Here is a 72,089-nt window from a genome sequence, read left to right as displayed (position 1 = left end):
GTTCTCCTGAATGAACAAAAGCTTGAGAGTAATAAAAACAGTATTGAAAAAAATTAGTATTGGGGGAAGTGGCCTTTCTCTATATTAACAATTTTCAGCTGTAATAATTAAAACAATATGTTAAACAGTACAGGAATAGCCACAGAAACTGAACTAAATGGAACCAAGAATTTTTTAAAGTTCCTGTAATATGATAAAAAAGGTATTTCAAATCACTGAGGAAAGGTTGAATTACATAGCAAATGATGTTGATATAATGCATAAATAGCCGAAAACATTGAAATTAATTCTCTATATGAAAATCATTACAAATCAACAATGAAATATATAGCAAATGAAATGATGAAAATATTATGAGAAAATATTCATGTGATCTCTGGGTGGGGAAGTATATTCCATAATGACACCAAAAGAAGAAAATCTCAAGGAAAAGATTGATATATTCAGCAACATAAACATTTTAAATTTATTTTATTTAATTAATTTTTATTGTTTTTTTTAAAAATTTCTTTCCCCTTCCCCAGCCCCCAGTTGTTTGCTCTCTGTGACCATTCACTGTGTGTTCCTCTGTGTCTGCTTGTATTCCTGTCAGTGGCACCCAGAATCTATGTCTCTTCTTGTTGCGTCATCTTGTGTTAGCTCTCTGTGTGTGCGGTGCCACTCCTGGACAGGCTGTGCTTTTTTCACACGGGGCGGCTCTCCTTACGGGGTACACTCCTTGTGTGTGGGGCTTCCCTATGCAGGGGACACCTCTGTGTGGCACAGCACTCCTTATGTGCATCAGCACTGTGCGTGGGCCAGCTCATCACACGGGTCAGGAGGCCTGGGTTTGAACCCTGGACCTCCCATGTGGTAGGCAGATGCTCTATCAGTTGAGCCAAATCTGCTTCCAAATTTATTTATTTTAGAAAAAATTTTAGATAAAAGTTAAATGACAATTTATAAAAATATTTGCAACAATTATAGTAGACAAACTTTATGATCACTAACAGATAAATGTCTCTAAAAATCAAATTTTTAAATGGCAAACCTTCCCACATATGGATAAGAATAGGCAATCCATGCACACATACAAACATACAAAAATAAAATGAAATTATTCATAAGCATGTAACAAAGTTAAACTTCATTTGTCATCAAAGAAATGCAAATGAATCGGTAGCAAGCTACATCTTTCACCCATTGATCTGATAAAGATAAACATTAAATGACGAATTAACATCAGTTAATATCCATCCTGTTGGGGGTGATGTAAATTGCCAAAACTTCTCTGAGCTAAAACATTCAAAACCATCAAAAAAAGTATAAACCCTTGAATCATAAATCCCATTTCTAGAAATCCCAACCCCCAAATTAAAAATAAACCCAAAGATGTTGTAATTTAGGTCATATATCGCTCTCATTCACTCATTAAAGATGAACACCTACCAGTTTCCAGGTACCGTAACTAGAGATTGAGGCATAGGAATAAACAAGACAGATACCATCTCTGCCTTCATAGGGCTTTCATTCCCATAGGGAAGTAAGAAGGTAAATACAGAAGCAAAAAATTAATAAACAAGTCAGAAATTGTTGAATGTGCTATGAAGGAAATAAACAGGGAAGCTGTGATGGTCAGAGAAGGCCTGCAGTTTTTAGTATAGAGGAGACAGTTTTGCAAAGAGCCAGGCCCAGGAAACAGCCAAGGTGGCTTTTGGGCAGGGAAGAGCTCAGCACAGTTGAGAAACTTACTGAGGGCTGGTATGCTGGAGAAGAGCAACCCAAGGGATGGGAAGATGGGGGCAGCAACGAGCGTTGTGAAGTAGGAAGTGGCCACTCCCGCGGGCTTGGGTTTCGTGGGGCAGGGTAAGTAGCTTTACTCTGTCAAGATGGGAAATCATTGAAGGTTTTAGTGGAGGAGATAGTTGTGATCTAATGTGTATTTTTAAAAATCCCTGGTTGTTATGTGGAGAATGGATTTAATGTCGGGTGAGTGAGAAAGCAGGAAGATTGGTTAGGAGGTGATTACAAAGACAGATGGGGAGGTGACGGTGACTTGGATAGGTATGACGGTGGCGTTGATAAAAGATGTGACACAGATGGTTTATAATGGTAAAAATATGGGAAGCAACCCTCACATTCTGTGAGAGGATTTACTGAATAAAACCGTGAGCTCCTGAGCGACTATTAAATATGAGGTGTCACAAACAACATTGACAATAACTAAGCACTTTGAATATTTGGTGGGAAAAAAAAAGGAGGAGGAACAAACTGAGAAAAAGTAAGAGGAAATTATTTGTGGAACACAGTCTTAGAGAAGACCCAGGGCTATCATCAAAAGCACAGGCAGAGAAACACCGATGGCAAAGAAAGCCGCTTCTTCCCACCGTGACCTCAGGTTCTGGCTTGCCCCTGCCCGGTTGTGATATGCATTTATGTCCTTGGATAGTTAGTACTTTCATTCTTAGAAATCTCCTGGTTTGAGTGATAAATTATACGGCCACTCCACAGTGTTTTACCAGTAACAGAACTAGAGGGAGGAAGGTCATTCTATTCAACAAATGGTGAGGTGTTTAGTAGAATAGTTAGAGAACTCATGAGAAATGACCTCCTCATCTCAGTAAAGTTGGAGATTAGGTCATCAGAGGAGCCAGGCAGGGTGGGTTTGGGTCTTGGGGAGAGAGGAAGAGAGCTGGTACCACTGGTGAGGGGAAAATCACAAGGAGCCGAGAGATAGACAAAAAGCTGCTCAGGAGGTCACCACGCCGTCTTCTACATCCATGGCCCTGTCCTTTGAGGATTAATGTTCATAAAACAGAATCCTCGAAGAAAGATTTTCTCTTAAGTGTCATTTTGGTGGTAAAGTAATTTTATTATTTCCACTGAAAACTGGAACTCATTATTCCATCCTTTTAATAAAGCCAACTCCTGTGTCAGTGGTCACTGATTTCTTTTTTTTTTTTTAATTTCAGTAAATGTTTACTTATCAAAGCACCTCCTACATGTTTTGGCACAGACTTGGGAGATGGGAATACATCTAAGTGTGTATCTCCACAAGACGTTACGGCACCTGGTCCCTCCAACTGCTGCTCACAGACCTCCTAGCAATAAAGGCTATACACATAAATATATTTTCCAATATTCATTTCTTTACATCCTCATGCAGGTAAGAGAACTCTCTCTCTTCTCATTCTCCCAGTCTCAGCCTTGCTCCAGCAAATATACATTAGATTTTTCTCCTTCAGTATTTCTTTGTTTTCCTACACCCTTACAGGCTATGCATTAAATGTTTTTAGTAAGCTCTGCACAAAAAATCTGAATGCAGGCAACTTACCCTACAGTATATCTGTGGTCCATGCCTTAGACTGTGTACTTTTCTTGTTTCCTAATAAACTCTTTACTCCCTTGCCAGTGAAAAAAAGAAAAAAGAAAAAAAGATCTGAATGCAAATGTTTGTTGCAGCTCTATTCTAAAGTCATAAATGGCAAACAATCCTAATGTCCATCAATAAAGAAATGGAGGTACATCTATACAATGAAATGCTACCAATAAAAAGGAACCAACTACTGATACATGGAACAACATGGATGAATCTTAAAAGCATTATTCCAAGTGAAAGGAGTCCGATTCAAAAGTTTACATACTGTATGAGTCCATTTATATGACTTCATGGAAAAGGAAAAACTATGGAGATGCAACGAAGGTCAGCAGTGCCAGGGGCTGAGGTAGGGAGAACAGATGACTTCAAAGGGGCATGAGGAAATTTTCTGGCACAAATTACAGATCTATATCTTGATTGTTATATGATTGCATGTGTTTCTCAAAACTCAGCAATCTGTATATCTAGAAATGATGAATTTTATTATATGTATATTATACCTTGATAAGCCTGATTTATAAAGAACAAACTCCAGGCAGATTACTTTTTCTGTTCTCACACATACATATGCTGGAAACAAGAGAAAAGAAAAGAGAAGATAAAGGAAGAGAAAGGAAAGGATATGTAGGGAAGAAAAAAAAGACTGGGATGAGAGAATTTTGTTAAAATTTTTTCTGTAAAACAATATAATTGCTAGTGGACTGTAAGAGAAGCATGGTGCGTAACTGTCTAAAATTGTCAGCTACTTGTTATAGATATATTACACAAATAAAAATCTCCCTTAACATTTGAGAAGGTCCCTAAAATAAGAATAAATAAAATATACTAACATATTTGTCATTGTAGAATAACACAAAAGGTGGTGCCCTCCCCAACACAGAGCTCTACACACGCTCCACGCCAGAAGGCATGTGCTTATCTGCACAGCTGCCTTAGGACAAAACTGGCATCTTTAGGACCCCACCCCCAAAAGTGGCCAGCCAAGGAGGCACAGTGGCTAACCCTGCTCCCAGGACTGGCTTCTTCAGTGACAACTGTAGGAAGGCGTTATCTGGTTCAGGCCATGGCCCGTGAAAAAAGGAGTGGCTTATATTTTTGCCACTTAGAGAGGGTCCATAAAATTATTGTGCAGGATTATATTTGAAATGCACACATGGTATTATATTTGTTTCTTTTCTCAGAAAGCAGAGCCACACTTGTGAAACATTTGTGCCAGTTACTATGCATCCAGAGACAGCACGGAAGAGATTGGTATGGAGGCAGATCTTTCCAAAGGTATTTATCTCGTGGGAGGAGTTTGGCAAAATTATGGGAAGAGTTGACGTCTGGAGGGCCAGGTCTTTACTGTGAAGAGTCCCTCCCCCTTCTCCCCACTCCTACTCCCCACCCTGAACTTCTTTTTTGAACACTCACATTAGCGTTCTGGCTTCTTGCCCAAGAACTTGAAAATGAAAGATAAAACGTGAGCTTGATGTTCTTTGCTAGACGTAAGTCCCCTTTCTCCTCCAGCACAGGCCCAGGAGCTCCACTGGGGACTGAAGAGTAAGAATCCAGTATTTCCAGTAGGATGATTTGAGGGCAGCTTCATGCTGATTTAGTGGAAGCCATAAGAACAAGGGCTCCTTTTGGTCTCTGGGGTCTGTTCCCCAGACTTCGGCCATGCTGTTTTCACATATGGGAAAATGCAGGTAGAATTTTCTTTCCAATCTTAATATCCTCTGGTTAAATCATATGCTTGTATTTCTCAGCCACTTCCGACCAAACATGTTTTCCTAGTGAGGCATTATATTCCTTTGAAATCAAGCTCCTTTTCTTCAAAAGAATATTTGTTAAAAAAAACCACACACACACTTGTAGTAAACTCCCTTAGTTTGTTGACAATAACATGTTATTTGTAAAATAGTCTATGGTGATACTCCCAAGTGCTGGCAGCCATCAGGTACAATTTAGTTATGTATTAGGGACACATTTTTGGAACATAGTTTTCCATAGAATCTGCTATATGATAGGTTCCCAGGCTAGCCCCCACAATTAATTGTACCTAATTAATGAAAAAGAAGTCTAAAGTAATACTATTAAAATGATCAAAGAAAAATAAAGGTGCAAACTTTAGAACCTACTGAGATGCAAGGGTAGTGTGAGAGAGGACACAGGGCCCAGAGAGGCCACAGAAAAAGATACTAATAATTAAACACATCAAAACAAACAAAACACCCAAAAGAATTCAATAAATTAAATACAGGCAGTTGAGAACAAGTGAGTAAATTAGAGAAAATGCTTTTAGACAGAGTTACATGGAGATTTTGAAGGAGGTTTCTGGGCACTTTTAGAGGTTCAGAAATTAATGGCACTGTTCTTTATGAAGTTGTTTTCCTATCAAAACCAACTAATTTTCTTTTTTTTAGTGCTGTGTATTACTAATATCAGGCTTGTGTTTTCGGCTCGCAAATAGAAAGTTGGTAGAAAGAGGAAAACTGACGAAGGATTTTCCCAGAAGGAATGGTGGATTTCTTGCAATCTTTGTTTCTGAAAGCCAGCACCCCTTCTGTTTCCCCTGGTGACCGCTTCACCCATTGGTTCATGTCCTGTGTATAAACTGATGTCCCTCAAATTTCTCCTTCGAATGTCTGAACTTCAGACCTACCCGATGCCTCCCGTCTAGTTGTCCCACGAATGAATCAAGTGCGATATATATATGATAGATAAGCTCCTGCCCAAAGTTCCTTCTAGATCCCACCCACCCTAGGAGACAAGAGAAACAACAGCTCTCCTCTGACTCCTGCCTCTCCCCTCACTGCCTATGTTACCTGGCCAGAAGAGCTAGGGTTAGCCTTGAATTTTCTCCCTCAACCCCACAGGCCGTCAGCCTTCATAGCCTCTCGAGCTTCCCTAACCAGCATCTCTCAGCTTTGTTCCCTCCTTTTCATCCCTAGTGCTACTGCAATAATCCCGTTATTACAACAGGTCTTCCTGCCTCCAGTCTTGCCCCTTCCTTTCTCTTTTCCAGATTGCCAATAAAATGATCATTGCTCTGTTTCAAAATCCTTCTGGGACTCCCCAGCACTTACAGCTGGGTTGTTCAGAGGGAGACCTCCTGCTTCAAAATCAGTGCAGTGGAGGTGGGGGAGGTGGTGCAAGAGGGTGCTTGTTAAAATGCAGATGCCGGAGTCCTGCCCTGGCTCTCCAGTGGACACAGAGGTGGAGAAATCGGCATTTTAAAGCAAGTTCAGGTCACTTCCTAAATGCACATGTATGTTTCAAAACCTCTGACTTATAGGATGAAATCCACCCCCTAGCAGAGGGCATGAGGCCTTCCAAAATCTTCACCCTGCCCCTTTCAAGCTCATCTCCTTCCACTATAGAGCTTCTCTCTTCTGACACACACGTTCATCCTCTGCACGTGTGTGTGCTTGTCCCACCTGGAATGTCCCTCTGGTCCCTGTCTCCCTGGGGAGTGTGATTCATCTTTCAAATCCCAGCAGACAATGGCCAACTGCAGTACAGAAAAGAAATTACTTGTCCCGACGTTTCTGAGGATGCTCAGGGCAGTTCTTAGGTGCACTTCAATGGCCAATTTCCATGTCTTCTATGGTCACAGAGCTCCTCTGTTCCCTAATCCTTGTGGAAGAATAGAACCAACAATCCCATTTAAACAATGGGACATAAAAATAAGCTCCCACCTGCCCCCACTGGCATTTATAAAGGGCCACATTTGAGTCACATGGAAACAAGGACTTTTTCTTTTAACGGCTTTGTAAGAGGAAAGGCCCTCAAAAAGCAAGAATAATAATTATTATTTGCTCTAAAATCCAAATGTATATTTTTCCATCCTTTTTTATTTACAATATAAAGTGCTTTTCTCAGTAAATCAACAAATATGAGTATTCATGTCACCAAGTGCTGATGATTAAAAATAATTACTTTAATGGTAGCTGGCCCGATGCCAAACATGATCAGGTTTTGCATTTCAAGCATGAGCGTGGATAATTTACATCTCCTTTTGCACTGATACCCCACCACTCTTAATGGATTCTATTTTAGTTTTAATGAATTAATAGAAATTTAGTGCCCAATTCTCTATCTTATAGCCTATCATTTGCTTTTAGAATCCACAGTTATCCTTTTTTTTTTTTTTTTTTTTGGGAAAAAAAAAGGCAGAATAGCTCAACATCACCTAATTCTTCAAATTTCTTGTTTAAAATGTTTAGCTGTCTGCTTTCCAGGAATCCTGAGATGAGGTTCAGGAAAGGGACACAATAGAAAGGAGAAGCAGGTCCAGCTCCCCTGCTGCATGGGGGCCCGTCCATGCCTATGCTGGTGCCCCGTCTCCTCTACAAAGAAAGCACAGGACATCTCAGAAGGCCCCGTGAGAGCCTCAACCACACAGGACCTCACCGTGTCAGATAAGGCTGGGCCTCTTTTTTCCCTTTCTTCCCATTCCTTATTCTTTTGAAATTCTGTATATGACAAAGGCATGTCAAACCAGGTGACAACGAATTGCAGCAGATTCTACGATGTTTGCATTTAACAAATTAACACTTCTTTTAAGAAAAAATGCAATAAAATTATATTATTCAGAAGATAATGATAAGGTTTATTAACAAGACATATATCAATACATGGTGTCCTAAAAGCAGTGTGGTCCAATAATAGGAGTCAGGTTTAAATTTATAGAATTATTATTTTTTTACCCTATCCATGTGTCGCTTTGGCGGTATATAGACAAATGACAATGTAGTCACTCAAAAATAACATCAAAAGTAAAAATTTTACCTCCCAAGTGAATGCCAGGATTGGGCCGAAAGACCTCTTTGTGTCCTTGCTCGGCTCTGTGAATATATTTCTAAACATTTTAATTGTTGATGAAGTCGGAGGAGAAAAGGCACCATTCCTAATGATTTGGCTCAAAATGTATGGCTGTAATAAGCAAACAAGATCCAGAAATGTCACCAGGTCTTGGGTCCAGACAAGGTGCTACTGGGAAGAGGGCGTAGAAGGGTAAAATGAGCAAAGATGCACCAGGACGATATAAATCCAGGTAAATCTTTAAAAAACATTCCTTTTGCGTGAGCCCTGGTGCCCAATGGTAGGCATGGAGACTGTGGACTTCTTTGCCCCAGTCTCTCTGACAATTGAGAGATGTAACTGCAATGTGTAGGGTGTCCCCTTTGGCCACCCCTCTGAGAACTCAAGATAACTGTGAGAGAAGAAGAATGGTGCCATCTGCAGAAACACCTGATCAAGATTTGAGATGTAGAACTGGGCACCCTTTTTACCATATGGTTTAGAGAAATGAATGAAGCTGTTCTTTTTGCTTTGGGAAGGAAAACGATTCATGTCAGGCCACTAGGTTACCCACTAAGGAAGGGAGTCCTTTTACATAATTACCCAAAAGGCTACTGTAGCCCTTGAGGATCAGTGTGGTCTCCCACTTTGCTTGACATAGAAAGGTCTGACAATGGCCTTGGATAGTGTATTAGTCAGCCAAAGGGGTGCTGATTCAAAATACCAGAAATCAGTTGATTTTTATAAAGGGTATTTATTTGGGATAGGAGCTTACAGATACCAGGCCATAAAGCATAAGTTACTTCCCTCACCAAAGTCTGTTTTCACGTGTTGGGGCAAGATGGCTGCCAGTATCTATGAGGGTTCAGGCTTCCTGGGTTCCTCTGGGCTCAGCTCCTCTGTTTTCTCCACAAGGTCAGCTTACACTATGAGGCCATCTAGGCATTGCCTCTCTCCATAAAGCCAGCTGTAGACCACTGGGTGAACAACTCTGTCTCTCTCCTCAGGGCTCCAGCTTAAGACTTTAGCATCAAACTCCAACATCAAAACTCCAACATTGAAAGGTCCCAACTCTATCCTTCGCCATACCTTTTAAATGTAAGTCCCCACCCACCGAGGGTGGGGACTCAATGCCTACTGGCACAAGAAGTTTACACGATTAATCAAGCAAAACCTCTTAATCCAGTATAATCTAATACGCCCAGAGGAAAACATCTGTTTACAAACATAATCCAATATTTCCTTTTGGAATTCATTAATAATATCAAACTGCTATGGACAGTGATGCCCATATTTCCACAACCCAGCGGTTATGAGTTGAATCATGTCCCCCACAAAGACATATGCAGGTCTTAACTCTCAGTCCAGTGGAAATAAACCCATTTGCAAATAAGATCTGATATTATTAGTTAAGGTGAGGTTAGAGTATTTCAGAGTGGGCTTTAGTCCAATATGAATGGAATCCCTATAAGCAGAAGAAATTTGGACAGTCAGTAAGAAACAGACAGGGAGAGAGACAGCGTGTGATGGAGGCACAGACTGAGTTATGGATGGCTGGCAAGCCACCACTAGAATGCCACAGCCTGCAGAGCAAGCGAGAGTCCACCAACGCCTTGATTTTGTACTTCTATCCTCCAAAACTGAGACAATAAATCACTCTTGTTTAAGCCAACTAGGCTGTGGTATTTGTTATAGAAGCCCTAGCAACCCAAGACACTGGCCAAATTACAGGGTCTGGAGGCTTCCATCCAGTTGGATAGTCAGTATATAGGAAGGGGCTCTTTAGGCATCAGTGATAGTTAAGGAATAAAACACACACACACACACATACACACAAGCACATAGAAAGGAAAAGAAGGAGTGGAAGGAAGAGAATGAATGTGAGAAAAGGTGAGTGATACCATTTGCAGGAAGACCTGATCAGGATTTGAGATGTTGGACTGGACACACGTCTTATAATATGGTTGAGAGAAATGACTGACGTTGTTCCGTTTGCTTTGGGAAGGAAACCAATTCACAGCTGGCTGCTAAGCAGGTCATTAAGGAAGGAAGCCCTGTTACATAATTACCAGAAAAGGCTACTGTATCCCCCTGAGGATCAGTATGCTCTCAGTACTTTCTGATTGATTACCCTAGGCATTCTCAGACTACCCCTGGCCAAGGCATCAGGAGGCACATGAGCCACCTGTAAAGATGTCCTAAGAAATGTATCTGAAGGAATAATGGCTCTTACTCTTTGTTTATTCATGTACTCAACCAACAAACATTTATTAACACCTTCAATGCTATGACATTGTACGGAAGATTCAATTTGCCCACATAACATCATCCCTATTCTCAAAGAGATGGCCATTCCATGGGTGTGACATGCAAACAGACCATACAGTGTGTGCCCAGATATGAGCTAGACAGGGATGGTGGGGATTTGGGAGTGGGGATTGAGCTGTGCGGGGAGAAAGAGATCAGAGCCAGAGACAAAATTCACCATCTTTGCCCAGAAAGAATTTGCAATTCAGGAACAGGACCTAATTAATTGGTGAACAAAGTAGCTTTATATAAGTATATTCTGTGACCATAAAATGAAATTGTAATTTTAATGTTTCAGACAATCAGAAGAGCAGGCTTCCTGTGATAAAAGAACAGACTTTGTGTGTGCAGTGAGGGTGGACATGGTTAGAAACCACCGAGACTCTCTGAGAACAGGCTGCCATGCTTGATTCTAGCAGCGAGCCCTGTACCCTTTCACTGTAATCATAGCAACTAAAATGAATTGAGTTATTTCTGGCCTAACAATTTAAGTTTATATGCCATTTAATCCTTACAATAATACTTCCAGGTAGGTAGAATTATATTCTTTTGGGGATAGGTCCTGTGAAATTCGCTGAGTTGTCCAAGGTCTTACAGCTACAAAGTGATGGTCCCAGGATTTGAAGATGGTCAGACACCAGAACCCACTATCCCTATTTCTCAAGTATCCCTTCAAATACTTAGCTCACACCCCGGGTGGCTTTTCTGCTATTTTCTGAAGCTGTGAAATAGCACAAGACTCACTGGCTCAGGGTTGGATATCCAGACAGGAACCAATCGTACTGCACTTGTGTAGAGCAGGGCCAGCGGCTCTGGAGCTCGCTGCTGCTATAATTGTAGGTGTGGTTCTGGGGGGATGAAAGTGACTCTGAGTTACCATATGTATGTACAGTAATTCTATTTTCTTATTCTATACCCTCTTCTCCTCTGTCTCCCACCCCACCACTCTGATCAAGGATGGTTTCACACTTTCAGCAGTGTACGTGTGTATGTGTGTGTGGTGAAGCAGGGGAGTAGGAAGTTAAGCACACAATGTGGTTTGCTCCCAGAGCCAATTCTGCTCTGGCTACACTCCCCTCACTGCTCAACCTACTGGGTTGGGAGAGCCAGGCTTTCTGCAGTCCTTAAACTTTACCCAAGAGCACCTTTCCCCAACTGTCCTAGTTTGCCACAGAACTGCTGATGCAAAGTACCGGAAATGGGTTGGCTTTTATAATGGGAATTTTATTAGGGGAAAATCTTACGGTTCCAAGGCCATTAAATGTCCAAAGCAAGGCACCATCAGAGATACTTTCTCACCAATTTCAACTCCTGGTGATCCTGGTGTTCTGTCATGTGGTGAACATGGTGCTGATCTCTGCGAGGTCTCTGCCTTCCCCTCCAGAATCCACTGTCTCCCAGAGTTCAGCTGTGGATAGCTGAGCATAAGGCAGGACTCATCTCCTCAGCCTTGAGTTGCTCTGTTGGTCCAGCCCCTCAAAGGCCTCTTTCTGTGCCTCTCCACTCTGTTGATTCCAGACTCTGGGACTCTCAGCCTCTCAGGGCTTCTCTGTTATTTTATTTTATTTTTTATTTTTGTTTTGTGAGGTATCAGGCATCAGGGATTGAACATGAGACCTCATACGTGGGAAGCCAGTGTTCAACCGCTGAACCACATAGGTTTCCTGAGTTGGTTTTTTTGAATGTGGGACCTCCTGTGTGGGAGGTGGGAGCCCAATTACTTTAGCAACATCTGTTCCCCAGAGCTTCTCTGTTTTCTGGCAGTCTTCTCATGTGACAGGATCAAATTGGTGGTTTCCTTTCCTTCTCTCTGTGTCACTGTTTATATAAGGCTCCAGTAAGAGGACAGAGACCCAGTCTGAGTCATGCCTCATTGACACGGTCCAATCAAAAGTGATCTAATCAAGGTCCCTTAACAAATCTGATGCAATCAAAGGGTCTCACACCCCCAGGACTGGATTAGTTTAAAAACATAATCTTTTTTTTTTTGGAATTCACCAAATTCAAACTGTCACACCAACATTTCTTGATTGAAATGCAGATTTTCTAGAGGCCTTTTCTTCCTTCAGTCTCTGTTAGAGTCTGTTAAAATTTCAAACTTCAAACTTCAAAGTTGGTGGTACATTACTGATGCAAAAGGCAGCTTACAGGCTATGGCATGAAGAAAAGAAAAAAAAAAAAAATAGAAAGTAACCACAAATTTACTTAGCAGGTAAGGCCATTCCTAATATGCAGTGGCAGATTGAAGCTGGGTTGGGAGAGTTCTGAAAGCTATTACTCAGTCCATGACTTATGTAAGTCAGTGTAAATGACTCTTAGGCATAAAAAGGTTAACTTTTATGATGGGTGAGGTGTCCAATTTAAGTGGCTGTGGTTCAACATGCTGTATAGTAGTTCAAACAACTTTTCGATTGAGGAAAAGTTACAAAAATTGGAATGGCAATTGAATATCATTTCTCCTTGGTGTAAAGGCAGAGAGTAGGATCATTCAAACTTCCTACATGTGTCTGAGAAGGTAAAATTTTGCTGGTTTTGACAGAATTTCAATATCCATTTAGATACTTTGCAACTGGGAGAAGCTGTTTTGGTGCCTTGGTTATATATGCGGGGCCTGAAAATGGAAGTATATCAAATAGATGATTAATTGGAAGAGAACTGATGGTGCATCATTTTTAATAGTCTTACTAATCTAATGAAATTATCTGTTCAATTAGAGCAAGATTCAAAGAAATATTCAAAAATCTTACTAATTGGTTGTGTTTGCTAATCATTAACTCATTTGCTCTTGCAAAGCATTGCTTAATATAAATGGTTTGATCCAATGTAAAACACAATTTTCAATTTACCCTTCATTCATATCTAAATAAAATCAAAGTTCTTCCAGTGGGTATTTCTCTTTTACTCCAACTGATGACAATAATAACCTATAGGTTCAGTTACTAGGTCCTGATCCAGGTAATATAAAAGTAATCCAAAGTGCATGTATTTCCTTGGTCAGAATCAGATTGCATTTGGTGTTGGCTATAGCCTCACTTCTACGATCCTTCCTGGACAACATGTACTTGGTCACGTACCTCTACCCCAGGTATCTTCTCTGCCAATTCTTGATGACCAGGGTCATCTGCTGACCCTTGGCTATAATTGTTAATATCAGACCTCTAACCCATACTATAGAGAAGAAAACTGGTTATTTGTTGGTTTCTTGCCATATTAATCTGGATGCTAACATCCTTGATTGAGTTTAGTCTTCTGCAATTTCCCTTATACCACTCTGAAATTTCCAGTTTTCCTAATGTCCAGACTTGGGTGTGACTGAAACAGAAAATGTATCAAGTGATGTGATGTCACTTACCTGCTCAAAATGTGTGATGTCTATGGATCATAATGGAAGAGTGATTCTCCACCCGTCTGCCTCTCATCTTTAGCTCTTTGCCCTTGAACTCTTGAACTTTATTATACTGGTGAATTTACATTAAATGTACTATAGTAACCATCCCTTTTACAGCCTGATTCGGAGAGTCCCTTTAGGCTGTCTTATTTTTTCTTCATAGTATTTATCTGACACTAAATTTTATATTTGTTTATTTTCTGTCTCCAATACTAGATGTAAGTTCCGTGAGAGTACCATATCTTTGGCATTAGAACAGCACCTGGCACAGTATATTTTTGTTGAAGAAATGTGAGTGGATAAATGAGACATAGGCAAGAAGAATTTGAATATCCAGGAGAGCATATTGCCAGTTATCACTATCATATACCAATATCCATCCCCACAGGAATTTTTAGATGTAAGATGTCTGGGATGTTTTGCTATATGTACTTGGTCAAGTACCTCCGCCCCAGGTATCTCTGGTTTCTCTGCCAATTCTTGATGACCATGGTCATCTGCTGAAACTCTGACCCATACTACTCTTACCTGACTCTGGGAGATAGATGACATATCATGGCCTAGTGGTTAATAGTGTGGGTTCTGGACTTAGTTGTCTGGGTTTGAACTTGGTTTTAACTCTTACCATCTAAGTAAAATTTTGTACAAGTTATTTAACTCCTCTGGGACTCAATTTCCTGTCGTTGGAATGGGGACTATAATAGTAGCTACCTCAAAGGGTTATTGTGAGGATGAAATAAAGTATTATGTCTAAAGCTCTTGCAATAGTAGTTGACTTATGGTGAACACTCAATAAATGCTATGTATTACTAGTTAGAATGTGGTTGCAATTAAAAAGACATCTGACTCCAGTTGACTTAGTTGACTTGAATGATAAAGGGAATTTATTGGTTCATTTAACTGAAAAGTTCAGAGGCAAATGGTGATTCAAACATGCACTGATTAGGATTCTGCTTATGCTTTTCTGCAGTTCCCTAAGTTCTACCATCTTCTCGGAGGCTTTGTGGCAATAAAGTGGTACCAAAATTCTTGGCCTCACAGCTACATAGCACACCACCCACAAGGAAGAGAATTTCCATGGAAGGCAGAGGAAGTTCTTGCCTAGAAGGGCCTAATGAATATCCACTGACATTTCCCTGGAAAAACTGGGTTACATGCCCTATCCTGTGGCCTCCATGACATGATCTATCTTTTAGTATAAGCTAATCAGAGATATTCCTCACACTGAAAATGGGGTCAGCTTGCATTGAAATATTTGGGCTTCATGGTGGAGGGGTAGACACCCAAACAAAAATTGGGGCACTATTAACAAGAGGAAGGGAAATAGATGTCAAAAATAGCAAAAGTCCTCTACTGAATAAACTGTAGAGAACTTCTTCAACCCTAATGATGCTATAAAACATAGGTAGATAGAAATTACATTAACATCATCATCACCTTCACCAAATATTTGGTTTGGTGAGATGGTTTATCTGATACAATGCAATGGGTAGCTTGATCCCTCGGAGTTCCTGGCTTGAAATTTCTTTTCCATTCCAATCTCTCCCTCTCCAGTAACTCTCCATCACTAATAAATACATTATGTTATTTTAAACTTTCTGTGATTTTCTGGTTGTCTTTACATGCAATATGAATGAGAAGTGCTGTTCCCTTAAAAGCTTGGATTTTATTCTGAATTTTATAAAATAAAATAATGTTCAGCAGTCAATAATATTTCTCTCATATAAAATAAAATAAAAAGCCATAAAGTGAATAGAGGGAAGCGATATGGCTCAAGCGATTGGGCTCCCATCTACCATATGGGAGGTCCAGGGTTCGATTCCCAGGGTCTCCTGGTGAGAGCAAGCTGGCCTGCACGGCGAGCTGGCCTGCGTGGTGAGCTGGTCCGAGCAGGGCGCTGGTGCAGCAAGATGACGCAACAGAAAGAGGCACAGAGGAGAGACAAGAGGAGACATAGCAGACCAGGGAGCTTCAGAGGTGGCACAAGAGATTGAGCACCTTGCTCCCATTCCGGAAGGTCCAAGGATTTGTTCCCAGTGCCTCCTAAAATGAAGACAAGCAGACACAAAAGAATGCACAGTGAATGGACATAGAGGGCAGACAATGGGGGGGATAAATAAATCTTAAAAAAAATAGTTTTTTTTGTTTTGTCTTTTGAGGTACTGGGGAATGGAAATGGAATCCAGGACCTTGCATGTGGGAAGCCAGCACTCAACCATTGAGTCACATTGGCTCCCCTGAGTTGGCTCTTCCCTTTGTTTGATTGTGTGGTTTTTTTGTTTGTTTGTTTTTAGGAGGCACCAGAAACCGAACCTGGAATCTCCCATGTGGGAGTTAGACACTCAACTGCTTGAGCCACCTCTGCTCCCAAAAGTGAATAGATTTAAAGTAGGAAGATGAAACATTTTATGTGATTTTCTTTTTTCTTATAAATCTTATGTGACTTTGTCAACCTGCCTGGGATATTAAAATAGAACCATAATTTTATTATAGTGACAAAGGTTCATGAGACAGTGTTGAGCATCTTGTTTTTGGAAAATGTTCAGGCCATTTCTTATTCTTGGCATTTTTGTTTTAATGAATGCACAAAAGACACCACTTTCATTGTAACCTTTTGTATAAAACACTGTTATTGACATCTGAGGATTAAGTTTTAATTGAAGTAAGATTTCAAATGGCCTATTATCTGTGATCCCTATATAATGATCACAAAGACAGCCTAGAATAGGCAGTGAAACAGATAAATATGTTGAAAAGACAGTTAACAGCTCCATTTAGCTCACCCACGCTTGCCAAACTTGACACACACAATTTATCCCAGGCTGATGGAAAGGAAGCATAAAATATAGCCAGATTGTAATATTGTATGCCTCTCAGATGGCGTTTCCTTGGGCTGAAAATCAGGTATCTCATATGCCCAGACATGGTATTCAGATAGCTGTAGATGGGCTTTTTGCCCAAACTCATCATAATGCCTAAGTTTGGAACTTCCCTGAGAGCAAGGTTAGCGGTGAGTCTCTCGTCTATTGATGTCTTGTGTGAAATGAGTGCTCATTTCTCTTCAGCAGAAAGTGGGCGTGGACAACCACAATATTGTGGCAGTATATCCATGACTAACTAAACCCAAGCCAACTCCCAGGGGTGACTCCAACAAATACCTAACGGACAGTAATAATATGCTGCAGTGATTGTAAACAATGGGAGTTAAAATGTCTTAGGTTTGCTGGAAAAGTGGCTTCCACCATGATTTCAGTATTGAGATTTTAAAGTCTTTGCTGAACAGGTTTGCGAGGTGAGCACGCCAAAGTGAATTTAACTCTGGCCTGATAAGTATGAATTTGAATCTGTTTTCAGAAGTGTTTCAATAACTTGGATTCCAATAGTCTACACGTGAAACCAGGTCGTGCCTCAGTTTGCAGGTTCATGTAGGAGCCAGATCCCAGCCGCAGCTGTCCCTGTTTGTTAGAAACAACAGTCCATTCTCTGGGCCCCCCATGTGTGTCCCTTTTCCTGACCCCTGTCTAGTCAGTCACTTCCCAGCTCAGGACTTGCTTAGTCTGGGCTAAACCGAATACAAAATGTTCAGAAAGATTCTGCCAGCAAAAGGTCAGTGAAGGAAACTGCTTGTTGAGATGGGCTGAATTGGAAATACCTTCCAGATTCCTTCAAACCCTGTCAAACTCTTCTTGTTCTTATAGGACATTGGAGATACACCATTGTTCAGAGAGTGTGCATGAGCTCATGAGATGGTCAACGGAACGACTGTTTTTTTTTCTTTCTTTTTTTAGGAGGTTCTGGGAATTGAACCCAGGACCTTGTACATGGAAAGCAGGCACTCAACCACTTGAGTGCTCCTCCAACATGATGACTCTAGACTTCGCTGTGGGTTTCCATGGTATCATATTGCTGGATGAGGATGTTTGGGCTATAGGTACTCATCCTCTTGCTTCAACTTCTCTGGCCCAAAGGTCTCACTTTTCTGCCTTTGCCTAGATGACTCTGGCTGGAGGTATTCTAATAAAAAAATAATTGGCATACAAAAGATAGCATTGAAAAGTCTTCTCTCTTTTGCCTTCCGAAGGAGGGCATGGTGAAAAGGGCAGCAGAGATGAAGATGTTAGGAATAGACAGTATACTACAGATAAGCCTTTAAAATTGTATGAGCAGCAGGTGACAAGGCTCATTTTCAGAGAGGTTAACTGCTTGGCGGGAAGGCTAGCAGCAGGACCAGGCTAAGCCGCTCGGCTCATGGGTGGTGGAGCTGCCTGTGCAGACAGAGAATAAAAAAGAATTGTTTTCTTTTTTTCCATTTACTTTCTTGGAGGAAGTTCATCCACCCTCTAATGCTGTGGTCCTCATCATCTTGGAAAAACACTTTTCTCCCTGTCCCTCGGGCTGCACTACCCTCTCTGGCAATGGGACTCTGCTGTCTGAGCTCTGCATTTTCCTATGCTGCCCCAGGAAAGCTCTCAAGGACTGTCACGTTGACCTAGAGGAGTGTGTAAAGTGCAGCTGAGAGTCAGGGCAGAGCAGAAAGGACAGGCTTCGACTCCACAAAAGGGATTTGAGGCAGATTTAAGGAAACGTCAGGATCGCTAAAACACTGAGTTCTCTTCCTTCAGCCTGAAATCACTTTCTTCTTTCTCCACTGGGAAAATGTCTCCCCCCACCCCCCAGTCATAGACTTCTTATTATTCTGTTATAGACTTACTTGTTCTAGCAATGGAAGAACTTTTATCATTGGTATAAAGGCGGTGGCTACCAGAGGTTCTGAGGCAGGGGTTCTTAACTTTTTTTTGTTCCACGAACCCCTTTGCCAGTCAGGTGAAAACCATGGACCCCTTACTAAGTCCACACTATACTCTGTATTATTTAATAAATAAATCAAAACTGCACAAACACGTCCCCACGAGAGTAATAGTTTTTGAATTTCAATTCAAGCTCACAGACCTCTGGCTAAGGACTCTTGCTCTGTGGGGAGAGGAGGTAAGAATAGGTGTAACATGGGGACATTTTTGGGACATTAGAATTGTACTGCATGACATTGCAATGATGGATATAGGCCATTATATATTTTGTCATAACCAACAGAATTGTGTGGGACAGATGTAAACAATAATGTAAACTATAGACCAGTTAGTAGCAATGCTTCAGTATGTGTTCATCAATTGTAACAAATGAACCACACTAATATTCATTTGGATGTTGTTAATGGGGGAAAGTGTGGGAGGGAGAGGGAGTGGTGCCTGTGGGAATCCCCTATATTTTTGATGTAAAAGTTATGTAATCTAATCTAAAGCTTCATTAAAAAAATAATAATAATTAAAAAAAGAAACAGCTCAAAAACTTACTTCTATTAGAGGTCTTCCCAGCTACTTGGAGGCACCTTTCCTGAGTACAGCAATGATCTCCTGTTGCACTCTTTACCTGTGGGCATTCTCAAGCCAGACTGTGACCTTGTAAAGAACAGACATCCTGTATCACTTATTTTATCATAAAATGATAGTGTTGATGATGATGATGATAAGGATGATGAAGCTTACACTTACATTTATCTAGCACTGACTTTATGCTAGCCAGTGTTTTAAATGGGTCTACATATATTCATTCATTAATCCCCACAACCATCCTATGAGACAGGTTCTATCATTCCACTAATTTTGCAAATGATGAAGCTGAGGTTTGGCATGGCTAACTAGCCCATTAAAGGTTAAAGAACACAGCCTCAAAGTTTGGAGTGTGGGCCTGTTGGTATGCAAAATCAGCAGTCCAGCTCGGTTTTCTGTACTGCCTGAGCACATAGTGGGTAGTTGACAAATGATTTTTTAGAGATTGAATGAATGAGTGAAGGAATGAAGGAAGGAACAAAGGAATAAACTGAGAAATGAATCTGAAACAAATGTAACCAAAGTATAGTTTAGATGAATTTTCTGTCTATGAGGTATAGTCATATAGTTCTAGAGACCTACTTTGCCTTCAAACTCTTGGTCTGACAAAAGATATCTTTCTTGTTATTGAGTTTATCAATATGAACAATCTTGGAGAAATGTAAACTATATACATAATTATATCCAACATATCGACATATGTATGTAGAAATTTGGAATGTAAGGCTGCAATTAATATTGAATCAAATGACCATAAGATAAAAATTATCTCCATCAACCACCAATCCTGAGTTTACACCCCCTCTACAAAATATTCATTAAAATGGTTATCCAGGCTTAGACTGAAATCCTCCATGGATGGGAAACTCACTACCTTTCAGGGCAACCCATTCCTCTTTTTTTTCTTCTTTCTTTCTTTTCTTTTAAATGTTACATTAAAAATATATGAGGTCCCCATATACCCCCACCCCACCTATGCCACCCCTCTCACATCAACAATCTCTTCCATCATTGTGGCACATCTACTGCACCCGGCGAATACATTCCTGAGAACCGCTGCAGCACGTGGACAGTGGTCCACATTGTAGTCCACACTCTCCCCCAGTCTACCCAGTGGGCCACAACAGGACACACAACATCTAGCATCCATCCCTGCAGCACCACCTAGGACAACTCCAAATCCTGAAAATGCCCCCACACCATATCTCTTCTTCCCTCTCCCGACCATCAGCAGACACCATGGCCACCCTCTCCACATCACTACTACAATTTCTTCCCTTACTAATCACAATATTTCCCCAGCAGAACACCAGTAAGTCCACTCTAATCCATACTCTATTCCTCCATCTTGTGGACCTGGGATGGCTATGTCCAGTCCCCCTCTACATCAAGAGGGGGTTTAGATTCCACATGGATGATGGATGCAATTCTCCTGCTTGCAGCTGTAGGCACTCTTGGCTCCCTGGTGTGGTGGTTGACCCTCTTCACCTCCCTGTCAGCTGGCCAGGGTAAGTCCAAGAAACCAGAGGGTAGGAGCTGCAAGTCTGCTGAGGCCCAGGGCCTGGCCGTCACATGGACGGTTCAGAGATTCAGGTCTCCTGAGTATACGCCAATCCAAACGCCAACCACAGGTCCAGTAAAAGTAACAGAAGGAGCATGTGTAGAAAGATTGTATCTGAGTCCAACGCCATCACACTCAGGAACACAAACTCCAAAGTAGGGCCATGGTTTTATTGTTAGAGCTTCTTCCTTTCACTGAGCTACAGTGAAACGATCTCTATATTACACTGGTAACTTCCTGGGGTGGGGTCATCCCTTTGATTCTACTGGGAGGCAAGGGTCAGGACCAGAAAACACTGCTGACACCTTCCTTCTTTATATTTACAAATTATTACACATTCATCCCATTGTCATAGAGGAACAAATCATCTAGATTTTACTCATCATATCCACATGCTATTGCTTGATATTTGTGTATTTTCTTCAGTGTTGGGGATCTAGGAAAGAGAAGGATGAGGCTTGTCAGTATAAAGCACATGTAAAAATAGAATGATGTGGGAGGAGTGGGGTGGGGGGAATGGGGGCTATATGGGGACCTCATTTTTTTTAATGTAACATTAAAAAAAATTTTTTTTAATGCAACCAAAGCAAAAAAAAAAAAAAAGAATATGTAAGTCACTTAGAATAATGCCTCTCAAAATTTAAATTTAATATGCACACAAATCTGCGGGATTTGTGTAAAATGTAGATTCTGATCCAGTACTTGTGGTATAGGGTCCGAAGTTTCATATTTTTTACAAGGCCCCAGTTCATGACCAATCCTGCTGGTTCAGGGACCACAAAGACTTAGAAATTCAGAAGGTATGAGACTGGGCATTTATAGTAATTCTCCTGACCTTGGCATTTCCAATTAAACTAGTGCCCTTGTTTGTTTAAGAGTTCTAGTTTATCCTCTCACCTGACAGTGGGATGTCTCAAACATTAAGAGGTATAAAGAATTATGTGGGGAACTGGTTAAAAATTCAGATCCTAGCCCTCTCCTGAGATTCTGAATTGGTAGATCTAGACTGGGGCCCAGGAAACTGAATTTTTAAACAAGTATGCCCCAAGATATAATTTTGATGTAGATGCCCTTTGGTTCAGGCTCTGGGAAATACTGCCTAGATGAATAAGTTAAGTGGTCTTCTACATTGCTCACCATACTTAGTTAAAAATAACTGTTTTTGTTTTTGTTTTTTTTACTAAGAAGCTATAGGTTTACAGAAAAATCATACAGAAAACACAGGGTTCCCATATACCCTCTCCATTATTAACACTGCATTAGTGTGGTACCTTTGTTACAATTGAGGAAAGAACCTTGTAATTGTACTATTCACGACAGTCTATAGTTTAAATTTCAGTGTATTATTTTTTTTCCATATACCACCCTATTATTATCATCTTGCATTAGTATGGTACATTTGTTATAATCCATGAAAGAACATTTTAATAATTATACTATTAACTATAGTCCATCATTTACAATAGGGTTCATTGTGTCACACAGTCCTGTTTTTTTTTGCCATTAATTTTTATTCCAGTAACATATATATGACCTAAAATTTCTCTTTTAACCACATTCACTTATATAATTCAGTGTGATTGATTACATTCACTTTGTTGTGCTACCATCACCCTCATCCATTTTCAAAACTTTACAATCAACCCAAATAGAAATTCTGTGCAATTTAAGCATTAATTTCTTATTCCCTTTCCCCCAACCCAGCCACTGCTAATCCTTGTTCTGATTCAGTGAGTTTGCTTATTTCAAACATCTCAAGTCAGTGAGATCATAGAATAGTTGTCCTTTTGTGTCTGGCTTATTTCTCTAAACATGATGTTTTCAAGGTTCATCCATCTTGTCACAAGAATCAAAAATTCATTCCTTTTCAATTCTGAGTAATATTCCATTGTATGTGTATACCTCATTTTGTTTATCCAATTCATCTGTTGATGGGTATACTTGGATTTCTTCCATCTTTTGCCAATTGTAAATAATGCTACTGTGAACATCGGTGTGCAAATATCTGTTCTAGTCCCTTCTTTCAACTCTATTCGTTTTATACATAGTAGTGGGATTGCCAGGTAACATGGTAGTTCTATAATTAGCTTTCTGAGGAACTGCCAAACTGTCTTCCACAGTGACTGTACCATTTTACAGTCCCACCAGCAAAGAATGAGTATTCCTATTTCTTTACATGCTCTCTAACACTTATAATTTTCATTTTAAAAATAGCCATTCTAGTGGATGTGAAATGGCATTTTACTGTGGTTTTTATTTGCATTTCCTGAATAGTTAATGACGTTGAACATCTTTTCACTTATTTTTTAGCCATTTGTATATACTATTTGGAGAAATATCTATTCAAGCCTTTTGTCCAGTTTTAAATTTGGGTTGTTTGTCTTTTTATTGTGGAATTGTATAATTTCTTTATATATTCTGAGTATTAAACCCTTATTGGATATATAGTTTCCAAATATTTTCTGCCATCAAGTGGGCTGACTTTTCACTTTCATGATAATTAAAGTGTTTAATTTTGATGAGGTTCCATTTATTTCTTTTTTTCTTTCATTACTTGTGCTTTGGATATAAAGTCTAAGAAATCTTTGCCTAATACAAGATCATGAAGAGGCTTCCTTATATTTTCTTCTGAGAGTTTTATAGTCCTGGTTCCAATATTAAGCCTTTGATCCATTTTGAGATAATTTTTGTATATGGTGTGAGATAGGGGTCCTCCTTCATTCTTAGGCATGTGAATCTCCAGTTCTCCTAGCACCATTTGTTGAAGAGATTTTTCATTTCCAATTGAGTAGACTTGGCAGCCTTGTCAAAATCAGTTGATCATAGCTGTGATAGTCTATTTCTGAATTCTAAATTCAATTCCTTTGTTCTATATATTTATCCTCTGCCACTACTGTTAAATTTTGATCACTGTAACATTGTAAGAAGCTCTGAAGTCAGGAAGCCGGAGTCCTCCACCTTTGTCCATTTTTTTTCCCCCAAGAGGTTTTTGGCTACTTAGGGCACATTACCCTTCCAAATAAATTTGATGATTAGCTTCTCCATTTCTGCAAAGAAGGCAGTTAGAATTTTGATTGGAATTGCCCTGAATCTGTATAACATTTAGGGTAGAATTGACATCTTAACAATATTTAGTCTTCCAATCATGAGCTAGGAATTTCTTTCCATTTATTTAGATGTTCTTTGATTTATTTTAGCAAAGTTTTTTAGTAATGTCCTCCTTCTCATTTCTGAATTTATTTGCATCTTCTCTCTTTTTTTTGTCAGTTTAGCTAAAGCCTGGTAAATTTTATTGATCTTTTCATGGAATCAACTTTTGTGTTTGTTAATGCTCTTTATTGTTTTGTTTTTTGTTTTCTCTCTATTTCCCTTATTTCTGCTCTAATCTTTGTTATTTCTTTCCTTCTGCTTGCTTTGATTTCATTTGCTGTTCTTTTCCTAGTTCCTCTGGGTGTGTAGTGAGGTCTTGGATTTTAACTCTTTCTTGTTTTTAATGTAAGCATATAGGACTATAAATTTCCCTCTCAGGACTGGCTTCACTGCATCTTGTAACTTTTGACATGTTGTGTCCTAGTTTTTATTCATTTCAATATATTTATTGATTTCCATTGTAATTTCTTCTTTGACCCTTTGATTGTTGAAGAATGTGTTATTAACTTTCATATATTTGTGGATTTCCATTTCTCTGCCTGTTATTGATTTCCAGCTTCATTCCATTTGGTTAGAAAAGTTGTTTTGCTTAATTTCAAACTTTTTAAATTTATTAAGACTTGTTTTATGACCCAACAAGTGGTCTATACTGGTGAATTATCCATGTACATTTGAAAAGCATGTATACACTGTTATTTGGAGGTGCAATGTTCTGTATATGTCTGTCAGCTATGTCATTTATCATATTATTCAAGTTCTCTTTCTCCTTATTGATCTTTGGTCTAGATATTCCATCTATTGATGAGAGTGGTGTATTGAAGTCTCCTATAATTATCGTAGAAGTATCTATTTCTCTTTCAGTTTTGCCAGTGTTTTCTTTGTGTATTTTGGGACACTATGGTTAGGTGCATAAACATTTGTGTTTGATATTTCTTCCTGGTGCATTGACCATTTTATTAATTTATAATGTCTTATTTGTCTCTTGTAACAGGTTTTGACTTAAAAAATTATTTTGTCTTATAATATTATAGCTACCAGCTCTCCTTTAGTTACTATTTGTGTGGATTATCTTTTTACATCCTTTCACTTTTAACCTATTTGTTTCCTTGGGTCTAAAGCGAGTCTCTTATAAAAACATGTAGTTGGATCATGCTTTTTATCCATTTTGCCAGTCTGTGTCTTTTGACTGGGGAGTCTAATCCATAATGTTCAGTGTTATTACTGTAAAGAACATACTTGCTTCAGCTATTTTGTCATTTAGTTTTTATATGTCATATTATTTTTGTCTTTCTTTTCCTTTATTGCAGCTTCTTTTCTGTATAGTTGATCTTCTGTGATTTATCTGATCCCTTTCTAATTTCTGTTTCTGTATATTTTAAAAATATTTCTTTGTGACTTCCCCTAGGTTTCTATTATACAACATATGCTATAACCAACTAATTTGAAAAGATGCTGACTGAGCTTCAATAGCACATATATTTTCTGTTTCCCCTCTTTGTGTTGTTTTGTGCCACATTAGCTCTTACCATTTTACATGTCCATTATCAGGAAATATGACTTTTTTATTGCTCATTTGTATTCTGACTCTCATAGGAATTAATGAGTAGAATTGTATATTGAGGATACAATACTAATGGATTTTGCATTCACCCTTTTTTGTTACCTTTACTGAAGATCTTCACTTCTTCACACTACTCCAGGCCACTCTCTCCTGTCTTTTCCTTTCAACTGGCAGAACTCCCTTTAGTAATTCATGTCGGGCAGGTCTTTTGTTGACACACTCTCTCAGTTTCTGTTTATCTGTGAATATTTTAAAATCTCCCTCATTTTTGAAGAAGAGTTTTGCTGGATAAGATATTTTGGATGAGAAATGGCATTAGTCTTATTGAGAATCCCTTCTAAGTGAAGAATTACTTTTTCTCTCATTGCTTTATCTTTAATCAGGCATTTGACATCCTGATTAGTATGTGTCTCAGAAAAGGTCTATTAGGGTTTATTCTGTTTGGAGTACATTGTGCTTCTTGGATACATATATTTTTGTATTTCTTAAAATATTTGGAAAATTTTGGCCACTATTTCCTTAAATATTCTTTTGGCCCCTTTTCCTTTCTCTTCTTTTGGGACACCCACCATGCATATGTTTGTATGCTACATGCTGTCACTCAATTGCTTGAGACACTGCTAACTTTTATCTCTTCTTTTCCCTGTCTGTTCTTCTGACCACATGACTTTGATTGTCCTGTCTTCTAGTCCACTGATTCTTTATTCTGCTTCTTCAAATTTGCTGTTGTATGCCTCTGGTGTATTTTGAATTTCTATTATTATGTCTTTCATTCCCATAATTTGTTACATTTTTTTATATTTTCTTATTCTTTATTTTCACACATTTTCTTCATAATATCCTTTAGTGCTATATCCACCATTAGTTTATTTCTATCCATATTTTCCCTCATCTGCTTGAGTTGATTGAGATTTGTTGAACTTCTTTGATTAGTTGTTCCAATTCTGTGTCTCTTCTGAAGTTTTAATTTGTTTCCCTTGACTGGCCATGTCTTCCTGTTTCTTAGTATGGCTTGTAATTTTCTACTGTCTCAGCACCTGATTATGTTAATCTGTTAACTCTGAAGATCAGCTTCTCCCTCTTGTCTAGGGTTTATTGTTGGTTGGCTTTGTGTTAGGGCTCTTCTTTGATGCTTGGTCCAACTTATTCTGGAACTTTGGAGCAGTCCAGAGTTCAGGTTTTATCAAGTATTCTGCACCTGATTCATGTCCTAGATAATGGTACAATTTTTAAGATTGCTCTTTTATGTATCATCACTTCACCTCCAGGAGAAACCTTCCTTTCCTCTGTTCCTTCTCCAGGAATCTTGATATGTTCTGTTAGTTTTTGTGCAGAATTTTCTCCCAGCTCTTGTGATTTGTTTAAATTTTCTCCCTTACTTAGTTCCACTTTTCCTTATACTTTTCAGTCCTAGGACCCATCCCATCTTACAGCAGTTCTGTTTCCCCCCTAAGTTTTCCATAAGGCTTTTTTGCCTCCACTTTCTTCCCCATTAGGGTATCCCACTCTGGGGAGCCAGATGGAGTCAATCGAGAAAGGTCCATTTTGCATTTAGGTGGTCCAACCAAGACTGGAATGAGTGCGTGCAGCTCTTGCGAACAGTTTTACCACAGTCTTTCTTTCCCCTGGGGGCACTTTTGTACGTGACACTCCACAGTTGCTTGTGTTCTGCCTTGGGTCTCTGTGGAGTTGGGTCCCATGCCTGGATATATGTGGAGTTCCAACTCACTTCTGTGAGTGGCTCCACAGTCTGCATCCGTAGGAGTAGCAACCCAGGCCATGCTGCCTGTGGGTGATTTTTAAGCTGTGTGGGACTGAGTGAGGGGAAGGGTCTAAACTGGCAAGTCTGTGATATAAATCTCCTACCTGATTTTGGTGTCTTTTGCTTCTTCTTCAATTCGGCATTTGCAGAATTCTTCTCTAGTCTCTCTCATCCTCCAGAGTTCTAAACAAGTGGGATTTGTCATTTTCTTAATTGATTCTGAAGGAAGGCTTTTCCAGGGGATGTCTTATGTTGCCATGCTGATGACATCACTCCCCAGTCACCATTCTTAATCATCAGGCTGAAGGAGGATAACTAAATGGTGAGTGTGTTTTGTAGGGGTTGGTAATGAAAGCCTGGAGTGACACCATTGACTACTCTCTGTCAACCTCAGGGATGTACTGAAGAATGCCTCCCTGTTGGGAGAATACAGTCCATATGTTTTTGTCACAAAAACACTTCAATAAACAATAATATCCAAAGGGCAATTGATGCAGTGGACATATGGATACCATTCATTATGAATTAACCAGGCCAGGTGCCATTTATCTCTCAACAAATGGAATCTTCATAAAGTGAAATGATGTTAGAAGGCTGATGCCAGAGTAGTAGCTCCCATGTTTTAATCTGGATGTTTAGGAAATTACTCAACTCCCATTAGTCCTAGAAGAAACTTAGTCACATTTGAAAATACCAAGAGACTATAAACTTACAATTCTGTTTACCCAGTCTTTTTGCTTCTCTGAAGATGTTCAAGGAATAAGTGAGGTGAGCATTCTTACTAAGCCCCATGAATAGACTGCCCAGGGGTTACCAGTAAGGAGTGGAAGGGATTGGTGGAGGATGATTGTGGAGAGGTCAGCTTTCTGCATAGTGAAGCTAAGATCAAGGGAATTTTCCAGGTGGTTTTGTGAGCTGCTTCAGGTGGGCAATGGGTTTGTCATGAATATTTCTTAGGAAACCAATAATAAAATTTGCTTTCCTCCCAAGCAGGCAAAATATTACCAAGATCAAACATATACTAGGTAAGGGAAATGGGCAGAAATAGAAATCTTCTTATCCTTGTACCATGTATGCCTCACCAGAGCTCTTGTTTCCTTCACACATGCTCTTCTAATTATTCCTAGTTGACTCAGTTGTGTTGAAAGCTGGCTAAGTTTGTGCTGAGATGATGAAATGAAATTTATGCTGTCTATAGGAAAATCATTGAGGAAACACAAATTTTAAATGTGGGTTCAGTGTGTGTGCATCTTGGGGCTGACTATGTGTTGGAACAAAGAGGTTTTTCCTATCAGGGTATCTGGCAATGTTCCAGTAATATTTGAAACTACAATTACCAGGAAAATTATTGCAAAACACAGATGGGCAGGCAGGAATCTGTGGTCAATGATATGCAGATCCACACATCCACAGAGCTGGTAGTCTCTCCACTCCCAAGTCCTTACAGACGAGACAGGCTGATTGGATATGGTGATAGGGGATCAAAGGGACTTTTGGACAGCCATCCTCTGACCTTTCCAAAGCAGACAAACATTCAACTCTGCATAAAGACATAACAAAATTCAGTGATGTGGAGACTTTTGTAACAAGACACAGATGTAAACAACCCAAAACTCACCTAACTTTGCCCCTCTTGATTAGTGACCATGGTTCCCCCGCCCCTTTTTTTCCCCAATCTAACTGATATCTCTTGATCTGATGAGAATTGGTAGGCTTCTTAAAAGAGGATTTCCAAATCACCAACATTTTGGGATTATATAGTCCAACCCCTATAGTTAATATTGCTAACAGCTGAGTTTAAGTGTGCTCTTCGACTATCATGTACAGTTAGTTGGTTACGGAAGCAGGGAGTTGAAAAAAAGTTTCTAGACTGGCACCTTCTATATTACATGTTGCCCTGCTTTTCATCTAAGTATAGAAAAATGCAGTATTTGTCTTATCCTGGTTTTTTAACCTTAATGTGGATACATGTATGTAGCAGTTTGATATTATTGATGAATTCCAAAAAGAAATACTGGATTATGTTTGTAAACTGGTCTTTTCCTCCAGGTATATTAGATTATTTTGGATTCAGAGGGTTTACTTTTACTTGATTAACAATGATTAAGATTTTGATTGGGCCACGTCAGTATGACCGAGTGGGCAGGGACTCACAGAGAAAACTACACTGCAGAGCAGAAGAGTCAGTTGGAGTTTTGATTCTGGAGTCCAGGGAAATGAACACACAAGAGAAGAAAACAGAGGAATAGAGACAGCTCCTTCCACATGGCAGAAGCCCCAGGGAGAGAGACAGAGCCATCCCCCTGATAGTCTGCAGCTGGCTTTGTGCCTGAAAAAGGCAAGCCCTGGGAAGAAAGGAACCCAAAAAGTCTGTACCCTGGCAGATGTTGGCAGTCATCTTGCCCCAAAACATGGCAATAGACTTTGGTGAGGGAAGTAACTTATGCTTTATGGCCTGGTAACTGTAAGCTTCTACCCCAAAGAAATACCCTTTATAAAAACCAGGAGATTTCAAGTATTTTGCATTAGCACCTCTTTGGCTGACTATTACAACATACTTGGGTGACATTTCAAACTTGCATCTTCTATATTCTTAGTCCCTAGCCTGGAAGGGAGTGGACAGTCAGAAAACACAAGATTTGCTGAATGAATGAGTCTTGAAGAACAGTTATCTTGTCAGATTTCCTGTGGACTTTTACCCCATTGTATTCTGTTTTAATATAAATGACTATTCTGTCATTTGCATTTCTGTTTTTAACACATTAATGGCACCATCACAATGACTCATTCTTAATGCCAAGAGAATCTTCCCTCAAAGCCATCATAATCAGTTTTATGTCCCAAAGGATCAGCTTCTCAGTAGGCCCTGTTACAAATAGCTAATAATGCTTCATGGGGCAGTATTTATAGAAAAACATTAGATTCCAATTTTCTCCAAACGTAGTCTCCAGGCTCTATTACTCTTATCCAGGTTATTCCAGTTTGTGCTGGATTGCACTGGAAACTTTAGCTGCCCCTGATAACTCTCTCTTGCTTCCTATTGGCCCAGGACATGAGATGTGCTGCTCAAATTGCACAAAATAAAACTTCACTGAAAAGGACTGCCATTGAGGAGGGTGGGCGCTCTTCCTTTCACCCGTTAGCCCATGAGCTCCTCTGTTTGTAGAGTGTTTTTAGAGTGTGGGTGTGTGTGTTTATGTGTGTGGGGGGTGTTGAAAGATAAGAGAGAGACTTGAGCTTATTCTTTATTAGCATCTGCTAATGTCTTGGTCTGATTTTCATGATTGTTGAAAAGTATTTCCCAGCCAGAAACCACTTTTACCAATAAGATGGTGCCTTTTATCCACTCTGAGTCAGATGTACTACCTGAATAAGTCATTGTGATCTTCTGTGATGCTGATTGAAAAACTCAACAACGACAGTAACAAGAACAACAAAAACAGTACAATCTCTATGATATCAAGAAAAATAATCCAAGAGTTAGAGTTGAAACACTGAAAATATTTTAAATCAAACTATTCAGAATCTGTATGTATAAGTAATATATTGTATGAATATAAGTGTGTCTGCATTTCTGAAAATATATGCCCATACGCCCATCTCTAGTTGACATCACATCAGTTTTCACTTATCTCACAACTACTGAGGACTCTTAATATCCCAATGCAGGTTCTGATATAGAAAGCAGATTGGAAAAAGGGGTGAATATGTGGGGAGGATCCCAAGCAGGTATGATGCGGTGTGGCTCGGTATGCAGGGGATCTGCAGCCTAAAGAAACTGGGGAGGTGTTTCTACTCATTTCCTTAAAGTCCCTTCTCTGAGTCATCTAAAGGGGTTCTTAGTGTAAAGAGGATGGCCTTTACTCTTACCTAGCTTTGCCTTGAAAATGTCAGTATAAGGAGTTCCCAGATGTCCAGGGTTTAGGGCCTTCTTTTCAGTTGTCATACTTTCTTTTGATGCTAAGCCTGATAAAAGAAACAATGAAAGAGCTCTGGGCTCTTAAGTAGGCTAACATATTCAGGTTAGGACAAGTAGTTTGTGAAATATACCCCCCGCCCTCCGTGGTGCCATCTCCACCCTTAGCAGAGGCCTCGGGACTGCTTCAGGTGCACAGCTTTGTCTTACTTCATTCCTGGCCTTGATTCCTTCTTTGCCTGGAAAGGATTATGAAGCAATCATTTTCTATCTGTAATGATGAGCCGGTACCCTGGACAACATTTCCTAACCTGGCTCCACCCACTCCGAGAAAGAGCTTGACCCTACAAAATTCCTTGAAGAGGTCCCAAAGGAGTTCTGAAAAAACACCCTAGAGAGAAGGGTTTCTAATTTATTAATGGAAGACTTCACGAAGTGATGTGACATGGGAAAGTCACTTGTTCCTCCGTCTAGCTTAGATACACTTAATACCTCTGCTTAATAGACACACATTCTCAATGCTTCCTCTATCTCCCTCTACCCCAAGCACACACAATTCTTTCTCTTTTTTACACACATCACCACAACCACCACCACCGCAACCAGTGGCATGTAGCACAATCAAATAGATCCCAACTTAAATCTTGTTGTGCCACTGGACGTTGCATTGCCTCAGACATGTTATTTAACTTTGCATGCCTTGGTTTCCTCATTGATAAGAAGAAGTACTAATAGCTCCCTCATATGAGAGATTGGTTGGGGATTAAGAGAGGAGATGAGGTTTATGACATAGAGTCTTGCCCAATGTCTGGCATTTGGTAAATGTCAGTTCGCCTTCCCCTCATCCCCTATCTTTATCTCTCCTTCAGTGAATCCTATACACTCTTCTCCTAACCCCTCACTTTCCGAATCCTTCACATTCATAAACCATCCCTCTTTCCTTCATATTTGAAGGGATTTTCCATCCTGTGTTTTAATAGTCCCTCTTCACCCACTCAATTGTCTGCTCTGTTCCTGACAGCTAAACTCTCAGGAAGTTTTCCTCCTTTCTCACATCAATCTCTCCAGCTTCACTTTAAAAACACCTAGATGAAAATGGTATTTAGCTGGAAGTGCTTCCCTCAGCAAGACAGCTTTCCCTCTGGATCTCTGAGCCATCATCTAAATGTAGTCTTTGCAGATTAAAATTGAGTGCCACAAAGGGGCTCTCCCGGCAACAGCTCAGCTGCTTTGCTCGTTGGGGTCCAGGGTCCATGCGCTCTGCATGAGGATCCTTTTGACTTCAACAAATTGGAATAACACCTATTTCAAATATATTATTTGATGAAAGCAGATGTCAGCAGATACTGCCTATGTAATTGATATTTGATTTATTCAAGATTTATGCATGCTGTGCCTTAGATTTATTAATGATAATCCCCGGCTCTTGTGTTTAATATAGTGGAACCAAAACATAATTTGCTGGGATCAGTCAGAAATGCATCAAAGTGATTAACTCTACATGCAAACCATTATCCAGTGACATCCCTACTGTGCACAGTGCAAAAGGAGGCAATAAGACAGTAATTGGCTTCACTTATGCAAGTTAGATATTTTCCATGATTGCTAGTAAAATTTAGTTCCTTTTATCTCTGATTCTGCATCTCCATATCCCTCATCACCCTTTGATGCTCCTTTTTCTGGCAGGAATTGCCTGAAACCTGCTCATGCACGCACGCGCACACACACTCACATACAAACTGCTTCCCATCCTGGCAATTATGTGTTAAGGAAGGGGACAAGCCTTAGAGGCAGGGATGGCAACTGTCCTTCCCAGGAGGCTCCCTGGCAGGGCACCATCTTTGGATGTTTATGCGGGGCCCCCTCTCTCTTCCCAGGGGATGGAAGTCACACATGGGCCAGAAAATGGAAATCGTATCTCATCATCGTGCTCTGTCCACAACTATCACCTAGATAGGCTGAAAAACCAATGCCATCTTCAAGTGGGCCTCTGGAGCTGTTCAGACAATCACTAAGATAATTTTTTCTTTGTTAGTGTGTTATTGTTTTATAGCTAATTGACAGAACTGATGGACAGCCCTTTATTATAAGATCATGTCCTGCCCACTCACTTTTTCTTTGGTTTTAAAATATCTTTTCTATCATGAATTGTTGATGATAGTAGATGTGAGAGGTTTTTATTTTTAAAATTTTGAAAGTAAAAATAACATACATGTGGCAAAATATCCAGAGTCTGCAAAAATGTGTGAAGTGAAAAATGGAAATCTCCCTTCTCTCTTCTATCTTCTGTCTCCAGTCCCTCTCCCCAAAGATAGTCATTGTAATAGTTACAGGTGCAGTTTTCAGAAAAATGTAGAGAGTATGCCTACATATATCTATGCTGTACGTTTTTCATTTAATGCTGTTGCTTAGACATCTTTCCCATTTAGCATAGGGAGAGCTACCTGATTCTTTTTCACTGCCATGTACACTCGTTTTTAATTGTTTAAGATGCTGACGGACCTGGCAATGTTTACAATAAGCTCAGTACGTGGAAATCATTTAAAACTTCTTATTTCTCATCTGGGAATTTGGGGCCACAATTTAGGGTGAAGTAACATCTTGTGAGATTTACAGCACGATGGAAACATACACTGTATCCCACGTTTTATAGGGAAACCTGCACATAAGGTCCTTGATTTCTGTTCCCTGTACCTTCTGTCTTGGGCGCCTCTAGTGAGATGTGTGAGGATGTCAGCATGATAGCTTGATGACGAGGCATTTCTGACTCCTGTCCCTATGGCCAGGTTTCTGTTGGGGTTGTAGTGTAATCAGTTGTACATGTTTAAATGTTGCTTACACCATCTACCTCACTGAGCTTACATGACTCCAGATTAATTTAAAATGAAGTCCCAAGATACTTTTCGGGTTTCTTCATGAAGCACCACCAACTGTTGTAGCTCGGTTTCTTTTTTCCTTCCCAAACAGTAACAGGAATATCTTGAGACTCTATGGGGACAGCTCACAAGGGGCATTCTTTTGCATCTTTAATGCCATTAGGACATTGCCTCGAGAATTAAATGGTTATCCTTTGACATTCTCTAGCTCATCTTTTTCAAACAAGATGTTCTGCACAGGCTTGGCCTGTCAATAAACAGTCAGGCCTTGCCATTAAGAACACTCTCGACTCAGCAAACCCTCAGCACTCCTGAGCTGCGGGCGCCACCACTCACTCTGTACTCGTTTCTCTTTTGCTGCTACAGAAGCTATTCCTGCCTCAGCAATCCAAGTGATCTATTTTTCCTGTCCTAAAAGTTAATTGATTCCTACTTCTGCGCGCTGTGGAGTATGAAGAGCTATGTCTGTGCTCTGCAGCAGTCTATCAGGCTGGGTCCAGTGGCCTCACTTGGAAAGGCAGCCACATTGCTGCACACCCCTGAGATCCTGGGCCTGGAGGCTGAAAGAAATTAGGACAGGGCTAAAAAGAGCCTGTCTGAAGGAGTAATTTCAAAATGTGAAGCACAGCTCCCAGTCCTTCCAGTGTAAATCTTCAGATGCCCAGGCAATAAGGAGACCATCACTGTTCCACAGAGGAAGGATGGAGAAGGTGGAGCGGGGTGGGGGGTGGGGGGGGAGGGGATTTACAAACCCATAACCCTTACAGGGAGCTGATACTTGAAGCAAGGCTAACCTGGGTGCAAATCCCAACTTATAAACACTTCCTTTAGCTGAGAGGCCTTAGGAATAACTCTTAACTACTCTGGGCTTCAGTTTCTTCTTCTGGGTTAAAAAAAAATCTACTTTGGGTATTATGGAGAGAAGTAAGAAAATACGAGCACTAAGCCCCTGTTATTAAATGACACATCTTGCTAGCAGAGGGTTTGGCACCAGTATCCGATGATCAATGATATCAATAATGGCAACATTTCTTACTATTCAACAGGCTCTCAACATTTGGGTCACTAACAATTTTTATGACCATTTCAGATACCTGAACTATGCTCTGGAGAACCTCTGAAGACTACAACCCACCACCCACTTGCTATCCACCCCTGCTGTCTTCAGGTTCGCTGTCCCCAAAACTCTCTTTTATGCCTTTTGAGCCAGTGGTATTAACAATCCTAAAGAGATTATTTTTCAGGTCTTACTGAGTGCAAGCCTAATGCCTGGAACTGAGGAGTAAAATAAGGAGGCAAAGCCTGAAGCAGTAAGTGCTTAATTAACTTCATAGTACCAGGAAAGGCAGGCTAAGACTACTTAAATCTTGAGAAAAGTCAACTCCCCTTCCAGAAATTAGTCTTTTCCTTCCAGCAGGTACAATTCATGCTCCAACTTTCTTGAGGGCTCGGCTATTGCAATGGCAGTTGTGGAATATTGGCCCCTTATGAAATCTCTTTTATCCTAAGCCCCTCTTAACTTCGTAAATTTTGGACTGTCCATGACATTCACTTGGGTCTGCACAATGCCAGGGGCTATCAGGATGAAAAAATGTTCACAGTTCTTTGGGACCACCAGGTCATAGAAAATTACAGAAAGTTAGAATACGAAGAGACCTTAGAAATCCTTTAATTTTGTGGGATGGCCTTCAAACTTACTATCGAGGTTGGGTGCGTACCAGGTTTTACCAAATAAATTCTTGTGCAGGACACCAGTAAGTACAACTAATAAAAGTATAGTTGCTCTCATTGCAGTAGAGGGGGAGAACCCCAGAAGTATCTCTGGGAAACGGGCATCTGAGAAACACCTTTGAAAGCCACATGGATCTAATTTAGTTCTCATTCAATAGGAGAGGACTACAGGCCATTGCTACTTAAAGCATGGTTCAGTGAGCCTAGCTTCAGCATCATCTGGTAGCTTGTCAGATATTCAAATTCTCAGGCCCCATCACAGACCTACTGAATCAGAATCTCTGGAAGTGGCATCCAGGAATCTGCTTTAATAATCTCTAGATGATTCTGATGCATGCTTATTCAAGTCTGAGGCCCTTCAAGGGCCATTCAATGAATATCACAGGTTCATTTAATAAAATTCAGCTTTGGTATATGGTTAAGGATAGTCTTCTCTAAATCTCATGTAGATTCTGGAATATACACCCTGGCTTGGGAGTGGTTCTTTTCCATTCCATACACATTAGTAGCACTGCAGAGGACTCAAAGTCTACCATACTTTGGAATCAATACATATTACGGTTCTTCTAGACAAATGGTTATAATCAAGAGATCTTGATCCCCACAATAGATTATTTTGAGTTTGGCAGTAGCCCAAACTGTTGCAATGGGATTATACCCAAATAATATGCTATTCCAAAGAACTATAATTTGACAGTTATAAATAAAGAGCACACCTGGAATTTATAGAATGAATTTTAGTTTTCCAGATATGTTTTCTATACATTATCTCATTTGATATTGCCCATCTTAATCCTGGCACCCCACAACTTCTCCATTTTTTAGAGGTGAAAAAATGAGTAACAGTGCGCTTTCCTAAGTCATACACCTAGGAAAATGAATATTAGAATCCAGTTTTTCTGATACCTAGTTCATCGTGTTTATTGAGGATATTCCAGGAAATATATTAGGCAATTTCCTAAGATGTGAATTTATAACCAGATCGGTTTTCTCTGTGGATCCTTATTCTTCCCTCTCTTTTCTGTTGGTCAAAATTGATAGTAATACGCTTCATAAAGAGCTTATAATTGCTGATTCCCCAGCTCAATGATTTGTTAGGAAGCTCCCTGCCCGATCCCAGTAACAGGTAAGAGGTGAGGTGTTGTAACTAAGGCAACTGTTGCCTTCGGATCCTATTGGTGGGCATCTGTTTGCAGTTGTAACTGGCCAAATATCCCCTTTGTAGGAAAACTAGTAAGACCTTAACATATGGTATTGAATCTGGCCCGCCAAATGACCTTGCTTGGGGATTAATTGAAGGTGCTAATGGCATAGTTCCTAGCCAGGAATGTCAAAATACTGGCTTGGCCTCCTATGTACGTGTTTTAAAAGGAGTTTCTATTGATACAGATCTGGATTAACTTTAACTATAAAGAAAAATACTGTAGCTTCAGCAACTACGTGTAAGTCAAGTTTCTGTAGCTTAAGGAATCTAGATTAGTGTTCCATGTGGGATGTCAGGATAACGAATTTGGCATCCCTGTTTGACTCTCTGGAAAAATTCCCAAGATATAATCTTCTCAAGGTGGGCTATCATAGGGAGCAAAATTTTATTGAGGGTTTAAATCCATTCTATCACCTTGTATAAGACTTTGCATGGAAAATGTCATGAAAGATAAGAGTTGATTTATGGGTGTTCTGTCCTATTACCCTCCCACCTTATCCAGGCACAAGAAATAGGCAAAAAACCAGTGAAATGAACTCTTATTTTCTATTATAGTTCCTTAGTTATTTACATAGAAATATATTTAATATCCAGGAAGCTTAGTTATTATAATTATTTCATACCTTGATCTGGTAAAATTTCCCCTTTTTTCTAGTAGTTCTATTTTTTTTCATTTCTATTTTAACTATCCTAGTGCTTGTGTGCTTACATGTGTCTGCATGTGCATGTGTATATTTATTATAATTCACCCTAAAGATTTCTTGTGATATATTAATTATAAAGACATAGACATAAACATAATCTCTTTTTATGTGTATATTTAAACTCTAAGGAAGAATGAATTGGATTAAAAAACAACAACAATGAGGATTACCTTTACTGGGCCTTTCTTTGCCCCATTAACTCAGATATTTGGCAAAGGAATCATATGATATATGTCAAAACCAGATCAACTGCTGGCTGCAAAACTGACTAGGAAGTAAAAAAAAAACATTAAGTAAAATAAAGCACTACCAATTCAGTCATGGCTGGGGGGGTGGGGAGGGGGCCCTTGAAATTACAATTTCACAAGTCTTTTTTGAAGAATTACTTGCTGCCTAGTTCTTGGAGTATCTCTCCTCCGTGTTCTTGCAATACCCTCTACATATAGATCTCTGTCTTTCTCATTATTGTATAGTATTTATGCATATTTTTTGTGCCATTTTTCATGATTAAACTGTGAGCTTCCTGAAGAGAGACCTGCATCTTTTTAATACCCAATGCCTAATGTAATGACAGATATCATAGCCTTCAATACATATTTTTGGATGAATAATTCCATGAGGTGTACAAATAAGGTCTCATAAACTATCCCTGGTTGCCAGGAGGTTATCATATGTTTGTGGTAGCAGTATTAACTTACCTGGTACAACCAGAATTAAATTAATCCATAGTATTACTGACCGCATTACACATTTCTTTGTTTTATAAACTCACCAAAGCCACTTGGTAATGCTTGTGAAGAAATATTTTGTAGCATATGAAAATGAAGATTTTAATTTTTTAAAAATCCAAAGCTTAATTAAACATTCTTACAAACTTAGCACATTTTGTGCCAACAAGATTCCACATGTGCATTTTGATTTTCCCCTAAATAAAATTCTCCAAATTCTTTTTTAAAAAAGAAAAGCTTAACCCATTATATTCAGATGAAAGGAGTAGAAAATGAACTCAACCAGCTTTATCTAATTTTCCAAATTGAATGGAATGAAAAACAAATAGATGACTGATGAAAAGCAATGTATGTCTGATTCACTTGGCTTTCCTCTTGGTCAAGCCACTCAGGTAATTCAGTTGGGCAGCCTGAAATGCTTTGCACATTTTGCTTTCAAGGTCAGGCAGAATGGCATACCATCCACTGGGCAGCCCACCATGAAGAGAGGCGCACAAACTATAAAACTAAGGAATACCGAGTTGACTTATCCTTAGAGTGCCAGCCTAGGTATATGGGAGTAGTGAAACACAAATAGAGTTATAAAGAGATTATGTGGCTCTGGATATTGCAAATACACTATAAACTGTTTTTCCCTCACTAAAATGAAGCGATAGATAGATACCTCAGTGGAAAAAGCAATTAGTGGCAGGGAATGAAGTTCCTTACTTTTCTTCCCCCATTCTCTCCCTCCTAATCCTTTCAAATCTCCCTTGGGTCCAATTTGGGAATTCTTGCAAAGGCTAAAGTCCAGCAGCTTAACAGCTATTAAACACGGTCGTAAAGTGAAGATGCAGCCTGCAAGTTGGGCTGTGGGCAGCATCAGAGGATTATGGCAAACGACACAACTCTTTTGCTGAAAGGAAATAATGGAAGAGATGAAAGGAGGGGGTGTGTGGATAAACCAGATTGGGAGTTTGAGATGGCGACCCCTGGAGCATACTAATCCATTCTGGGATTGCTATTTAGTACCTGTGAAGTCTACCATTATGCATTATTAAATTCATGTATTATTGAATCGCGAATCCTTGTTCCCTGGTAAGAAATGGGAATGATTTTTTAGTTTAAATTAAAGCCCTGCCTCCTTATTTGAATAAAACTGCATTACTGGCTGCCTAGCATGCTAATCAGAAAACTACATTAAGCAGGTAGGGCTGTATGAATTAAAAAATAATGAAACAAGACTTTTCAGCCAGACATTGTTCCCTCGCCTGCTTTTCATGACAGCGGATTTCCTACTTGGAGTTGATAAGACAACGGCAAATGAAGATAACAACATGAGAGGGAAATCATTCACTCTAATGGGTTCCACCTGTGCAGACTTCAGCTCATTTACATGGCTGCAGAAAAATTAGAAATCATGCGGCAATTAGTCTGTTCTAGATTATGCAGTGTGTCAACTGATACTACTCAGGAGAGCACTAGTGCTAAAATGGTTTCAGAAGATAAATCTACTCTCCTATACAAACAGTTTTAATTACCTGGAAAACGGCATTGCCTATTGAGAAATCTCCATTGTGAACCTGGGCTGCTCTCCTGCTATTGGAATCAGATGGTGGGAAACTCCAATGTTTATGTAATTGACTCATATAATATTTGATGACTTGTTGAAACTGAAATTGGACCTCTTGGTCAGGTCCCCAATTGTTCATCAAAGGCCCCTTTTAATGGTTCCTTCAGAGTAAGTGGGGTGGGGCAGGGAGAGGGGGGTAGATTTTTAAAAATGCATGTGTTTACTGGTAGCCTTTGCTTCCTGAGCTGTAGCTCTCACAGATCTCTACAAATCAGAAAATGTATTATAAAGCAATTTCAAATATGAAGCTCAAATCAAGAGATCAAGCAACTATAAACACTTTCTTGTGAATAAAATGTTAAGATCTTTAAGGTTTTCAGTTCTCACTCAAGATGATGGGACACAATTTTTCTATTCATTTTGGCCTTGAGGGGTTTTTATACCTTTCTTAGAAACCCATGGAAGTATCTAGAGAAATGGATATTCACAAAAATCGAGCATTTGTATAAGTGATCGTTTATAGGTTTTGTTTGATTTGCTTTTGGAAATACATATGTATGCACATCCATTTAATTTTGTCATTATTTTTGTTTTTAGTCATTTTATTGGATTTGGAGATAATTACAATAAAGACAGGGTCAGTGGTTGGATTTAGGAATGGCCTAAGGAGAGCACTGTGAAAGAAAGCTTTGGTCTGTGAGTAAAGGCAACCTTTTGGGTCAATGGCATAGTTTGTCTTCTGCCTGCACCTTTAGGGAAGAGAGGAGCAAGGGCTCCTTTAAGGAAATAATAGCAAGCAAGCACTTAGAATTGTCCGCTGGTATTCTCTCCCAAAGCAAACATAAATAAAATGAGAGCGAGCTTGAGGCCTGACTTAAAAAGGAAGGCAATGTGAGCCTTGAATGGTAGTGTCAATCTTACCTACGGGTAGAGAAGGCAATCCCCTAGGAGAGTGGGGATTTCAGACAGGGTGACCTCTACTGGCCAAAAGGATTTTCCAAATGCATTCTCAGATTTAGCTCAAGACTCCAATCAAGTTCTCCAGAGATAGTTAACATGGAACTTTAATGTATTGGTTCTTACTTTTTCCCCAGGAGCACTAGTCCATTGAGGTGTTCCTCAACAAAAGAATTCAAAGGATATATAAATTTAACAAACACTGCAATAGCCCTGCCTGAGTAGCAAAATACATATACCCTGAGAAGTCCTCCAGTACAGAAACTTGCTTACCCCTGCATTTCCAGATTTATCTGAGCATGAAAAATAGCCTCTTTACTTTTGGTCACGGAGCATTTTTTCAAACTCTAGTGTCCAAGAGAACAGCTTTGGGGCCTACTCTTGCAGTGAGGAAGTGAATTGCCTAGAGCAGGCTTTTTTTGGTTTTGTTTTGTTTTTTAAAGGCAGGAGCAGGAGAGCACAGAAGTAGGCTTCATAGACTAGTTGGATTTTTTTAATCATTTGACATATTTCAAAGACAGTTTCCTCCTAGCTCATGACAAACACTTATACACACGTGTATAATTGCACAAACACACACACATGTGTACACAAAGACACAACTCCAGCCACACCAGGTCCATCAAAGCCTAGTACAGTTTTGCTCAACTGGGGTTCCTTATGTGAACCAAGAACACAGAAAATGTTTTGAGTGACTATCTTGTTCTCCCAAGCACAAAGTATATAACCAGTACCATTCTAGGTACCTAGGAGAAAAGTTAATCCCTTATACACAATGAATACCTTAAGGCATTAGGGTGCCATTCTCCACCCCCCAAACCAGCACCCACAGTTACCCTAGCAATATTATTAGGAAGATCCATTTTTACTTTGCAATACCTTCTCATACTTTACGGTCCCTGAAAGAAAATATGAAGTGCCAAATATTAACCAAACAATAACGAACGTTTTGCTTTGAGAGGGATCATGAAGATAACCTAATTCCTTGTCCTCATCTTGCAAGTAAGGACAGTAAGACCCAGAGGCATGGCCCAAGTTGCTGTGTGCAACACACTGCATCAGGGGAGGGACAGAATTGCAGCTCAGGTCTTCAAACCCAAGACTCTTTCTGCCACCTCACTGTGGACTGTGGGGCTAGAGCCAGGATTCCATGTCCTGCCCTCACGCAGGGTCCTTAAGGAGAGCGGGGGTGACCCCAATCGAAGATTCCCAGCCATAGGTCTGTGATTTCACCACCTCAAGTAAAGTATGTCATTCAGGTATCAGGATACCCAGAGAGATATTGACATAACTGAGAGAGAAAGAAAAAAGAAAGAAAGACAGCTGTCAGAGGAACTGTGAATGACCTAGGGGAAAATAGGAAACTGGTTGAACAGCGAGGGAGCCAGAAGATTGTGGAGCCATCCGCCATATTTTGATTGTGGTTGTATTGAATCTACAGATTGCTTTAGGGAGAACTGACATCTCTGTGACATTGAGTCTTCTAACCTTTGAGCATGGTACGTCATTATATTTATTTACTTGTTTTTAAAATAATTCACAGTCATGTGTTGCATATTTCTGTGTACATGTTTTGTACATATTTTGTTAGAAGTATCCTGATGGATTGCATGTGATTGTGCTATTATAACTGTTTCCTAATATTTCGATTTCTGATTGTTCTTTGTTACTATATAGAAACACAGATTGATTATATGTTTATTGATTTAGTATACTGTAATCTATTTACCCTTACTTATTAGTACTAGTAGCATTTTTGTAGTCTTTAGTATTTTCTACAGTGATTCTCATGATGTTTACAAATAAAGATAATTTCACTTCTTCCTCTCTAATCTGTAGAATTTTTTTTATTTTTATTTTTTTTTTTCTTTTTACCTGTAGAACTTTTAAATTTATTTTTCTTTCCTAATTGCACCAGTTAGGACCTCCATTACATGGGTGAATAAAGTGGTGACAAGGATATCTGTGCCTTGTTTCCAATCTTGTGGGGGAGGAATTCAGTCTTTCTCCATGAAGCATCATGACAGATACAGATTTTTTTGTAGATCTTCTTTATCAAGTTGAAGAAATTTCATTCTGTTCCTAGTTTGCTGAAAATTTTCATCATGAATGGATGTTCGATTTTTTTATAGGACTTGTCCATGTCTAGTGTGATAATCATAAAGTTTTAATTTTTTAGTCTATTGATGCAGTGAATTACATTGATATTCAAATGTTAATCAGTCTTGTATTCCCATAATAAATCCGAATTTATCATGAGTCTTCATGAGCAATCCTCTTATATATTGCTGGATTCAATTTTTGAGTATATTATTAAGGGAATTGACTTCAAGTTCATGAAGAATATTGGTCTATTATCTTCTTTGTCTGGGTTTAGTACCAGGGTAGTGCTGGCCTCCTAATATGAACTAAAAAGTGTTCCTTCCACTCCTGTTTCTGGAAGATTTTGTTTAGAGTTGGTATTATGTTTTCATAAAATGTTGGTAGAATTCACCACTGAAACCATCTGGGCCTTTTATTTCTTGCAAGGCTTTGAACTACGATTTCAATTCCTAATAGATATAGAATATTAGGCTATGTCTTTCTCCTTGAGTGAGTTTGAAATTTGTATCTTTCAAGAACTTTTTTTCATTCCACTTCAGATGGATATCAAATTCATGGATATAGTGTTGCCCATCATATTCCCTTCTTATACTTTTGATGTCTGTAATGATATCCTTTCTTTCAATTCCTGATGCTTACTGATTTGTGTCCTGTCTAAGTCAGTCAGGTTAAAGATTTACCAATTTTTTTAAAAAAAGATTTATTTATTTCTCTCCCCTTCCCCCCCACCCGGTTGTCTGTTCTCTGTGTCTATTTGCTGTGTCTTCTTTGTCCACTTCAGTTTTTGTCAGCGACACGGGAATCTGTGTTTCATTTTGTCGTGTCATCTTGTTGCCACCTCTCCGTGTGCAGCGTCATTCCTGGGCAGGCTGCACTCTCTTTCATGCTGGGTGGCTCTCCCTAAGGGGCGCACTCCCTGCGCGTGGGGCTCCCCTACGCGGGGGACACCCCTGCGTGGCAGGGCACTCCTTGCGCGCATCAGCACTGCAGATGGGCCAGCCCCACACGGGTCAAGGAGGCCCAGGGTTTGAACCACGGACCTCCCATGTGGTAGACAGATGCCCTAACCACTGGGCCAAGTCCACCACCCAAGATTTACCAATTTGATTAATATTTTCAAACATCAATCTTTGATTTCATGGAGTTTCCCTATTATTTTTATTTGTTTTTCAAATTTCATTCATTCTCTTCTTATCCCAGGTATGCAAGGGCAGTTCAATTTGTTCTTGGGTTTAATTTGTTCTTATTTTTCTAGATTCTTAAGCTCAAGGTTTAGGTCTTTTCTAAGGTAAGCATTAATGCTATCAGCACCACTGTAATTGCATCCTACAAATTTTGATATGTCATGTTTTGATTATTATTCATTAAAAATAAGTTCTAATTTACTTTGTTATTTCTTCTTTCTCTTTATAGGATCATGTCCTCTACAAATAAGAAAGTTTACTTCTTTCTTTCCAATTTGGATGCCTATTATTTCCTTTTCTTGCCTAACTGCTTAGGCCAGAACTTCCAGTACAATGTTAAATAACAGTGGTAACAGTGGGCATTCTTGTTTTGTTCCAGATATTAGAGGGAAAGCTTTCTGTCTTTTATTTTTGAATGTGATGTTTGCTGTGGATTTTTCTTATATGCCCTTTATCATGTTGAAGAAGTTTCTTTATATTCCTATTTTTCTAAATTTTTTTTTTAATCAAAATAGGATGCTGGATTTTGTCAAATGCATCAAAGGAAATGATCATGTAATTTTCCACTGTGTTTTGTTAATGTAGTGTACTACATTAATTGATTTACTTATGTTAAACTGTCCTTGCATATCTAGAATAAAACCCACTTGATCATGGTATATAATTCTTTTAATATGCTACTGGGATCAATTTGCAATTATTTTGTTGAGGAATTTTTGCATCTATATTCCGAAGAGAAATTGGTCTGTACTTTTTTTCCATGCAGTATCTTCATCTAACTTTGGTATTAAGGTGACTTTGGCTTCATAGAATGAGTTAGGTATCTTCTTCAATTTTTTGGAAGAGTTTGAGCAGCATTGGCGTAGCAGTTTGATATTATTTATGAATTCCAAAAAGAGTATCGATTATGTTTGTAAACTGGTCTGTTCCTCTGGAATGATACCCCTTCAATTGCATTAAATTCAGAGGCTTTACTTTTACTTTATTAAATGAAGATTAGGGTTTTGACTTGACCATGCCGTTAGGACATGAAGGGTTGAGTTCCCACCCCCTTGGTGGGCTATGTAAACAGATGCTCAATCAAGAACAGGGAACACCAGTAATTCCACTCTAATCCATACTCTATTCCTCCATCCTGTGGACCCTGGGATGGTATGTCCAGTCCCCTTCTACATCAAGAGGAGGCTTAGATTCCACATGGATGATGGATGCAATTCTCCTGCTTGCAGTTGTAGGCACTCTTGGCTTCCTGGTGTGGTGGTTGACCTTCTTCACCTCCCTGTTAGTTGGCCAGGGTACGTCCAATAAACCAGAGGGTGGGAGTTGCAAGTCTGCTGAGGCTCAGGGCCTGGCTGTCACATGGACAGTCCAAAGATTCAGGTTTCCTGAGTATACACCAACCCCAACGCCAATCACAGGTCCAACAAAAGTAACAGAAGAGGCATGTGTAGAAAGGTCATATCTGAGTCCAACTCCATCACACTCAGGAACACAAACACCAAAGTAGGGCTAACTGACATGGCACTGAACTCCAGAGTCATCTGCCATGACCATAGAACCTGTGGGTCTCTGTAGCTCTCAGGAGAACCAGTACCTGGGTTTCTATCTACTTTGGCTGTCTCTGGTATCCTGCTGAGGCATATGTAGGCATTACTCCTCTGATGACCTCCTGACTCTTTTTTGGAGACTCATAGCAGTTGCCATGGTAGCTGCTGATGGTAGGGAGAGGGAAGAAGAGATACGATGTGGGGCATTTTCAGGATTTGGAGTTATCTTGGGTGGTGCTGCAGGGACAGATGCTGGACATTGTGTGTCCTGCCATGGCTCACTGGGTGGACTGGGGGAGAGTGTAGACTACAATGTAGACCACTGTCCATGTGGTGCAGCAGTGCTCCAAAATGTATTCACCAGGTGCAGTGAATGTGCCACGATGATGGAAGAGGTTGTTGATGTGGGAGGAGTGGGGTGAGGGGGGTGGGCGTATATGGGGACCTCACATTTTTTTAATGTAACATTTAAAAGAAAATAAAGAAGGAAAAAAGAACAGGAAAATAGGTACATGGAGAAGAATACAGAGGAGGAGAGACAGCTCCATACACATGGCAGAGGCCCTTGGAAGAGGGATGAGCCTGACAGGCTATAGCCCACCTTGTGAAGAGACCAGAGCAGCTCAGCCAGGAAAGAAACAGGGTTCCCAGACTATAGTTGTGATCATAAGAAATTGGGCCAACAGAGCCTTAAGAGAAAGTGGAAGGCTGAACCCTCACAGACATCACCCACCATCTTGCTTCAACATGTGGCAATAGAGTTTGGTGAGGAAAAAACTTTGAGTTGGACTTTTTAAGGGCTTGTAACTATAAGCTTTTACCCCTTTATAAAACCAACAGATTTCTGGTACTTGTATTAGTGCCCCTTTTGGCTGACTAATACAATTAGTGTTAATTCTTCTTGAAGGATTTTGTAGAAGTCACCTATGAAGCCATCTGATCCTGGGCTTTTCTTTGTTAGGAGGATTTTGATGACCGATTCAATCTCTTTACTAGTTAGTCTGTTGAGGTCTTCTATTTCTTCTAGAGTCAATGTAGGTTGTTCATGTGTTTTTAGGAATTTATCCATTTCATCTAGGTTGTCTAATTCATTAGCATATAGTTGTCCTTAATATCCTCTTATGATCCTTTTTATTTTTGTGGTAGTAATGTCTCTGGTCTCACTTCTGATTTTATTCGAATCTTCTCTTTTTTTCTTGTCAGTCTAGCTAAAGATTAATCAATTTTATTGTTCTTCACAGAACCAACTATAGGTTTTGTTAATACTCTGTATTGTTTTTTATTCTCTATGTCATTTATTTCTACTCTTACCTTTGTTTTTTTTTTCTTTCCTTCTGCTTTTCATCCCCATAATTTCTATTGTTTCATTTTATACTTTCAAATTCTCCTCTATGCTCATGCATTGTCTTAATATACTTTATCTTTTTATGCATATTATCCCTCATTTCCTTGAATTGATTTAGGAGATTTGTTTGAACTTCTTTGATTAGTTGTTTGAAATTCTGTCTCCTCTGAAGTTTTAATTTGTTCTCTTGACTGAGCCATCTAGTCCTGTGTGATGGTTAGGCTAAGGTGTCAACTGGGGCAGGTAATTATGCCCAGTTGATTGGTCAAGTAAGCATTGGGCTAATTGTAATACAAGAACGTCTATGGCCTTTAGTTACCAGTGAGTTTACTGCATAGGTAGCTGATTACATCAATCAGGGAGAATGCCATCAACAATGAGTTACACTTTATCCAGTTAGTTGAATACCTTAAAAGGGGAAGTGATTTCAGCATTCAGAGAAAATTTCCTGACTGGTCTTTGTATAGCAAGCGTCTCCTGGAAACTCATCAAGGACTTTCATTAGACTTTCATTGGAGCCCCTGGTTTGCTGCCTACCTGAAGAACCTGGACTTGTGCATCCCCACAGTCATGTGAGAGACTCTTATAGAATCTCATACTATTGACAAATATCTCCTGTTAATTCTCTTTTCCTAGAGAACCCTGACTAATACATCCTGTTTCTTAATATGGCTTGCAATTTTTTGCTGATGTCTTGGCATATGATTATGTTGATAGGTTAGCTCTGAAGGTCAGTTTCTCCCTCTTGTCTAGGGTTTTATTGTTGATTGGCTTTGTGTTAAGGTTATTTTTTCATTTTTTTCTTTATTTTTAAAGGAGCTTTAGATTACATAAATTTTACATCAAAACATAGGGAATTTCCATATACCCCATCCTATGCCCCTCCCACATTTTCCCCTATTAACAACATCTTTCATTAGTGTGAAATATTTGTTAAAATTGATGAACACATATTGAATCATTGCTACTAACCATGATCTATAGTTTACATTATGGCTTACACTTTGCACCTCACAATTTTATAGGTTTTGACAAAAAGTATAATGGCTTGTACCCATCATTGCAATATCATGCAGAACAATTCCAGTGTCCCAAAAATGGTACATGTAATGCCAGTTCCTCCATATTCCTCCCCCTTAAAAACCCCTGATGACCATGGTCTTTATATTGTTAGAAATTCTTCCATTACTAGAATAATAATAAGTCTACTTTAGTCCATAGTTGCATTCCCCCCTCATGTTTGATTTTAACTCAATTCTGAGAACTCTGGGCTGGTGATACCCACTCTGGTTCTGGTTGAGAGGGGGTTTAAATCCCATGGGGAAGATGCATGAAACTGTCATGCTTACAGTTGTAATACTCTCTGATTTTGTGTTAAAATTCTTCTCCCAAATTATTTTGGACTCTTAGAATAGCCCAAATTTAACTGATCATATTTTCTCAGCTCTTCTTCATTTGATTTTTGCCCTGCATATGTGGTACAATTTTTAAGATTATACTTTTTGTGTAATTGTTTCACCTCCTGGAGAAAGCTTCCTCTCCTCTGTTCCTTCTCCAAGAATCTTGATCTGTCTGTTCATTTTTGTGCAGAATTTTCTCCCCAGTTCCTATGATTTGTTTAAATTGTCTCCCTCATTCAGTGCCTGACTCTCCTTACATTTTCCAGTTCTGGGACTCTCCAGTCTTATAGCAGTTTGGTTTAAACCTCCACCTTTTATTCTCTTTGAGGCTTCTCTACCTCTGCCTTCTTTCCCCTTACGTTATCCTGCCCCTAGGAACCAGATGGGGCCAATTCAGAAAGGTGGGTCACTCCATGAAAAGCCCATTTTACATTCAGATGTTCCCACTGAGAGTAACTGGACAGAGTGAGTTCAGTTCTTAGTTATTGCCATTCTGCCGGGGTTTTTTTCCTTCTTTTTAAATCCCTCCCCCTACCCCAGGCCCCTCGTCAGTGGCTTGTATTCTGCTCTGAGTCTCTATAGACTTGGGTCCTTGTGTCTAGAAATGCATGGGGTTCTAACTCACTGCTGTTACGTTCCTCTACAGTCTGTGTCCCTAGTGAGAGGGACCTGGGCTGCTCCCTCTGGAGAACTCCCAAGATTTGCAAGGGACTAAGTGATGGGGGTGGGGGGATAGAGAAGAGGACGGACTGGTCCTATGTTACCATGTTAATGATGTCACTCTGATCATATTAATTCTTGTCTATAATATATTTAGCCCCGATAACTTTATTATGTTTAATGTTTGAAAGATATATTTTCCCATCTTTTTACTTTTGACTTTGCCTTTACATTTAAAGTGAGGTTTTGTAGCAGTGTATATTTGGTTCTTGTCTTTCATAAACTGACAAACAGCCTATTATTTGATGTACTTACACCATTTATATTTAATATATGTATAGATATCATTGCATTAAAATCCACCATCTTGCTGTTATTTTTCTATTTATCCCACCTAAAATTTATTTGCCTTTTCATACTTTCTTGCATTATTTTGGATTAATTGAGCTTTTTAATGATTTAATTTTATTTACAATATTGGCTTATTAGCCATACTTCTTTGATTTTTGTTTTATTGGTTGCTCTAGGTTTTATAATGTACATCTTTAATTTATTATATTCTACTGTCAAATAATAATATACTACCTCAAATATAGTGTATGAATCACAAAATATTTTCAGTCCTGCCTTCCCCTCATTTATACAAACGTTTTTATAGATTTTCCTCCACATATTCTACACACTCATCACTCATGGTTCTTATTTTCCCTTTAAACAACCAATTATATTTTAAAGAGTTTTAAAATTTTGAAAAATATCTTTAGATTTACAGACATATGTCCTATTTTTGGAGCTCCTCATTCCTTTGTATAGATCCAAATTTCTCTCTGGTGTCATTTTCCTTCTTCCTAAGGAACTTCCTCTAAGAATTCTTACAGTGTGGGTCTGCTGGCAATGAATGTCTCAGCAAGCAGCCAAAAATGTCAGAGATATTTTTATTGCATAACAGATTTTAGGTTGACAATAGTTTAAAATGTCTCTCCATTTTCTTCTGACTTCCCAGTTTTTCATGAGAAGTCTGCTGTTGTTTATTTCTTTGTATATTGATAATGTGTCTTTTTCTATTTTTAAGATTTTTCTCATTATCACTGGTTATCAGAAATTTTATTATGAGGCAAATTGGCATGGTTTTCTTTATGTTTAGTCTGAATGGAGTTTATTGAGCTTCTTGTATCACTCGGTTTATAGTTACCATCAAATCTGAAAATTTTTAACCATTATTTCTTTAAATTCATTTTTAATTCCCACACCCTTTCTCTCCTTCTGTGACTTCAGTTACTGTTCAATTACTGTTCAGTGTTTGCCTGCCAGTCACTGATGCTCTGTTCACTTTATTTCAGTTCTTTTGCTCCCTGTTCTTTTGAGTAGTTTCTATTGTCATGTATTCAGATTCACTGTTCTTCTTCAGTACCTAATCTGCTGTACATTCTATCCAAGGACTTTTTAATTTCAGATGTTCTAATAGTCATCTATAAAAGCTTTATTTCTATATTTTAATATCCTCCATTTCTCTTCTTACCATAGTCAAGCTTTCTTCTTTCTATCTTCTCAAATATAGATTATATGTATAATAGCTGTTTTTAAAAAGTTCTTGTCTCTGTTATTTCTGTTTCTATTGATCGATATTTCTTCTGGTTATGGGTCATTTTTTTGTGCTTCTTTGCATACCTGACATTTTAAAGAAACATCTTGATGTGTTTTGACAAATGTATAGAGCAATGTATTTATCACATTAATCCTTATCCCCCAAAGATCTCTTTTACCTCTCACTATTTAATTCCTTCCCTCAACCCTTGGGCTTTGGCAACTACCGATCTGATTTCTATTATAGTTTTTCTGTTTTCTAGAATATCATATAAATGAAATCATATAGTACATAGTCTTTTGGATCTTCATTATCATAATATTTTTTGAGATTTGCCCATTTTGTCACATCTATCAATAGTATGTTCCTTTTTATTGTTGAGTACTATTCCATGGATATATCACCCTTTGTGTATCCATTCACCATAATGACATTAGGATTTTCCCCCAAGGTTTTGCCTATCAAGGCTAAAGCTTATTGAATAATTGAATACAAGTATTTATTTGGGCATTTGATTTCATTTTTCCTGGGTAAATACATATCAGAAAATTTTTTATGTTTCCCAAACCTTGTAAATGTTACACTGTTGTATGCTGAATTTTGTTAACTTCTTTTAGATAGCGTTAGTTTTTGGTTTTGTGTGTAGTTAATTGGAATCTGTTGGATTACTCTGAGACTTGCTTTAAAGCTTTGATAAGGCAGATACAGAGCAACCTTTAGTCTTAGACTGACTTAACCCCATTACTAAGACAATACCCTGTTGAGGAGTCTACCTAACGCCTTGTGTATTAAGAGGTCTTCCCCTACTGCAGGTGGATACTCAGACTATTCTCAGCTCTGTATGAGCTCTGGGGATGGTCCTGCCTGAATTTTTCTAGTGGTTCTTTCCCTTTTTTCATGCAGTTTCTTCTCATGCATGCAAAGATCAACAATAAGTCAAAGACTAGGGGACCTTCTGCATTTCTCTCTCTCTCTCTTTCTCTGTGTATCTTTCTTTCCAGTACTCTGCTCTGCAAATTCTTGCCACCTTGTCCTCCCCAATCGGTGACCTCTATCTCTTCATCTCAACAAGACTCCTAGGCTATGTTTGGGCACCCCCTCCCCGTGCCGCAGCCTGGAAACTGCCTCTTGTGAAGGCTGGGCTTGTTTCCATTCTTGTAGAGATTAGAATCATGTGTTGCCTGTTTTTCAGTGTCTGAAAACCAGTGTTTCAGATTTTTTATCTGATTGTACTAGTGTTTAAGGTATGAGGATAATTCCAATCCTTGTTACTCCATCTTGGCCTGAAGTGGAAGCATCTGCTCTTGTTTGTCTGTTTATTTTAAAGCTGTAAATATGGTATTGAACTTCCTTAGATGCTTTTTACATCTATTAAGATAATCTTGTAATTTTTATCTTTTAATCCATTATATATCCTACATGACATTTATAGGATTTCTTATGTTAATCCAATATCCACTTGTGGGATGAACCTACTTGATCAAATCCAAATGCTTGGATTTGATTGACTGATACTTTTATGTAAGTTCCACATCTAACTCATAATTACTTTTGTAATTTTCTTATGGAATTAAGGTTACATTAATATCTAAAATAAGTTGGACAGATTTCCTTCTCTTTTCATTTTGTGAAAGAAAAATATAAAGATAAGGAACAACTGTTTCCCAAAAATTTGGAAGAAATTTCCTTTAAAGTTATCTATTTTTAGAACTACTAAAAGGGTTATAAATTTCTAATTACTATCTTAACTTATTTTGTGGTTATTCACATGTACTTAAATTTTTCTTTTTACTCCAATTTCTAAAATTTTATGGTTTTTGAGTTGCATAAATTAATGAATTTTCTACATTATATCTTAAGTTAAATGGTTATCTCATTTGTTCTTATTCTGTCTTTGAATTTGCCAAACATATTTAAACTATACAATTTATTTTAAGTAGTATGTTAGCTATATCTTTTAAATTATAGGTTGTATTTTCATTTTTATTCAGTTTTAAGTATTTCACAATTTTCCTTATTATTGTCTATTTTTCTAAAGGGTTTTCAGAAATAAGTGTTTTATTTTTCCAAACATATGAGATTTTAAAAATACCCTTTTGTTATTTAATATTGATTTCTAAATTTATTGGATTATGATCAAAGAAGAGTCTTCATAATGTTAATTTTTGGGAGTTTAATCAACCATATATTTTCACTCCCTCACGTATAGTTCATGTTTCTAGAAATTATGTTTTGTAAATATTTCATGTACATCTTACACAAAGATAATGTGCTTTCCCTATTTGTTTTGTATAAAGTTCTGCACATATATATTAGTTTAAGCTTATGGAATCATGGTACTCCCATTTTCTCTATTTGTACCTATCTTTAATATATTTGATATATCTGTATCTGAGAATGATGAGCTAAAATCTCTAAGCATTGTTGAATCCAATTCTCTTATAGTTCTGTCCATTATCATTTATACATGTAAAAGCTATATTATTAGATACATAAATGCTCATTTTAATTATATTCTTGATATATAAAATATATCCTTTACCAATATACAGTAGCTCATTTTTTATATTTCCATAAGAGTGATTCTATCCTGTTATTATAACTAATACATTTCTATCATAAGAAATGCCAAGGTTTAGGTTAATTTTTATCTTCTCAACAATAAACTCATCATATAAAATAATTAAGTACACATTACATGTTTTAGATTGCTATCATCTTTATTGTCAAAATCCTCATGGAGCTTCAGGGAAAGCATTTCATAATTCTCCATGATTTTAGGTTGTTTTGATTTTCACTCATTGCTTTATATATTTTCTTTGCTTGAAGTTTTTTTTTTTTTTTAATTAAAGTAGTTTTGTTTTTCCCTCATTACCAAGGACTGGGATTGAATCTGGGACCTCATATGTGGGAAGCCAGCGCTCAACCATTGAGCCACATCAGCTTCCCTGAGTTGGTTTTATCATTTGTCTTGTTTGTTGTTTTTGTTTTTTCAGGAGGCACTGGGAAATAAACCCTGGACCTGCCATGTGGGAAGCAGGCACTCAACTGCTAGAGCCACACCGACTTCCTAAAATAGTTTTATTAACACACCATATAATTAATCTGAAGTGTACAATCATTGACTCTCAGTATCATCACAGAGTTGTGCATTCATCACCACAATCAATTTTAGAATATTCTAATCACTCCAAACATATAAAGCATAACAAAACAAAAGAGGAAAAAACCTTCACCTTTATAACCCCCTATTATTGACCTTTAGCATTGTTATAGTATCTTTGCTACAATTGATGAAAAAGTATTACAATATTACTGTTAACTATAGTCAATAATTTGCATTGGTTGTATTTTCACTTATACCACCCTATTATTAACACCTTGCAATAGTGATGTATATTTGCGATAGTTCATGAAAAAACATTCTTATATTGGTAGTATTATCCACAGTCATCATCCACAACAGGGTTTACAATGTTATACAGTCCCATGACCTTAAAGAAATGTATACAATACAAAAAAGTCCAAAGTTTCCTGTGGTTCCCATCCACTTCCTCCTGGAAAGAGCTTCTCTTGTAATTTGGTCAGTTTCTGTCCAGATTAGTTATATGTGTATATGCGTGTTCAACAAAAATAGAATCACATTATATATACTGTTCTGTTCTGTGACTTGCTTTTTTTCATTTAATAATACATCTTTTGCATCTTTCCTTATCAGTACCTGAAAATCTACCTAATTGTTTTGAAGCTCTGCATAATGTTTTGAATAGTGTAATCTATTGTAGTTTAACATCCCTATTGATAAACATTCTAAAATAAAATTTTATTACATTATATCTTATATTAACATACATAAACAATAATTGTATATTAAAATTTGTGAATTTATATAACAAACATGAATATTATCATATGAGGTTCCCATACATCTCCCTACCACCACCACTTTGCATTGTTGTAAAACATTTGTTGCAAACTATGAAGGAGCATCATCAAAATATTACTACTAACTGTAATCCATATCTTACAGTTGGTGTATTTTTTCCCCAGCCCACCCAGTTATTAACACCCTATATTGGTATTATATTTTTGTTATCATTCAGGAGAAAACACTCTTATATTTGTCCTGTTAACCACAGTCCATCATATACCACTGGATTCCCTGTGTTTTACAGTCCCATGCTTTGTATAATCCACTCAAAGTGTACACTTAGTGGCTCTCATTTTCATCACAAAGTTATGCTGTCATCACCTCAGTCAATTTTAGAACGTTTTTATTATTCCTAAAGGAAACATCCCACACCCCTTATAACCTCCTGTTGTTGTCCCTTAATACTGAAAATATATCTCCTTTCCCTTAATGCAAAATGTTGCAATATTACTATTATTATCCATAAGTTATATTTTTGTTGTAATTTTGCCACACATCACCATATTCTTAGCATTTTGTAAAAGAAAAGAACTTATATTTACATTCTTATATTTATACCGTTAACCACAATATTCATCCACCACTGAAATCACTATGTTATATATTCCCTAGATTATTCTCTAGTTTCCTCTCCATTGACATTTATTTTCATGGACTTACCCTTTCAGCCACAATCACATTTAGAAATCAGCAGTGTTATTATAATGTGTTACTCTCAACTCTATTCTAATTTCCACACTTTTACAATTAACCTTATTAATAATGCTACATACATTAAGCATCATCCCCCATTCTCAACCTGTCTTCTATTTCATAGTAACCTCCATGAGTTTACTCGTCATATTTAGTTCATATTAGCCCATAGAATGTTTGTCCTTTTGCATCTGGCTTGTTTCACTCAACATGATATTCTCTAGGTTCATTCAAATTTTTATATACATCCTGATTTCATTTTTTCTTACTCTTGCTTGAAGTTTATGCTTTCTTGTTAACAATGTACTTCAAAATCATTATGCTTTACAAATGTAAATAAAGAATGTCACTCAAATTGCTCACAACCCTCTTTCCCTCAAAATTTTGGGGTCTTCTGAATTACTGGGGAAGTAACTTCCTTCCACATGGGATTAAGTGTAGTTAAATTTTGATAAACAAAATATTTGCTGAAATACTAACATGGAGAGGAGTTGGACACATATGTAAAAGTCTTTTTTTTTCTTTATCAAAAAAGTGTTTTTAAATTGCTAATTCCTAATCTGCCAACTAGCTCTGCCATTTATTGACTTTTCACAAAGAAATCCTAAGCCATATCTCCTGAACAAACAGACATTAGTTTACCTCAATTCCCTGTTTACAATGATTCAAATACAGCATTAATTTGAATCACTTCTCCATAACATAAAAATATGAAATTTCTAATTAACAACCACATATAAATATGATTTACTCTCCTCGCTCTTCTGAAAAGATGATAGATGGAACAAAAATGCCTGAGAGTAAAAATAAATATAAATAAATAAAATCGTCTTCCCTAATATTTCCAGTAAATTTGGTAGTTCAGGAAGATGTGCTGTGTTTCGCATGTACCCTGCACGTGTGTATCCCTGGGGGTGTGTGCAAATTGTTTGAGTCCTGGAAAATACAAGATGAAATACAGACTCATCCATAAGGCAATTATGACCCATCATGATCTGGCTACTACTACCAAGCCAGTTTTGCTCCCATCGCTGCCCATCATTACTTGCATCCAACCCTGTAGACCTATTAAGTGACTTGTTACTCTTTAAACCACATGCCCTATTCTATGCCTCTGTACCTTGCGTGCTCAATTCCCTTTGCTAAAGTGCCTTACCCCTAGCTCTTCACCAGGTGAAACCTTACTCATCTTTTAAGTTTCATCTCAAAGTATTCGTCCTTATGAAACCCCCCCTCATTACCCTAATCAGAAATAAAAATTTCTTCTCAACTCTGACTGTTCTTTATATCAAGTCCACATTACAGTAATCATCTCACATTATTAATAAACATTATTTGCATATGAAATGTGTTTTTCATCATTATTTCCCATCACTTAGCACCAGCATGGCACATATTATTACTGTATCAATATTTACCAAGTCAGGTAGTTGGAGTCCGTTCGTTTAAAAGATACCCTCTAAACACTCCATTTCTAAGGCCACATTTGTTATTTCCTTACTGTAAGAATGACCAGGCTTACAGAATTTTACCCAGAATGGATGTGAAAATGCTCAGACATATCCCTCAGGACCACCTGAAGTCCCAAAGCCTCTGTGACTCCTCGTACTCAGGGACCTCTCTCTTCTCTGAACTGTGCATGTATGAATGAACCTCAAAAGGAGGCTTCAAAAGCCCAGTTTCCCATTGAAAAAAACCTGGTGGTCATGGGGCAAGAGAATAAATCCCTCAAAAGTGACATCTTTACTTATTATTAAAACTCTTGTTTTAGCTACTTCAAATGTTGTATATTTGGGTGTGCATCCTAAAATTGTGTTTAAATTACTTAGAAACATATATGAATATACATGCATACCTATATACATATATATAATTTCTCCCTTTGTCATGAACATACACACCTGTCTAGATACTCAGTGTCTTAAAAATACTAACAGCCGGGGAAGCGGACTTGGCCCAGTGGTTAGGGCATCCATCTACCACACGGGAGGTCTGCGGTTCAAACCTCGGGCCTCCTTGACCTGTGTGCAGCTGGCCCAAGCACAGTGCTGATGCGGACAAGGAGTGCCCTGCCAAGCAGGGGTGTCCCCCGCGTAGGGGAGCCCCATGCGCAGGAGTGCACCGCATAAGGAGAGCCGCCCAGCATGAAAGAAAGTGCAGCCTGCCCAGGAATGGCACCGCCCACACGGAGAGCTGACACAACAAGATGATGCAATAAAAAAAAAACACAAGATTCCCATGCCGCTGACAACAACAGAAGTGGACAAAGAAGAAGCAGCAGCAAATAGATACAGAGGACAGACAACTGGGGCGGGGGTGGGGGCAGCGGTGGGGGGGGGAAGGGGAGAGAAATAAATAAATAAATAAATCTTAAAAAAAAATACTAACAATAACCATAAGAGAAGTAAGTCGACATTCCCCAAATAAATTTAGCTCATGGTTTATTTACTAACATACTACAGTGGAGAATGGGATTAGAGCCTACCATTTAGTCTCTCCATCTCCCCATCCCAAGGGGTCCCTGAGATATATGATTAGACTTCTAGAAACATCCTTTGAAAAACACTGATCTAGTCCAATGCCACATATTTCAATTGAGAAAATGAACTCAGACAAGTGGAGTGTATTTCCCAAAGTTACATAGAGCCAGAACCTAAGATATCTGACATCTATCATAATGTCTCTTCCACTACAGACCAGAGGAATTTAAATCTTTTTACACGCAGATCTCCTGATAAACCAGTCAACTTTCATTTGCCCCTATAGATTCACTCTCCATTTTTTTTTCACCTGTGCTGTCCCAAAGGGACTGACCTTCAAGGACTACATCAAAAGGCTCCCCTACCTTCCAGTTTGTCATTGGGTTTGAACAGTGAGGAGCACAAGGGAGATTGGGAGAAGAATGTGGCTGGAGTAAATATAAATCTTCCCTGGCTACCTTCCTGTAGGATTACCAGGAGTTGACAGCATCTCTTCACTGATGTGTCTCTCTCTGTGTTCAGATGACTGCTCTCACCCTTTGCTCCTCTAAGGCTCAGGGGAGTAGCAGCACTCCATTGTTTCTGTCCCTTCTGCTTTCCCTACCTACACCTTTGTAAACAGCCCTTATATTAAGCTTTCTTCAAATTACTCAGTTTGAGCATGTCATTGATTTCCTTAATCAAGAAGCTGAGGAGCTCTTAAAAAGTTCAGATACCTGGGGGCTTTCCAAAGCTCCTCAATTGGTTCTAGCTTGTAGCCAGGACTGAAAACATCTGCAGTAAACCATGATGATAATTTGTTTGTTGCTGAATCACCACTGCCCATGCTAGCACACAAACAGTGGGAAGGGTAGAGCCTTCACCAAAAGAGAGGGTATCTCATGAGCTAAACTGGCTGGATTCTGGTGGTCTATGGCTTTGAAAAGTACTAGCCAGGCTGAGGCATAGATTGATAAATGTGCAAACACTTAGGATCCAGAAGCCTTGTAAACACATTCAAAATATTTACTTTCATGCTGTTTCTTTCTTCTTCTAACACCCAAATGTCAATTTTAATGGAAGCCACATCTCCACATATTGATTGGTTCATCTTGATTTTATTAAGGTTCATTTTAGCTGCCCAGGAAGCTTTTCTAGTGTTTGAAACATTTATAAAAATGTCTATTTGGCAGGGGTAGAGAGTGAGATGAGGTAGGTGGGAGCAAAGAAAAAATATCACATCTTGTCTAAAGTAAAACAAAGTTTGTTGCCAAGATTTCATTAATTCAATAAATAAAAATACAAGTAAGCTCCAACTTCAACAATCTCGAGTATCCCTCCTAGCTGTGAAACCACAGCACCCCGATGGCTTCTAAATGTGTCAACACACGACCTTCCCATCCCCAACTCACCAGTGTGGGAAACATGATTTATGAGGTTGTCTGACCATCCCCTGAAAGAGGTTTTAAATATTTTGCTCTTCTAATAAGTGTCGTTTCTGAGTTCGTGGTAAATGATTGTGGGTTCTTAGAGAAAAGGGTGGATTTTTGGCCCTGGGTGGAGGCGGGTGGGAAGGGAGAAGGCCTGAACTTGGAAGAAATTTGCAAAAGCTCTATGGCACCTTCTGGTGTGTGAGCTAATTACTTGCCCTAAGTTGCCTAGTAAACCGTCTTTGTTTGGGAAAGTTAAGTTTCATCACTGTTCCAAAAACTCAGAGCCAGACCAAGAAGGAAAAAATGATGGTATCTATGGTAAGGCTGGCAGGGCTGCCCATCGTCTGGTTATTTGGAAAGGTTTTAGAAGATGTGTTATGAGGCATGTTAATATGTCATTTTTCATGACTGAAGTCAAAGGATTTAGCAGGTTGAGTCTGTGAACTTGGATATGGCAATGGAAAATACCAGATAACGTGTGAGCTTTCATCCCACTGGTGCCTGGCCACTAATACCTTTAGAGACTGAGGAAAAGGACATGACTTTTTTTGGACTGCTGAATGCAACAGAGTCAGAAATGGGAAAATAGGCTCCCCTAACTCTAAAGTCATTTTTATATGGGGAAAAAAAAAAGATTTTCAGTTTTTAAGAAGAAGTTCCTTGGATTAGAAGTTGTTAATGGAGTACATGAATATCCTTTGAAAGGAATAGAATGAATCAAAATGTGGTTTCCTTTATTCTGAGATAAAGGAGGTGACCCTAAGGGAAATAGAATACACAGGCCTTTTCCTGGAAGTTCTCTTTTTTATTCTGTTTCCTTGGAAATTTGTGTTCAAGGGAAACTGAGGGGATACGTAACTGCCCTAGCCAAGGACCCTTGGTTATAAGTAATGGAAACTCAATCAGACTACGTTAAGCTGAAAAAGAGTCCTTTCTTTAAGGATGCAGAGGTATCTCTTAGAACCCAAAAGACCAAAGTGAGGTCATTATGAAGAGAGACCAGAAGCAGGAGCCAGAAAGCCATGAAAATCCAAGGCACCTGCTCTGCCTGTCTGCTGCTCTGCCTCTCTGGTGCTGATGCTTTCCTGTTTGACCTTCTCACACTTTTCTGCTCCTCTCACCTCATCCTGCAGACTGGCTTTCTCTCCTTACTCTGGCCTAAGGCTGAAGACGGCCATTCCACTGTGACAGTTTCAATTCCAAAACTGACAGCTCCGTCATTCAAGTGACCAGCTGAGACCATACATTAGCTAACTTTTGAAGAGTGTGTGCCATGTTCCAGGTTCTACACTAAGCGCTTTACATGTTGTATTATTTAATCCTCCCATCTAACTTATTACGGTGCATTCCCGTTTTACAAATAACTACACTGAGGCAGAGAAGTTAAGCAACTTGTCCAAATCTACACAGATGGTGAGTAAAAGATATGGGCTTCAAACCCAGGCAATCAAGCTCCAGAGTCTGTGCTCTCAACCACAACTGATGTGCCTCCCTGAATCCTAGAAAAGAGAATCCAATTGCTGATTGGATATACATTTAATGAGACCTGGCCGGGGTGGTGATGGGTCAGCAGCAAGAACTTATAGCCCAGCACAGTAAGGTCTCTCCCAGTGTTGGTGGGAGTCAGTTTTCAGGGACTGGGGAATGGGTTGACAGATACACCAAAGTCTCCCACATTACTCTACGAAATGCCTATGCCCTTTAAGCCAAGTCATACGATAGGATCACAATATAGGATTGAAGATCGTTACAGTTTATGAGGCAGAGAGGATGTTCCTGGACATGATTATTTTCAATGAGACAAACTCATATTCTCTAGAGATGGAGCTTTTCAATTCCATCTCTAGGGAATATGATTTTCTCTTCCCCATGTGACCATTTATTCCGGTTTCTACAGACTGGGGAGTTCTCTCAGTTTTACTAAATCCTTCTAACGGCAATTGAAACTGATTTCTTTGTCTTGTTTTCAGAGTGAACTGTGCCACAGAAAGGAACTTGTGAAGATATTCTGAAGTAATTCTGTTCTTTGGTGGAGGTCACACTGACTTAATTAGAAAATTCTATCAAAGGACTAATAACAAAAGCAGGAAAAATTCCTGGAATCATGTGTCTAGAAAAATTTTCATTAATTTATGTTTACATACATAGAAATAAGCATAAGTGAGGAAAGCATTCCAAATATGAGAGAATGTTGGCCTCAAAACAGGAATGATGGGGAAGATAAAAACTGTGAACTAGGAAATAAATATTTTTTGGTACGTATTTCTGACCCTCATCCCATAAATGTCCTAAAGCATGAGGCATTGGCCCATGTGGAAATTTTGATACATTCAACACTTTCCTAATGCAAAATTCCATTGACTGCATATAATATTCCACCATAGCAAATGACCAAAGTAAAAAGAAAATTCAAACAAGATATGCTCATTTTGCTCCCAATTATCCAAAGATGTTTTCAGCTCACTCCTTCCTCCCCAAACATACCCAGTTATTGCTGTTAATAATCTTCTCACCTCTTGCAGGCCTCAAATCATTTGAGCAATTCTCATCTGTCTTTCATCAAAGCTAAATTATTACATATCCACCCCCACCCTCCAACATACACACACACACACAACTTCTTGGACTTACTCCTTCCCATCGTCCCTGCGATCTTGGTCTGGGTCTGTTCTACTCCAGGCTCAAGCTGTAACAAAAAGCAACCTCGTAGTCATGCTCAGCCATATTCTCCCTCTTAGAAAACAGCAGTGACAGTCAACACCCACAGGCAGAACTTGTACAATGTCTCCTTATCATGACCTCTCATAACCTCAGACAACCAATAGAAGCAGCAACACAGACCTCTCAAAGGTGTCCATCTTGACAAAAGAGTTTCCTTTGCTCCATACTTCCAAAAGGACTTGCTTTTCCTTTCAGTTATTCTACCTGACTTGTTAGAGACACATACCTAAAATGCCTCAAATGGACAAGCTAGAACAAATCCTCTGTTCTACCTATGGTGAGAAGAAAAAAGTCTTTAACCAGGGTTAATCCCCCAAAGTGCAAACAAGAGAAAATAAAGTACTAACTTTTTCCATGTGCATAATACTCTAGAGTTTTTAGTACTTTCAATTGGTCTCTCATTTCAGAGTCCAATAGCAATTCTTTGAGATAGGTAGGGTATATGCTTATTTCTATTTGCCAGATGAGAAATCTGAGATCTTTTGATTCTAAGTTCATTCCACTATACACCCCCAGGATTAGAATCTATTTCATCGGCACTGAACCAAATGCTCTAGAGATGAGGCTAAAAGGCTTTAACCATAGAGGCGGCTGCACAGGTACACATTACACATATCCAATTGATGGATTCATTCATTCGTTCAAAAGTTCTCTCGGAGCTCAGGTGCCAGCCACTGAGTTCATGCCTGGGGATATTTGTATTCTTTCTTATATCTCTCTAGAGGTATTTGCCCAAGACCTTGTTAGGAGTTGGGGGCTGATAACTGTAAGGGTATTGGGCAAGATGTCACAACCAAGCCCTGGTAGTGCAAGCTCAGTGGCCTTGGCCATACTTTCTTGCCCACAGATGCCCCTAGAGTTATATGATGCAGTGGTTACTTTTGGATGTCTCTTTCATTGACCCCCTTCATCTTTAGATTCTCTGTTTGCCAATGTCCCTCCTCCAACACTTCTTCCTTCCTCGATTCTGTTTTTCCCTAATACCCAGGATTCTCCCTGCTCTCAGTCTTTTCCTTTCACAAGGAACAGTCATCAAACTAGCTGATCTAGAAGCTCTCCCTTTCCAACAGTTTTTTCACAAAGGATGATATTTGAAAGGGGCAATGTTTAGCTCAGATGAATTAATCGTTAAAACTTGACTTTAAGGTATTTTTGCCTTGGGGGTGGGAGGGTTTAGCTACAGGGAATTTTTAGCTGAAGAAAGCCTTCCTGAGATGGTCAGGACGACTGAAAGAGTCAACAACATTTCTGACTACTTCTAGGGCCAGCTCTGAAGGGAAGTTTCTACGCTCTTAAGGAAGAAGAGCCCGGGACTCAGATACTGTGTGTCACCTGCAAGGCGGACTCCTTGTACTTGTTTTAAATGTTGATCTTTCTCCCAGCCCAAAGTTCTCAGCCGACTTCTCTTCCAGCTTCAGGAAGCTTAACAGGAACACCCTGATCACAACTCCCACATCACTGGACCTGTGACACAGAGAAAGAGAGCTTTCCCTGCACAGCTGGCAGCATCCTGTGTTCGTGCACCATGACTTTGTAAAAGGCACACTCTCCAGGACTGCTGGGAAGGGCTCTACAAAGGAGGGGCTGTGTCAGGCCAGCTGTGTGGGGCAGTGGGTAGAGGAGTATCCTGCTGGGGAGTCAGGGGACCTGGGCTTTGCTCTCTACTCTGCCCCTTCTGAGGCTGACTTTCCCAAGGCATGACCTGCTCTGTCTCAGGTTGCTTATCTTGAGTTGGCATATCCCAAACTCTTAAGTTTTCCTGCAAGCTCTTAGACTCTGGGATTCCATGAACTTTCCTCTTAATCCAGTCTTTATGACTCTGATTTCACCAGAAACTCTGTGAGGAACATGGCCCAGCTGTGGGAGGCATTGATGAGAAACAAGATGTCAAACCCAGGAAGCTGTGAGCACGCTGGACCGTTCACTGGGCCTCCTGCCTCACAATTTTCCAGTCGTAAGAGGTCAGGCAGGTAACACATGGAGGCTCATTGTAACCTGGAGAAGGCATTTACCACCAAAAGGCATTCAAATTCATTTCTGTTAAGTACAGCGCCTGCCAAAGAAACAAATCTGTGGGCTGTGTTCAAGGGGGGCAAGTTTGAAATATTATACCATCTCCAAAATTAGAGCAAATGCCTCTTCTGGGGACAACTTTGCTGTCATCAACCAAGAAATTTTAATTTTGGGATCTTCAGGTCGGTGCATTCCATTATACTCAGATGTTCTTCACGGAGTCCAAAATCAAAAAGACAAACAGGATGGATCAGGTAGAAAGGAGTTTGGAAACTTACAGCCCATCTGAGTTGCACAACTACGCCTCAAGCATTGCCCCCAAAGTCAGTTTTGCTGTTGAATTGGACATCTTGCCTGTACCCAAAATGAGCCACAACTGCCCTGGGAACTGTGTAGTCTTTGGAAGCTGGAAAGAGTTGCCGAGGGCTGTGGCTTTTCAGATAGAGAACAGTAGGCAAGGAGTGGAGACTTCTTGCTAAGCCCCATTAACGTTTTAATAGAGCTTAAAGCAACAGTCCTCTTTGAAAATGTTTTATTCATAATTGACCAGTTGTCATTAGATATAGTTACTCCGTGGCATCTCATTAGAAGGAGCCTTTTTGAACCCTTCTTCCAAAGCATTCATAGTAAATTCCAAACAGATGATGTCATAACAGGCCGTTACAAACCATAACATGTAGATACCATTAAAGCAATGTGTGTGCCTTTTTGATACTGAAACATCTAACTTTGTTATGAAGTTTGCTATAAAACCTGCTGTGATGTTTTTAATAATATTAAAGCGTTTATTCTTTAATATTGAAATCATACTGCCTGTTACTTTTGCCACAAATGAGAATTGCCAAATCTATCAGTTTAACTTTTAAACACTTCCTTAAGAGATTTCTTTCTTCTTTTCTCTTCTTATTCATTTTTTTTTGGGGGGGGGCGGGGCGGAGAGCTGTGAAAAAGCAGATGTTCTAAAGCTACAAGTAACCAAAACCCAGCAATATATAATCAAAGGCTGAAACCTAATATTTACAGTAAGCTGACCCAATGAGAAATGTCTCCATGGTGACCTGGTCACAAAGCGGGAAACTGCATGGTCGACAGTCCTGGCCCGACACAGCCCTCATTGATCAGGGCCCTATGCATCGTGATTCTCAATGAGGAACTTTCCTGACATCAGCAACTCTCCACCTATTTGATACAAATGCAAAATAAATGTGAAAGTCCATCCTTACTGAAGCACATCCCATTAGCTTTGCAATTGCCATATAAGGCAATTATAGTGGATTCTGTAATTTATGTAGAGATTTGGGCTTTGTGGTGGTGGCCCTACCTTTGGTATCTATCATTGATTTTAATGGAGGATCACATGAGGAATTGGTTAACCCAAAGAGATGAGTAGCTAATGGGGCAATTTCAGGCATACCTGAGGCAGATGTTCGGGGATAAATCTAGCATTAGGAATGCTATACTAGGATTGGCAAGAATAAACGACCCTAAGGCCCAGGCAGGTAACAAATGATTGAAGTTTCTGGATATAAGAAACACACACATGCACATATGATGATAACTGGCAACGGGCATTTGGCTTTGGTATGTAGAAGTAATAAGGATGGAAGGGACAAAGGCAAATGGCTTTGGTCAAAATGTACCTTTTAAAAGAAGTAGCATGTACTCAGTGCCAGAATATTGTCACTGTGCAGAATACGGGCCAGTGTTGCTGGACTGTTTGCACTTTCAAGAGAAACAAGTTAGAAATGTGGATTTGTTTTACAAAAACTGCCACCCTGTCCCTGAATGATAGCAACTATTATAAGTAAACAGGATAAAAAACAACAATAACAACTAAACAAAACAGACAACACTGTGGGGGTTATTACAGTACAGTAAGTGTGAGGCCTGAGCAGGCCGACGGGGTGCTGGGAGCTCTGGCCAGTGTCTGGCCTTCCCTCCCACCTCCCTTCCCTCCTATTTGTTTGTTAAAAGTCTGACATTCCTAATTCAGATTTTTGAAATCTTTCAAGAGCATGAGTGCAAACTCATTTTCAAATGAGTGAACTCCAGCTGGCCTAAGACAGGCCTATCTTTTAGCCATGGACAGCTGCCAACGCCACCTTTAGTGTACAATATCACCGGTGCCTTGTGAAGTCACTTTTTTAAAAAAGTTGAATTATTATCAGAGCAAAAAAATGACGGAATTTTTTTTAACATTCAGTCTCTTTCAAAGCACACAATTTTCCATCATATACTTGAACATCTTTAAAGCTTAAAACACCTGAAAAAAATCTTTTACCTTACAGCCTTTTTCAGCATAATGTATATCTCTTCCTTCAGTCTTTCTCAGATTTTACCTTGAAACTTAGGACTTCATCATTTGCATGACAGCTTCTTCCTCTGAGATGAAATGGGGTCAATAACTTGGTCCAACTAAACCTTTAGAATGTCCATATTAACAAACATATCAAAAAAAAGAAAAAAAGCTGAACTCCCCACTCCACTGGGGACCTGCTGATCAAGCATTTGACCTTCCAGGTTTGATTTAGAGAAGCACAGGAAAACGCGCTTTGTCTGAGTGCTGAAAAGAGCCCACATGCATGTAACTGGAAGCAGATGAGGCTCTTTGGGGACCTCACCAGAAGCCCGGGGCCAGGCACAGCCATGTGGTCCTCTGTCCGGCAGCTTGCACATGACACGGCTCAGCTCCACTGGCCTGGGAAAGGTCCCGGCTGCAGAGCATGTGATGGAGTTTGATGAAAACGAAATTCAAGGGCAGTGGTGACTCAACTTCCTCCTAAAAATTCCTACTGCCCAGAAGAGGAGAATTTTGTAGGACCTGGGTTGTTAAATGCACTAAGTTTATGAGGACAAAACAAGCATCTTGGGGGTAAGAATCAGATACATTCAACCAAATTATTGGGGGGCCAGGGCCAGGGAAGGGGGTCAAATGAATTTATCCACTGACTAATGCTGGATCCCATTTCTCAATGCAACCGCCTACTGTTGTTTGGCTGAGCATTTCTGGTTCTTTACCATAATCCAGCCGTTGTGTGTGGGGGGTGACTGCCCAGCTTTTTTTTTTTTTTTTAAGATTTATTTATTTATTTCTCTCTCTCCCCTACCCGCCCCCCCCCCCCCAAGCCCGGTTGTCTGTTCTCTGTGTCTATTTGCTGCGTCTTCTTCTTTGTCCACTTCTGTTGTTGTCAGCAGCACGGGAATCTCTATCTCTTTTTGTTGCGTCATCTTGTGTCAGCTCTCTGTGTGTGTGGCGCCACTCCTGGGCAGGCTGCATGTTCTCTTGCGCTGGGCGGCTCTCCTTACGGGGCGCACTCCTTGCGCGTGGGGCTCCCCTATGCGGGGGACACCCCTGCGTGGCAGGGCACTCCTTGCGCGCATCAGCACTGCGCATGGGCCAGCTCCACACGGGTCAAGGAGGCCTGGGGTTTGAACCGCGGACCTCCCATGTGGTAGACGAATGCCCTAACCACTGGGCCAAGTCCGCCGCCTGCCCTGCTTTTAAAACTCTCACTTCTTCAGATCATTTTTTCAGAAGTCAGGTTCTGGATGGAAGGACCATCAAACTGCACATGAGCTGGCATCAGTGCCTCTACCCTCTAGATCCTCCCGTTGCGGGCTTCCTCATGGGCATATGGGAAACTTGGGCCTACAAGCCCATTGCATATGGGAAAATAAGCAGCCGGCTACCCACACACCCACGCATCTGAGGCAAAGCATGGAGGTCGTTAATTAGTAATTTTCAGTTCAATTCAAGAATTATTCAGAGATTCCTATCTAGAAGGAACTATAGCCCCCAAAACAGTGCATCACCATCCATTGAATAAGGTGATTAATGAGGGTGACTGTACAGACAGGGTACATAGGACAATCCTAGTTTATACCTATTGCTCCAGCCTAATTATTACTGGAAAAAGTCTCCCCATTTTGATGCAAGAGAAAAGAAGAGAGAGGACTTCTTATTTTTTTCCCTTGGCTATGATTGTCTTTCCACTCAAAGCACCATAGCAACTTCGTTGATGTTCCTAGGAAGGTGCTTCAAAGTCCTTTAGAAATAGTTTGAGTATCTGTGCTTTCCCCGGTCCCAGTAGAAAGAGAATAGCATTGCTCTACAAACGTTTGCCTTCCCCATTTTCCAGATGTCAGAGAAGAGTTGTCAGATTTAGCAAATAAAAATACAAGGTGCCCAGTTAAATGTGAGTTTCAGATAAAGAAGAAATATTTGTTTAGGAAAAGAGGTTCAATCTGCAGACGAGCGTGTTGGTGGTTCCCTCCTGCAAGGCGGGCTTCCCTTCCCAAGCCTGCTGGAGGGTCTGTACATCAGAAGCAGCCCTAGCGGAATTGCAGCCTCCTCTATCCTCTTCCACCCACACTCAAAACATTTTCTTTCCTAGATAGAAGATAAAGGGTTATACAGGAGGTCCCTCCCTAGAGGATGGTAAAGTGAGACAATGATTTCCTGGGAAGAAGAAGAAAGACAACCCTTTGAAGAAATGAGAGAGTTCTTGGAAAGTCTCTGCTTAGAAGTCTCAGTCTTCAGCCCTTGCAGTTCTTCCCTCCAGCATTCGAGAAAGGAAACCATGGCTCAGGGAGAGTAGGAGCCGTCTCCTCCCATGCTCCCCAGTGGGATTTGGAGTATGGTTAAGCAGCTTCCAGCCTTTGTCCTCACCTGCCCCAGGGGTCTGGGATGTGGAACCCACCCGGACACTCAGTTTTTATTTATTTATTTACTTACCACCCCCCCCCTTGCGGCTTGCTTGCTGTCTGCTCTCTGTGTTCATTCACTGCGCGCTCTTCTGCGCTTTTTTTTTTTTTTGCTTGTCTCCCATTTTTTTTGTTGCTGTTGTTGTGTCACCTTGCTGAGATAGCTTTTTGCGGTGCTTGCGGGCACACAAGGAGGCCCCGGGACGCGAACCCAACCTCCCATATGGTAGACGGGAGCCCAAGTGATTGAGCCACAGCTGTTTCCTGAATACTCAGTTTTAAAAGGTGAAACTAGGAAGGCGGAGATTGTTACAAGTCTTGGCTCCTAATCCCAGTGGACTTGGCTCAGTTCTTCATCTTCTTAACACTCCGGTGGGTACAGAGAAGGGGCAGGATATGCAGGAGCACTGATTCAGAGATTAGGCCACTGCAGGAATCTAACTATCAGTGGCCACAGAAATTAGTTTAGCAGGTTGCAAATCACTGCTAAATCAATGAAACAGAATAGGGTAAAAAAGAAAAAATATAGTGCATACTAAGGATAAATAATGTTTCATAAGGCATCTCTTCCTTTCTGTCAAGATTATATATAAATTAAGATATGTATATACTGGGCCATGACATAAAATGTGCATTCTAAGTTTGGGTCATGGTCAAAACATGTGAACGCCACTGGAATAAACGCCTTTTCAGTAGAGTCATGAAGGAATGGAGGTTGCAGGATGCATTCTGTTCTAAAAGTCATGTTACAGCTGAGAAGGAGAGGCAAGGAAAAGAGTGGGGCATGCGAGGAAACATCGTGAAAGCACATATGCGACAAAATCTCTAAGGCAGGGGTCAATCAATATGTCCATCACATGTTTTGGTAAATAAAGTTTTATTGGAACACAGCCATGCCCATTCATTTACACATTATCTAGAGCTGCTTTTGCCCTGCAATACAGGGTTGAGTAGCTATAACAGAGACCACAAATCCCGCAAACTGAAAGTATTTACTCTCTGGTCCTTTATAGGAAAAGGTTGCTGTATCTTGCTCTAAGGAAATGCCCTATATATCAGAACCACGGAGGCAGTCAGACTCAGTGGCACCCACAAGCAGTCTTCGGTCTGGCTGACACCCCATGGGAAACTTCCAGGGGCTCTGTTGTGGAAAGGTCCAGACTGCCTCCTGGTTTCACGCTCTCTGCCTGCTGTTTGTCAGGTTCCCTTGGCATCTACCACCAACTCACTCAAAGCTTCACAGCTCCCATCAAAGCTCTTTTCTAGAAAGACATTCTGGAGGATTCTCCCATGTAGATACACTGCAGGGAGGGGAGACAAATGTGACTTTCTGAGGCATGGGAACCAGGCAAACTAAAGCTGGGATGTGGATGCAGGAATGTCTAGAGCTGTGGGGTGAGAACAGCGTAGCTGTATTGAATTTGTCCCATGTCCACCCAACCCGACAGAATCACCTCTACCCTTCTCCAGGGGAAAATCTTGCCAGAAAAGAGACTCCAGGGTGTGGAGAAAGTGAGAAGTAATGTAACAATGTGAGCTGCTGTCAAATCTGACTGTGAAATGAACAGAACCTGAAGCCCCACATACCTGGACACACCTGTTCTGTTCCCAAGTGCAAAGGTATGTCCCAGATTTTGTAGCTCATACCCCATTTCACACATTTTTATTATTTTCACAGAAGTGTTTTGCTAAATATGTCACTTGTTGAGATTGGGGTTCTAATGATTTGTAAGACTTTTCAGGTGAGGAAGTCCAAAAATCAGAGAAAATCCTTTGTCAGATCATGTGCTGAAATTTCTGGTTCACAAATTTCAGTCACCAGATTTAGAAATTAAAAATAGGACCTGCTTCGGGCAAAATTATGAAGTCATGGGCCTGGACTTTCTTTCCTCTTTCTCTCTTCCCATGGCAGCTTTCCTTACCACCCAGCGCTCTGAGGTACATCCCAGGCTCCCAGGCACAGAGGTGTTGGAGGGTGCCAATCACCTCTTGGTGTTGAACTTGAGGTTGTTGAATGTAAATCTTATTCTAACAATAGGAAGAGCTTTTGCATGGTAGAGTATATGCTGGAGGAAACTGGGGGTCCACATCACCTTGAGAAAACAACAGGGGGTCAACTACTCTTTCCATTGTCAACTGGGAAGGTCCTGAGAACCCAGCCATGGAAGACTAATTTGAAATTGGAAACTTCAGCTGGAAATGGAGGGTAAATTCCTTGATTGGTTCTTGCGCGTAGTCTCCAAGTGGTCCAGGGAAATTCTTCTTTTCAGACCCTCACTTTCTGCCTGTGTACTATGGAGGTGGTTGCCACTGAGAGGCCAGGGGATTCTTTGGATTCTTTGCAACTCCCCAGAGGCAGCATGGAATAACCAAGATGGAAGCTCAGCCCAATCCGGGCAGGTGCTCAGAATTAGGGATGTGTTCCTCTCCAGCACCTGTGTCTCCTGCTTGCCATGCCAGTCTAAGTGACTTAAAGAAAAGTGACCTAGGGATGGGACTGTCCCCAGAAAGTTTGCATCCAATTGGAAAGGACTTGAGGTGCAAGGAGCCAATCTGGCTTCTCCTCTTGGGTCTCCTCCCCAGGACAATTGAGCCCTGAGTGTGACCATGCCCACGGTTGCAGAAAGCAAGTCTATGGGGCCTCTTTGCACTCTCCAGAAACTTGTTAATACTTCCAGCCATTTTCAGAGAGTAGCCCTCCCAGCTGAAAACTCCAGGCTCTCTCTCTTGCAATTCACACCACCGGTCTAGAATTTTCTCTCTTGGCACTGCTGAGAAGAGAGAGGTGTTGAAAGGAAGTCAGAGCAGTTAGGAATGGGATTCCATTACTTTTAAAATGCCTGGATGGCATCCCCTTTTTAATACACTATGAGAGTTTTAGCACATTAAAAAAAAATGTTTCCTAGCCTAATTATAAGGAGTGTTTTTATTAAGGGCACATCCACCTCACTTGTAACTGGGGAAGTTTTGGCTCTGAGGTTGATTGCTATGTGAGCATTCCATCCTGGGCACTGTTTTAGGTCTGTTAGTAACTGGCTTAGCACTTGCCAGTTTCTCTCTTGGGATAATGACAGAGATGCTAACACAATAGCAAAGCTGTTAATCCCAAACATGTTACTAATAAGGCAAGCTGCCTCCCTAAAGGTTGCAGAAAGGAAGGAGAGAGGTACGGAGAAATGCTAATACGTGGCTCATGCTCTCTCTCATACCAACGGATTTGTGGATAATGAGGAATGTCCTGCTTTTCTCAAAATGTCACCACACTTAATCAACTTGGAGCTTCCTCACTAATCGCACTCTGTCAAGCGTTGTTTGGTATTTGGAAGGTGGTGAAGGGGAACAGTAAATGTGGATGAATTCACTCCACAGACGGCACTTGAAAGA

The 72,089-nt window shown here is 39.6% G+C and overlaps 1 long non-coding RNA gene across 1 annotated transcript; it reads right to left on the bottom strand.

The window, feature by feature from the left end:
• Window positions 1–12,605: 12,605 nt before the first annotated feature.
• On the bottom strand, window positions 12,606–62,182 carry LOC139436759 (uncharacterized). The gene is made up of 4 exons (XR_011646119.1): window positions 62,109–62,182; window positions 61,899–61,953; window positions 19,190–19,294; window positions 12,606–13,061 (listed from the first exon to the last, which is right to left on the bottom strand). It is a non-coding gene; the product is annotated as an uncharacterized lncRNA (long non-coding RNA).
• Between the last annotated feature and the right edge of the window lie 9,907 nt (window positions 62,183–72,089).

This window comes from Dasypus novemcinctus, chromosome 17, assembly GCF_030445035.2.
Source record: "Dasypus novemcinctus isolate mDasNov1 chromosome 17, mDasNov1.1.hap2, whole genome shotgun sequence".
NCBI lineage: Eukaryota > Metazoa > Chordata > Mammalia > Cingulata > Dasypodidae > Dasypus > Dasypus novemcinctus.
This window is presented reverse-complemented; position numbering and strand designations above follow the sequence as displayed.